General features: G+C 46.3%; 1 protein-coding gene and 2 non-coding genes across 4 annotated transcripts; 1 reads left to right on the top strand and 2 right to left on the bottom strand.

Annotated features, from left to right (window-relative positions):
• Positions 1 to 4,296: 4,296 nt before the first annotated feature.
• On the bottom strand, positions 4,297 to 4,369 carry TRNAA-CGC (transfer RNA alanine (anticodon CGC)). Its single transcript has one exon. It is a non-coding gene; the product is annotated as a tRNA-Ala (tRNA).
• A 331-nt stretch (positions 4,370 to 4,700) lies between these two features.
• Positions 4,701 to 4,771, bottom strand: TRNAA-CGC (transfer RNA alanine (anticodon CGC)). The gene has a single exon. It is a non-coding gene; the product is annotated as a tRNA-Ala (tRNA).
• Positions 4,772 to 39,189: 34,418 nt separating this feature from the next.
• On the top strand, positions 39,190 to 70,515 carry LOC149361549 (somatomedin-B and thrombospondin type-1 domain-containing protein-like). 2 transcript variants are annotated; one of them, XM_089572714.1, is made up of 5 exons: positions 39,190 to 39,224; positions 46,848 to 47,263; positions 54,846 to 55,040; positions 60,869 to 60,998; positions 67,927 to 70,515. In XM_089572714.1, exons 2-5 carry the CDS (start codon positions 46,942 to 46,944, stop codon positions 68,198 to 68,200), a joined length of 921 nt encoding a protein of 306 aa, XP_089428840.1. In that variant the 5' UTR covers positions 39,190 to 39,224; positions 46,848 to 46,941; the 3' UTR covers positions 68,201 to 70,515. The 2 variants fall into 2 exon arrangements, with proteins under 2 accessions (XP_089428840.1, XP_089428841.1); XM_089572715.1 differs by lacking the exon at positions 39,190 to 39,224 and adding an exon at positions 44,430 to 44,514.
• Positions 70,516 to 72,089: the final 1,574 nt, after the last annotated feature.

Genomic DNA, 72,089 nt, shown 5'->3' with positions numbered 1-72,089 from the left:
GTTTTTTTATAAGGAAGGGAATATGTTGTATATGTGGTTTCGGTTCCGGTTTGGAGATCACCTGCCGCCAGAGGCACCAGTGTCGCTATGTGTATATATATGACTGTATGTGGCAATAAAGGGGGATTGTTTGGTTGCTAGCAGTTCGTGTACTTCGGCACCCGCCGCTACAACAGGCATAACTAGTATTTCTTTCAAATGTTTTAAGACATCTTGTCCAGGGCCTCCACGGTGTGGTAAACGGTACATTGGCAATGGTATAATCACGTCGACAAGGTCCTTATAGACTTTCCTTTTACACACATTCAGTTCAGTTCAGTTTAGTTTATTACCTTAAAAGTCCCCCGTAGGGGCATGACATAAGGGGTGGGTTTTTATACAAACAGTAAGGATCATTACAGGAGGTACTTACAGGAGGTATTCCGGGGACTGGAATGGGAAGAGTTGGGGATAAGAGTTAATGGAGAATACCTGAGTAATTTGCGATTCGCTCATGACATTGCCTTGCTAAGCCACTCAGGACAAGAACTGCAAAGCATGATCAATCGTCTAGACAGGCAGAGTAGAACGGTGGGGCTAAGAATTAACATGCAGAAAACCAAAGTAATGTTCAATAGCCTTGCAAGGGAACAGCAGTTCGCAATTGGTAGCGAGGTGCTAGAAGTAGCAAGAGAATATGTCTACTTAGGGCAGGTAGTGACCGCAGATCCGGATCATGAGAGGGAAATAACTAGAAGAATAAGAATGGGGTGGAGCGCGTATGGCAGGTTCTCTCAGGTCATGAATGGTAGCTTACCAATATCCATGAAGAGCAAAGTATATAACAGCTGTATCCTACCGGTACTCACCTATGGGGCAGAAACGTGGAGGCTAACAAAGAGGGTTCAACTTAAGTTAAGAACAACGCAGCGAGCTATGGAAAGGAAAATGACAGGTGTAACGTTAAGAGATCGGAAGAGGGCGGAGTGGGTGAGGGAACAAACGCGGGTTAATGATATCCTAGTTGAAATCAAGAGGAAGAAGTGGGCTTGGGCAGGGCATGTAATGCGAAGGCAAGATAACCGCTGGTCCTTAAGGGTAACGGAGTGGATTCCAAGAGAAAGCAAACGTAGCAGGGGACGGCAGAAAATTAGGTGGGCGGATGAGATTAAGAAGTTTGCGGGGATACAGTGGCGGCAACTAGCAAAGGACAGGGTTAATTGGAGAGACATGGGAGAGGCCTTTGCCCTGCAGTGGGTGTAGTCAGGCTGATGATGATGATGAAGGATCATGGTAAACAGTTATTGAAAATATGGTCAGATACAAGTTGCAAAAACGAAGATGGGCAGGTCGTAGAAGCGATTTCGTGGGGAAGGCCGTTCCAGTCTGTGGCTGTTCGGAAAAAAATGAGGCAGTGAAGGTGGTGGTCCGGGCACGTGGGCACACAATTTGAAGTGGATGGCTTGGATCGATATATGCATGCTGCTGCTGTGATGTATGGTGCTTGAGTAAGGGACGAAAAAAACTTGTGGTACAGTGAAAGGCTGGCAATGCGACGTCGACAGGAAAGCGGTGATCAAGTAGTCCATTCAAAAACGCGCGTGCAACATTTTGTACGACAGGACAACTTCGCGCATGTACTTCGCGCACTTCGCGCACGCATGTGCCACCCATTACCTCATTGGAGGACACCACAAACTGAGGGAGCATTTTGCGCAGTCGTGTCTCGATGGCAGTCCGCAAGAAGGCGGCTCCCTGGTCGGGAAGAAAAAAAATAGCGCGAAACAACCTGTCGAAAAAAAAATGCACAAGCCCCGACCCACCAGCCCTGACAGGAAGAAACAAATTTGTTTTGTGACATTTTTTCCACGTTGATAACCACACGACAACTGCAACGACGCGATTGATTTTCTGGATGCTAACCCGAGCAGCAGAAAGCACATTTAGAACACACCATATCTTGGCAACAAGGAACACATTACACACGTAAGCACGCGAAAACATTGACAGTGGCTTGCCTTGCCACGCATATGCTTTCTCTCTCGCGCTCTCCGCTTCGCTGTCCCAATAATGGGTGGGACCACGGTATGAACCAAGTGGTACGCCCAGATACTGAGTCGGCAAGTTCGACCATTGCAAACGAGACAAGTGTTGAGATGTGGCGTCCCAGTCGCTGTGCCAAAACCGAGTGCTCTTTTCGCAGTTCACATTGCAGCCTGTCTGTGGTCAGAATTTTTCCTCCACGGTAGTAACCTCTTCAACACTTTCTTTGTTCGAACAAAATACCGCGGTGTCATCTGCGTATGCTGCTATCTTCACATGCGCTGACTGTAGCCTAAAACCACTTATACGGTCGTTGTTTATGATCGCCAAGCTGAGAGGCTCGAGGTAAGCCGCAAACAGTAAGGATGAGAGAGGGTGGCCCTGTCTTACTGAGGATCTCACGGAAATACTGTCAGTGAGCTCCCCCTTAACAATTATTCTCGTCGTGCAGTTCGCATACGCCATTCGAACACCCTCCAAAATGACGCGACAATGTTTGAGCGTTCCAATAAAAAAACAGGGCATCATGTGAAACCCGGTCAAAGGCTTTGGCGAGGTCCGGTTGCATTATTGCCACACGGGCACCAAGCACGGCACGGCACGTCACAACATTCCAAAGCTTTTCGTACAACGTGTACATTTGTTGAGATGCTATGGCCTTTAATGCCACACATCTGGTGTGGCCTAACTAGATTCGCTATCACACTTTGTAGTCTTTTGGCCAGAACTTTCATGTATATTTTGTAATCCACTTTGGTCAGGCTTATCGGGCGATGAGACCCCACCAACAAGCGTTCTTCTGGATCGTCCGACATTGGAATCGAAATGATGTGCGAGGCGGTTAATGACACTGGAACTTGCTTACGCTAATATGATTCGATTAGCACTTTGAGCGGAATGTGGGTGACACGGAGCTTAAATGCTTTGTAGAATGCAGTGCCTAGGCCATCGGGTCCTGCTCTGCAGCCATGCTCGCAGCAGTTCGGAACAGTTATCATGATGCCACTCCGTGTATGCCAAGCGACAAGGCTCCGAATTATATGGATGTCTTTGGGCGGCTCATCGCAGAAGGAGATGCTAAAGCAACTGGAGTGGCTGGGGCTTCAGTGGGCAGAATCATACGTGCCTACTGGGACGAAGGCCGGATCAAAGATGCTCCTCGCTACCTCACCAGGAAAACAAAAGAAGACTTGCAGATTGTTGTCTGAGCTAGTGATAACCTTTTCATAACGATAATGGCCCATGTTCTCCATTCATAATGATAACGACCCATATTCTCCGGCTTATTGCATGATTTGGCGTGTTCGGCATATCTTTCAGTTTTATTTAATCGCTTGGTTGCTACAACGCTGTTTCGGAACGTAAAATGCGAGCAAAACCATTGGCCTACTCACGCTGCCTGCTCGTCGAAACGCGATAAGAAGGGGTGACGTCCATAAGAAGGAACAGCCTAGCAGACGACGGCCCCAGCTGAGCGGGCTTTGTGAGCATGCGCTTAGCCTCATCCTATTTCCAACTTCGCTCCGTCATTAGGCGCTGCCGAACAGAAAGGTCACCGCTCGCGTACGCCAGCTAAAGATTTGGGCGCCTGTACTTCTTGGTTGGCCGCGTCGATAACAAGGCACCGCCGATTTTTAACCTTGAGTTCGCCCGCACTCAGGATTGTCTTCACACCAACCGCATCTTTGAACGTTACCGCCCATACATGGCTCATTCGGTACACCCCCCGAGCGATAACATCTGGGAGCAACGATGGACAGGCCAACGCGCCGCGAAAGCCTTCCACCCTGCATGGGCGGGCCTGTATGTCACCCTGCAAGAATACAGAATTCACAACCAGTCGCTCGGCTGGTACACTCGGCAGGATAACGTGATATTTCTCGTCAGGTGCAAACCTTGTTTCCGCGGCCAAACATGGCCGCTGTACCCGCTCCGGCGGAGTCCTGCATCAGGCGTCCGTTCACTGGCGTGGCCGGAAGCAGAATCCCTGAGCTACACCCCCTGTACACCACGTGCACCCATTTTTCCTCCAGTCATACCTTCTCCTGGTACGTGCTGCAATCACACGACTAACAAGGCTTCTTTGCATCGCATCACGGCACTGTCACTACCGTAGATTGTCCTCTTGCCCTCATCAGCAGCGCAATTTTATCCCGACAGTCGTAAGGTACCTACGTTCGAGAGCGAACAGTTCAGCACCCATCGGCATGGATCCGTTCCGTATTTATTTGTCTGAACCAGGTAGTAAAAAAAAAACAAAATGCTTTACAGCATTGGAGGTGCCGGGGTTTGAACCCGGGGCCTCTCACATGCGAAGCGAGCGCTCTACCACTGAGCTACATCCTCTTTTTTTTTTTCTTTGTACTAATGGGCGCACGTGGTGTACAGAGACTGAGCTACACCCTTTGTACACCACGTGCGCCCATTTTTCCTCCTGTCATACCTTGTGCGGGTACGTGCTGCAATCCCACGACAAACAAGGCTTCTTTGCATCGCATCACGGCACTATTACTATCGGAGATTGCCCTCTTGCTCTCACCAGCGGCGCAACTTTTATTCGCGACAGTTGTAAGCTACCTACCTACGGAGCAACCATTTCAACCCCCATCGGCATGGATCCGTTTCGTATTTATTTGTCTGAACCAGGTAGTAAAAAATATCAAAATGCTTTACAGCATTGGAGGTGCCGGAGTTTGAACCCGGGTCTCTCACATGCGAAGCGAGCACTCTACCACTGAGCTACACCCCCTGTACACCACGTGCGCCCATTTTTCCTCCAGTCATACCTTTTTCGGGTACGACCTGCAATCCCACGACAAACAAGGGCTTTTTTGCATCGAAGCACGGCACTGTCATAATCAGATTCTCCTTTTGCCTTCACGTGTCGGGCAAGTTTTATTCTCGGCCGCTGGAAGCTAACTACTCACAAAAGGGAATTTTTCTGCATTAGTCGGCATGGTTCTGTGCCGTATCGGGTTTAAATAAATAGCAAAAAATACAAATGCTATACAGCTATAGAGGCGCCGGGGATTGAATCCGGGCCCTCTCGCATGTGAAGCCACCGCTCTATCACTTAGCTACACCCACTTTTTTTTCTTAATTGCCTGACTTCACCGAAGCTGAACAACGTGCAAAAAAGAAAATTTACAAGCACAAGAAACACATGCATGATATTGACTCAATCAGCCTGCCCGGTTCCGGCTTCGTCGCATTAAAATTCTTTTAGAGCCATCGAAAGCTCTACCCTTGACAACCACTCAAGAATAACGCCAGCAGTTTTCACAATCTCTGTAACCCAGTGCATAGTTTCCCGCAAAAGAATTCGTGCAGGACGCGCATCAGGGTCACAGTAATGCCCTGCCATTCGCGAGCGCTTGATTTTATGCGAAGCATGTTAACGTAGGTTTCGGGCCTTCGCGCGACGCCCGGCGGTGGCCACCATTGACCTTAAAGTGAGATCACATGATGTGACGTCACGTGATGACGTCACACCGGCTGCAGATGGGGCCTCATATCGCGCCGTCGGACGTCGCCCGGCGGAGGCCTCCGCGCTTCGAGTCGCGCCGTCGCGCGCGAAGCGGCGGCGGCGCCACCATCGCTGCATCACGTGATATGTGACGTCAAGCCATGGATGAAGCGGCGCGCGCCCGCCGTCGCGTCAAGCGTGGCCCGCATGGAGCGTTTTTCCGGGCGATTCGTCGGCGTCGACGGCACCGGAGCGTTTTTTTGCCGCCGGAGAGAACGTTTTTGCCAAATCGTCGGGTTCTGTCGAAACAGAAAAAAAGTCGACGCCGCGCCGACGCCGGGAGAGGGCAGCGACAGAGGGCCAATGAGAGCCGGAGCGGGCGTCACGTGACTCTGGACGGAGCCACGCCGGCCGAGAGAGACGCGCTCGCGAGCTCTCTCTGGCACTGTAGCTGCGTCGCTTCTCGGGTATCTGCGTCGTGTAACTGCGTCGTGCTTCCCGGAAAGAGGGGCGTTTGGCGCTCCGAGGGTACCGAGTTCTAGTTCACTATAGTACCGGGCCTTGGGCTTCGGGTTTCTCGGCCTAAACGGCCGAGCGGCGTGTTGACTTTTGGAGGAGTCGCTTTTAGCTGGCCGCGCCGTCCCTCAGGTAGCGTCATCTAGTGACAAGACGCCAAAGCACATGAACGCTGTGTTGAAGAAATTTTTTATCCGTAATTACTGATAACTACGATGGGTGCGTTGCGAGCCTTTTTTCGTTCCAAGAAGAAAAACTGCAAATAGATGAAAATGTAGCAAGTGACAAAAAGCTAGACAACTGCTTCACCAGGTGTCGTTCTTGCGAGGTAAACACACAGTATTTAGTTAGGCCTAAGAGCTTGAAAATCGCCAAATTATCTGAAAAACAAGGTCTAGTTATCGCTTATACCTCTACGCGTGGGCAAGAGTAGGCGGAATAAAAGCGAACCGCTACCGTTTGTGCGAGCTATCACTTCGAAGAATACAGCGGTGACATGTATTTATTCCGAAGTGGGCAAGCAGGGCGCCGCCATCTTGTCAACGTATCCCGTAATGCGCCCGTAGCGCGCGCCGCTCGGCTGCTGACCATGCGGGAGTGAATTCGTCGACGCCGGCGCGGGCGTCGGGCGCGCGGCGCGATTTCGCGGGTAAAAAACGCTCCATGCGGGCCAGGCTTCAGTCTCTGTGCCCGCAACCGCGCCAGCGTCTTTGCGCCTGGCGTGTATGCGGTCAAGATGCCTCCAAACGCTCAAAGACAATAGAGAATAAGTGACGTGCAAACTAAGTCATGCATTTACGGACCATAAGAGTGTGTTTGTCGGGCTACAAAGAATAAAGTATGACGATTAACCTAAAACCACGTCTCCGTTACTTAGCCCCATCCACACTGAGGCAGCTGCTTAATAGGCTTCGCATCCACTGGGCTTAACCTTGATAAGCCTCCAATTTTTGTGGAGTGCCATTAGCATGATTAAATCATGCTAATGCTAGCACCCCCTCTGCGTTGTGCAAGGGTAGGTACCGTATTTGATAAGGGTCAAGTGGAAGATCTTTCGTCGTCGTTCTTTGAAGTACGTTCCAAAAATATAATCCTTACCAGCAATGAAGAAGAACGTGGTCGATTTTTTCTGGTTACTTTCATATTAGGCAGACTAATCACCATGGGAGAAATGAGGTCCTTCTCTCTAAGGACATGTTTACTGGCAATGTTCCAAGTGTGCAACTTAAGAAAAAGTTTTTGCTGCGGCCGGTGCTTGCATTCTATTTACCGGTTTTATTACGTTGCAGCCAGGGCCTCCACTGCACAAGGCCCTAACATGGGCTCTGGACGAACAACATCGCAAAAAATACTTGTAGAACTTTCGTTTTCCCAGTGGATAAATATTCTTTTGATAACCTCGCTGTAAGAAACCGCACACTGTCGACCACTTCTCTAAAATAGCGAAAAATGCCTCCTGAGCGAGGGTCGATTATCACAACAAAGTCTGGCAGTGGGCGCCCAAGCCTTACTTGACACGCGGTGCGCAAAAAAGACCGCGAGCGTCCCGAAGAAACAAAAATCTGCTGAGAATCTTCCGCAGGAAAAGGTGCCCGAGACTCACTCTTAAATAAATTTGTCCGGCTGCATCTTTCTCGGCTTCATCTGTACATTCAGCCCTGCACAAAGGAACACTTGCATCCCATGCCACAGCCTGCCGATGAAGAAAAGGTTGCACACTGTGGCTCTCTTGCAAAATCGACAAGCACGCCCCTTTCCACCTATCCGCTCTTTCACGCGTATCGTTGATGCGTGCTCTCCAATGTATCTTGCCTTCGCGATATCATTTTAGTGGGACGCCCAAGTACTTTGGTGATGTGGTCACCCAGGACACGTTTACGAAATTGTCTCGCGTAAACTCCATCCTCCATTCCAGAGCCCCAGCGTCTTTGACCAGTTCACTCTACTGCCTGTAACTTTGCTAAATTTCTTTTCACAATAAACAGCTGCAGTTATACCTTTATGATTAACTGTAAAAAGCGGGACATCGTGGGCATACGCCAGCAGCTTCACTTCTAGCGCTTGCAACCGAAAAGCAAGGATACTCTCGCTTTCTATCGAAACGCTGTGATTAAATCACAGCGTTTCGATGTATACGCAGAATACTAGTGGGCTTAGGGGGCAACCCTGACGAACCGAACGTTGCACGCTAATGGGGGCCCCCAAACTTTTGTTTACGATCAACCTTGTTGTGCAGTTTCAGTACGCCAGGGCCACCCCCTGACGAATAAGAAAACCCACACTTACATGGTACAACAACATTTATAGTAAACTGTCATGGGCGACACAGTCGAACACTTTTGCAAGGTCGAGCTGCAGGTTGCACACACGTCCATTTGTGACATGACAGCACACGAGAACACTTTTTGTTTTGTGTATGCTCGACACAATGGACCATCCCTTTATGCCGCACGTTTGGCCTGGTCCAACAATATCTTGAATTGCCAATTTCTGCCTTCGTGCTAACACTTTCATATAAGTTTTATAATCCACATTAGCGAGCGCAATTGGCAGGTAGGCTGTTACTTTCAACTTTTTCGGCTTCGTCAATTTCGGGAGTGAGGACCTTATGGCATTTACATAAGAAGGAGGCAATTCATTTACTTTGCAAGCTCCCTTGAACATGCAAGTCAAGACTGGCGCTATTTCTCGCCTAAATTCTTTACAAAACACAGCACTTAAGCCGCCTGGGTGAGTTGATTTTCCCGTGTTTAGGTTTTTACATCCAGTTCTACATCTTATTCGGTTACTGTCCGCTCAAATCTTTCTTTCTGCTCATTGTTTAGTCTTGGAAGTGCTTCAAGAAATCTGTCCTTAAACGCACTCATGACAACATCATGTAATGCAAACAGTGCCCGGCAGTACTCGATAACGCGTGCTGAATGTGCTCTTTACCATCCGATAAGGCCCCACCCCATTCTATATTGTCGGTATGATTTCGCTGAGCGTGAGCTTTTTGAATTCTTAGCGCTATTCTCTACAGCGCCTCCTCTGCAGCTACATCTTCTGCTCTTGTCCGCACAAGCTCACCACGATAACGCCATTCTGTCAGCTAGATTTTTTCTTTAGTTTGCCAGGCGTTTCATAATCTCTCTCGAGCGGTTTTACAACCAGGGATCTTAAATCGCTTTTATTCAGTTTCTCCTCATGCGCATGAGAACTGGACCTACTAAATTCTTTTATTTTAAGCTGTTCTTTACAAAACTCCCAGAGCTGCAAGTTTTAATTTTATTATAAGGCTTTAGTTTGCCTATCTCCTCCGTTACTGTGCATCTGAAAGCTTCGATTTTAATCAGCTTCTCATTTATTTTCCACACGTCCCATTTAAAAGCATTGTCATGCTGTTTCCATCCTATCCCTCATATTGCCAAGCAGTTGTCAGAGAAAGACACCGGCACTAGATGGTAGATGTTACAGTTTGGGATCACATCTAGCGGTATATATACGCGGTCTATACGAGCATAGTTAGAGCCTTTAAAACCTTTAAAGTGAGTGTATTTCACACCGCAAGTACCTTCCAGGCGCTCCGCCGCATCCTCAAAGTTCCACCTGTCCACGATTTTCCTAGAGCCTTTAAAGTGAGTGTATTTCACACCGCATGTACCTTCCTGGCGCTCCGCCGCATCCTCAAAGCTCCACCTGTCCACGATTTGGCTAGAGATTTTAAAGTGAGTGTATTTCACACCGCATGTATCTTCCTGGCCCTCCGCCGCATCCTCAAGCTCCATCTGCCCACGATTTCGCTAGAGCCTTTAAAGTGAGTGTATTTCACCACGCATGTACCTTCCTGGCGCTCCGCCGCATCCTCAAAGCTCCACCTGTCCACGATTTGGCTAGAGATTTTAAAGTGAGTGTATTTCACACCGCATGTATCTTCCTGGCCCTCCGCCGCATCCTCAAAGCTCCAGCTGCCCACGATTTCGCTAGAGCCTTTAAAGTGAGTGTATTTCACACCGCATGTACCTTCCAGGCGCTCCGCCGCATCCTCAAGCTCCACCTGCCCACGATTTCGCTAGAGCCTTTAAAGTGAGTGTATTTCACACCGCATGTACCTTCCTGGCGCTCCGCCGCATCCTCAAAGTTCCACCTGTCCACGATTTGGCTAGAGCCTTTAAAGTGAGTGTATTTCACACCGCAAGTACCTTCCATGCGCTCCGCCGCATCCTCAAAGTTCCACCTGTCCATGATTTCGTACATCACCTCAGTGCGCACGTCCCTCATGCACTGGTCTTATCGCGCGCTGTTGTTTCAAACTCCGACGCGGTTCAGTATTTTGAAAAAACACTGCACTTTCATCTGTCAGAATTGGTGCATACAAAAAGTTGTGACCGCCGCAGCGCCCCCCCCTTGTAAGTCCATCTGCTCGAAGTGCGCTGTTCCGCCGCGGTGGCTTAATGGTTATGGTGCTCGGCTGCTGACCCGAACGACGCCGGTTTGGATCCCGGAAGCGGCGGTCGCTTTTCGAAGGAGACGAAAGGCTGGAGGCGCATGTGCTGTGCAGTGTCAGTGCACGTTAAAGAACCCCCGGAGGTCCAAATTACACTGAGGCCTCCGCTACGGCGTCCCTCATAGCATGAGTCGCTTTGGGGAAGTGCGCTTCGTTATTTGCTTCTGAATGCTAGCGTCGCGTTGTGTCTCATAAACCATAAGAAGCTTCCTTCTGTTACCGTAAAACGAAAGGAAATGGCACAGTATCTGTCTTACATATCTCGCCGGATACCTGAACCACGCCGTAAGGGAAGGGAGGAAAGTAGGATTGAGAGAAGAAAGAGAGAAAGAGGTGCCGTAGTGGAGACCAAAACCTTGGTCTGGACTTTCTAAGGTTTTGGTTGATATGAACTGGCTTACCTTGGTTGATATACCGTATGATGCTTCTTTGATATTGCATAATTTTAGACTTGGTCTGCCGTAGAATTGGTCATTCTCAATATTCATAGATCTCTGGGAGTCCTCATACCACTGTTGGCACAGTATTGTAAAGGTGTGGCTTATGAGATCCATTTTGCTCTACTGCAGGAAACACTCGCTAGTAATGATTATTTCAACTGCCACCTGCCATGATGGGCAGTTTGCACACAATCTGGCAGGCAGGTTGTGATGACGTCTAAGGTCACGTGACCTGTGTAGTCCACCTGCAACCCAGGCGCTCTGCACCCAGGTCTTCCACGCCGTGCAGGGACCAGACAGACAAACAGACAACGCCTTTTTGGGGAAGTGGAAGCGCTTGGGTAAGCACACTAAAACAGTCTTTGTAATCTGGTGCTGATGTTCTACGCACCTTCATTTCTTCAACTTAGTTTTCTAAGTTCGGTTATTTTATAGCGACAGCTGTGAAGCGCCCGTTCCGGTGTTTCGCGTCGTTGTGATATGCCGTAGTATGCTGTAGTCGTCGGTGTAACCGTTCGGTGCGTTGGCATGAGAGGAAGGTAGAACGTGAGTGAAGGAAGCGGTCACTGGTGGGTGGTTGCCACGAGTACCATCCGGAGGTTGGTTACCGTTGGAGTGGGAGGGTTACCGTAAAAGGAGAACGTTACCGCGAACGCGTATGAAGGAGCAACCGGAGGTGGTTTACTGCTGGAACGATCCGTGGGCAGGTAACAGTGGAAGGAAGAAAAGGAATAGGGCGACAACGGAGGAATCCGTGAAGGAAGGAAAAACTCAGGAGAGGTGGTTACGTCAACTTTTGAGGCCTGTTCCCCCCTGCGTGCCCCCTACTTGGCCGCCATCTTAGAGCGGCTGCGCATGCGCAACAAACAATGCAGCAGACGACGCCGCTGCGCCTAGCGTCACTACTGGCAGCGCTGGCGGCCACGTACTTCCACCGTGCCTTGCGAAAGCCCGTGATTTCCGGCACACTTTCCTGCGTGCAGCTCGGATAGGAGGGCCCCTCCCCAGTTTTCCTTCCCCATGGAAGGAATCCATCTGGGGCAGCTGCTGGGAAAAACGCCACCTGAGGAGAGGGTCCTCGGTGGCGCCATGCGCCTAGAGTGGAGCAGTGAAGAAGAGGTACTGGAAAAGTGGGCATTCATTTATTTATTCATTTTATTGCCTAAGCAATACTGCGCCGTTGCCATAGCAACCGTTTCAGCAACGCTCCACCAGGCTTCACCCTGCTTACGCAACTTGCCCGGCTTAACCAGAGCTAAACCTCAGCTAATTTTATTCTTTATTTATTTTTTTTTTTACTTATGAAACACTAAGTGCCCACAAACAGCACTTTTGCTTGATGAATAGAGGTGCACTTTGACGCATAAAACAATCTTGAACCTGCATCAAGTGCAAGTCAGCTTGCGATTGGCGCTCACACACGTCAAAATAGAATGCATATATGAGCACATGCGTAGGTGAGGTTTTGTCACCTTTCAAAGAAGACGAAGTAAATACGCGAATAGAAGCTAAGACAAGAGAGATGCAAGATTGCCGAGTGCGAAACTATTTCTCACAAAAATGTGGCCAGCAGTTCGTTTAAACTTGGCCTATTTGTTAAACATGTGCTGGATGCGCATCATTGGATATAAACTCTACGCACCGATTGTGTGGAATGGCCGACAGCTTCGGGTGTTTTGTCTGGGCACATTCAAATAAAGCGCTGCTGGAAGCGTGGTCAAGCAAATGCGTCATGCAAATATTCTGCCTATTCTGCTGCAAGAAGCTATATTACGTCCTGACAAGGACGGAAAAAATAGAAAAAAAAATCTCAGTGCTCAAAATCAAAGCAGGAAAATGTCCTAAGAACAGTATAGAATCAAAAAACAATAGATATATTACAGGCATCCGTCTAGTTCCTTTCAAGTCAATGGGAAGCTGGATGAGAGAAAAAAATGCGTATCGAATTTTCGAAACACTTCAGAGAGCTTGAAGCTCGGATGAAAAGAAAATATAAAGGAATCGCCAAAATAAAGAAAGCTTTCGAAAATGCGGAGAAATACTCGCGCCGTAAAAATGTTGAAGTTCGTGGCGCTGCCATTAACCAAGATGAAAACACCTTGACCGTTTTGGCAGAAAGTTGCAACCAAACTTGACGTCCCCACACCCACTGTCTACAACGTCGAAGCGGCAGACAGACTGAAAGCATAACAGACAATAATTGCGCGCATTCTGATCAGATTTCATGACCGCTGCTTTCGTGATGAATGAGCAGAGGAAGGAACTAATATAAGATCGTAAAATATACTTGTGAATGATAACCTGAGCCAGCACGTCAGGCCAAGACAGCGGTGAATGAAAATTCCTACAAATTCCCTTGGACACGCAACAGAAAAGTGTGACAAAAAAGAAGGGAGATTCAGTCATACATATAAAATGTGACTGAGACTTGCAAAACCTTCAATGCCTATTGCGACTTATTTCAATCTAAAAGAGTGGCACAAGAACAGGAACGAAGTGTTAAACACAGAGTGTGCACGAAGTACCTCCATGTGCTGCGTGCTAATTCGAGCATTAGAAAATAGTGGAACCAATTGATTGTCCATTTATCCGAGTGTAAGGGAGATGTAGATGTACTCATCTTGACTGAGACTAATGCTGATAAAGGCCCGTGTAAGACTACCTACTGCCTGGCTACAATGTGATTATTAATGTAGAGAAGCAGGAAGAGGGGATGGTGACATTATATACGTAAAACAAAGTTGTTTTACTGAGCAAGTAGAAGTTGCCTGTGAAAACGCAGAAATTGTAGTCATGAGAATATCGACAAAAGGAAATGCTTTCATTATTTGGGTTATTTATCGTCCGCCAAATACAGTTATAAGTGAATTCCTTCTACAATTCGAAGCAATTTTAAAGAAATTTTAACCAGTACGAACTTCACAGAGATCTCACAGAATTTGCGCGAAGATTGCGAATTAAGGAATTCTTTGCCGAAAAAACGAACACCCCGATTACTAACCTAGCTCTTTCCTGTAACACATGGTCAACACGTGCTCACCCAACTGAAGTAACCAGCCTTAATCCCATCCCTCTCAAAGCCGAAAGCACATGGACACCGGAAGCTCAGCAGAGTCCCGAATTAGACTTGTACGTTAAATCTGTATCGAAAGAAATTATAGACCAAACAAAGCAAGCTCGAAAACGCAGAAACCTTACCCCAACCGAACAGGCTACTCTGAACCACTTAGCTTCTAGAACCGATATAGTCATTAAGCCTGCAGACAAAGGAGGTAGCATAGTTATCCTGCCGGCCGAAAAATACAAAAAAGAAGCTTTTAGGCAACTCAACAACCCTTGTCATTATAGGAAATTAGATTCAGATCCCACTTCAGAGTTCTGCAAATTGATTCTGAACAAACTGGCAAACTTATTATCAAGGGAACTAATCACGCAGTCCGACTACCTATTCTTAAATCCGCTAAAAAAACAGGCAGGACGCTTTTACCTACTTCCCAAAATCCATAAGGTTTCCACAGAAGACTTGTTTACCGCAGATATCCCCGGCAGACCTATCGTTTCAAACAATAACATGCCCACAGAGAACTTATCAATTTTCCTGAACAACTATCTTGCAGATATTCCCACCCACCTCCCTTCCTTTGTCGAGGATACACCGCACTTTCTCCGCATAATAGAGTCTCTGAATGACGCTTCCATTATCCCAGCAGATAGCATACGTGTCACACTTGACGCCGCCGCTTTGTACACAAATATTCCCATAAATGAAGGTACCGACGCACTCTCCAAAATCCTAACTCAAAGTCCTCACCCGCACGAAACTGAAGTGTACCTCACGCTTCTTGAATTGGTACTAACAATCAACTACTTTGAATTCGATTCTTCATACTACCTTCAAGTATTTGGAACAAGCATGGGCACTCCCTTCGCACCCACATACGCGAACCTTTTTGTGGGGCAGTACTAGAATCTAAATTAATTTCTAAAAAAATCACTTATATACCTGCGTTACATAGACGACATTTTCATGATATGGGAGCATGGGGCTGAGACCCTGAAGGCATTGGTCACACATTTCAATTCATGCCACTCCAGCATTAAATTCACCTTCAACTCCTCGAAAACGCAAGTCAATTTCCTTGACACCAGTATCCATTTAGAAAATAGCAAGCTCAAAACCACACTTTACAGGAAGCCTACTGACCGACAACAATACTTAGATTTCACTAGCCATCATCCAAGACACTGCAAACAAGGTATATTCGTAGGACAGGCAACGAGACTAAGAAGAATATGTAGCGACGACAACGACTACCTGAAACACCTCCACTCGCTAAAAAACACACTAATCACCAGAAACCATCCACAGACAACCCTTAATAATGCGTTCCAACGAGCAACCACTTTGAAACGAGATGTAGTTCTTAAAAAACGAACAAAAGCTAACAGTCAACGACCTCCTGCACTTATAACGAAATACTCAAACGCGCTTCCAAACATAAACAATATCCTGCGGAAATACCACCCCATTTTAACTGGTAACGACCGCCTCAAGAAAATATTTCCCGACGCACCAAGGGTAACATACAGACGCAACACAAACCTGAAGGACATCCTGGTGCATGCTAGGCTCGGTAGGAAACCACCACCGACAGTAACTTCATGCTCTCGACCTAGATGCAAGACATGCAAACATTTACAAAGGGGCACTACGGTTAAAAGTACGGCAAGCGATTTCAGTTTCCATATAAAGACCAATTTTGACTGCACATCTTCCAATATTATCTACATGCTCCAGTGCTCCTTCTGCCAGAAACAATATATCGGAGGAACCGGGCAAACAATGTGTGCCAGATTAAACGGGCACCGGGCTGACACAACACGGAATGAACAGAAGGCAGTGTCGACCCATTTTAATCAACGCCATCACAAATTCGACGAACTCAAATTGTTCATTCTTCAGTCAGGCTTAAAATCGACTAGGGACAGAAAACACAGAGAAGCATTCCTAATCCACAAATTTAAAACACTGCAACCAACAGGGATTAACATGTCCAGAGGAAACCTGGAATCTCTCAGGTACATTCCAGGGTTAGCATAAATTTTAAACTAACAAATGCCTTGCACGTGGTCAGACAGTTTCCTAGAACTCGCATAAGTATATTATCGCCCTTTGCACCCTTCCCACGTCATATCTCCCACCACATTTCCGGCCTTCTCACCCTCTTCCTTTGTTCACCTTTTTTTTCTAATCCCCTACTATCAGTTCTCGGAAACCATGACATTGCTGTTACCCCCTCCGCCGCCACCTTTTGGCTTTCTCTGAACCCGAGCAATTCCCCCCTCCCCTGCCTTGTCCTTCCTTGGAAATGCCCCCCTTTCTTTCTCCTTCCAGTGCCAGCCTATTTTGTTTGCCTTGTTCTCATTTCCCTGTAACACGCTGACTAATCCTCTTATCTGAGTCTTACAGGTCCACCAAGCGCCTCCCCTCCGTCGCAGCCCCTTCAAAGCCTTTGTTCATTACACACCACCCGGATATAAGTTTTTCCACTATTGCAGCTTAACGAATCAAGATTCACCTCCCTCCCCTTCCTGACACGCATCCCCTCTCACACCTCTTTCCTTCCCCACCCCCGGGGCCTTCCTCCTCGGAGCGAAGGCCCTATTTAATCCCTGCCAATGATGAATGCTTTGCCCAGACGAACACAAGTCCCCTTGTCGAAACGTTGGCTCAAGCAACTTGAGGTTTTCCCCGCCCTTGTTCATTTTGTGATCGCCAAGGACCATCTACCATACCCTCTCTCTACCATGGACTCTAATCATATATGCTGATTTGAACGTTATACACTTATTCTAGCCAAAACAGGAGTCGGAAACTATCTAGATATATTGGCTGAAATTTTTCTTGAAGATGCTAATTTAGGGCAACTAGAGCTAAAATTTTAAGAGATCAGCTTCAAAATCATGGATTGATAAGATTGTTTTTATGACTAATCATGTCAGGCAAATATCAGATGTCACAATAAATTAGCGGATCATTACTTTGTTACTATGACAGTTCTCGGGGATAATGCTCCTCCTATTCCTACTAATAAAGACCATAACAATTACAAAAAAGTGAATAACATCATTCGAAAGAACGACTGGGATTCCTTTTGTGCTACTGATCACACAGAATTGTATGAATTAATGGTGAAAGAACTCAATAACATACATCAAAGGCCGAAAGAGAAAAAGGAAAAGCAAACAAAGCCAGAAAATAAATGGATAAGGAATGATGTATTAGAGCTTTGCTACCTACGAGAGCACGCACAAAAAAAACAAGCAAAGACCAGTCCAGAAGACAAGCGCCTTAGAAGTTTCGGATGCTCCGAAATCAAGTAACAACAAAGATAATACTAGCAAGACGAAAGTATCCCTCAAATAAAATTAAATCATAGATGACGAAATGTCAAAAAAGAGACATATCTGAATTAAATAATAGGTCATAACACCAATAATAATTTCAGCTGATCATCGCAAAAGCATTTCCCCGACACACCCCTCACCGACGCTGTACAAAGGGTTTCATTCTGCTTTCCTAAATGCACGATTAAGACTTAGACAGCAAATTAAAGACGCTGATAACATTGCATTACCTTTAGCAACTGCTCTAGAGTCAGCATTTCTGCCTGAAATCACAGAAAAAAAGCTCTTGAGCATAGCATCTACTTTACCCGATGGTATGATCGCATAAGGCCGCCCGATCTGACAGCCGACATCTAAAAACAAGGGTCTATACTTGTTGGTCTTCTATTGCACGGCTGCTCAGCAGTCGGGTTCCTTCACCCCACCCTCTCTATCCATCACCACCTGGCTCGACTGGCTTGGCGCTGAAGGGGAGGAAGAACAGCGGCTTCTGGTCGCCCAGGCGGTCGACATGCTCGGCCTATAAATTATGGTCGAATAAAAGTCTTTTACTACTACTACTACTAAATGGCATATTTAGCACCGGACAACTTTTGTCAAAATGAAAGTGTCAATAATACGTCGAATACATAACAGCGTAAAAATAACGATATAAATAATTGTAGGCCAACAGCAATTTTATCAGTTCTAAAACAAATTACGAAAAAGCTGATGTCAGATGTCAAAATGAACTTTTGTGAAAAACATTCGCTAGTCTTCAAGCCACAGCTTCTATTTAGTAAAGGTAAAAGCACTGTCTTCTAGAAAAATTCAGTTTTTTACACTGCTATCAATATCAATAAAATTATCCTAGCACCAATCTTGGATTTTAAGAGCGTTAGCTCTTATTCATCACGTTTCTCGATTTCTTGGGGTCTGCTACCATCTCTCTTCGGCGTGAAATTTGCTGACTCCGAAGAATTCAAGATGGCGGCCCCCATATTAACTCGATACAGCAACCCAATCAGTGATTGACTGGTGACGTAATTAGTATATCGAATTGGTGACTGGCGACGTCATTGATTTTGTGACGCCATAAATAACTAGTCACATGACTATGTTTAATCACTTTTAGCTCAGTAATTAATGAGGCATGATAAAACGAATTAGATATTTGGAATCTCTGCATGAGTAGAACAGGTTAGATACCAAAATTAACCAATGAAGTTAACATTTAATTATGACTATGCTTATATTTTATTCCTTATAATAGCTAACCGATAACGTCATGATCTAACTAACAGATATTCGAAACGGGCTAGATGAGTAGCACATGTTAGACACCAGTATTTTCTAATTAGTTTAATATTTGCTTATGGTTAGGCTTAATATGGCAGCCGTGTCGTTAGCACTCGGCCGCTCAAAATTTCATACCTCATGGCGACCGGGCACCTACAGCTTTGGGGTACGGAAAAATGGCCCTCCAAAGTGTTGAAAAAATTTTTCGGCCCAAATTGGTCAAAAATATCCGACCTCAAGGTGGTAGGCGCCCTCTCGCCGTTAAGGTTTGGAAAAGTAGCCTAATCACGTGGCAATACATCACATGAACGATAGATGGCGCTACCGAACAGCTAATGTTCGTTACCTCCTCTTCCAGATGGTGGCGGCATTTTTTTCTATGACTTTTCACACAGTTACCACAGAACACTGATAGAAAAGCTGAGAGCAATGGCGTTTCGAGGAATATTTGCAGACTAGCTTCAAAATTTTCTCGCACATAGGGAAGGACTGGTAAGAACTGGAATGTAACAAGTAACCCAATGCCAGGTAAATATGTTGTACCGCAAGTTCTACTGTCGCACCACTTCTCTCTACCATTTATACAAACGACGTAAGTTTCGGTACACTGTCATTACACCTCTTCCTGTATTCTTAACACCCTCTCTTAGTTATTACGGAAAAGTCATACAAATACGCCTCCGAAAAAATGCTAATACCCTTAAGCAACATCGTACCATGAATGAACAGAAACTAGATTTTTTTAATCAAAATAAAACCAGGATTATGTGTATTAGAAGCCCATATAAACAGACTAAACTTGAATGCAATCTCTTCCTTCATAACGAGTGTACAGACAAATGTTAGTTCCCTCTCCTCGAGTACAGTTCATCGGTTAAGTATTTAGGTTTATATATAAATGAATTCTTAAGCTGCGAAGATCATGTTATCTATATGTCTAAGAGGGTAGGAACAGTAGCAGCGTATGTTTACAAACTGCGCGATGGTGCAGATATGGATGCGTGTTATAAAGTATACCAGTCTCAAGGAGAGAGAATTCTTCGGTATTTTACTACTGTATACGCAAATAGCTCATTCAGCTGAAAAACAAAAATTAAACTTCTCCTTAGAATTTGCAAAAATATACTATGTAGAACAAGCCTGCAAGATGCACATAATTCATAAATAATGAAAAATCGCCTTGTCAACCTTTTTTCAAATGTATGTTTTTGGTTGGGCTGTCCTCTCTTTATTATAATACTGAATATAGAGCACCGGTCAACAAACAAAACATTAAGAAAAGAAGAAACATACCGTATTCCCAGTGTCTACCATTTATAGAAAGAGTTACAAACTACTATGGGCCATACCTTTTTAGGAAATTACCCAAGGAATACATGAAATTTAGTACCACTAATGAGGTAGAAAAGATGCTAAACAATTGGTGCCTTCTTCTTTCACGAAATGTACTTTATGTAAAACCCTTCATATTTTGCTTCCTTTCAATAAAAAAAAAAATGTCCGTCATAGAAGTATAAGCTGTTTACACTAGTGCGTCTGTGTCCTTCTCGGGTTGGATTTTTGTATTGGGAAATTGCCTGTATCTTTTCGTCTGCTTCTCTGATTGCTTTTGTCAAAAATGTAATCAAAACTTGCTTCATAGCCGCGTTGAGTTTTGTTCTGATTATTTCTTACAATACATGTTTGTCTGTCACGTACCCACTCACCTGCCTGAGTGCATGTGCGCAAAAAGTGTGTACATGGAAATATAACAGGGCAATAACGATTGTTATTATAACTTGACTTGAGCTGGAATGCACTGCGATCTCGAAAACCCCGGGCGACAAGTGTAAACGCGCCGCACACGAGCGAGTCGTCCTTGGTCTGCAATCGGAGGCAATACGTATCAAGGGTCGATCGCGTTACGCGCCTGTGCCAGCACGACCGCGTCAACACCCGTCGACCTCCACGCTGCTGGAGGACAGCCAGTGCCTGGCACAAGGGCAATAAGACGTTTGCGGCTACAAGCAGGACGACAAGCATTGATACGTGCTCAACGCACGAATGCAGTTCATCATGTATGACGTGGCTCTGTGCCCAGCGCCTCCAAAAGGAATTTAAAGATTTCTTATTCCCCCACTGAACAAAGAAGACTCTAATTAACAACCGTTTTATAGCATTCTTATTCTTATTTCCGTATAGAAATGTAGATCTTTGTCGGCTAACAATGGCTGAACAGCAACACCTATGGCTAGGCGTTCATTCGTTCACAACAAAAGTAGATAACAAAGTTTTTAAGGAGTTGCGTAATTAAATATGATGCACCAAGCAAGGAGCTATTATTAAACACGCTTCTGCACAGATTTTCCTGAAGCTGGCCGGATGGTGTTCGCCAAGCAATAAAGCGCAAGAAAATCAGAGCTGGTTGAGCACGCATCAGAAACTTCAGAAACGCGACATGGCGAGTCTACGTGCCGTCATGGAAAGTGAAAGGAGGCAATCTGCTTTCATGATATAGAAAAAAAAACTCTCCGTTCCGACTGAAGTTCGAGCCCACGCCAGTAGGCTGTTGGGCTGAGGCAATCGGCTGTCATCATCATCAGCAGCAGCATGACCACGCCCACTGCAGGACAAAAGTCATCTCCCATGTCTCTCCAATTAACGCTGCCCTGTGCCAGCTGCGGCCCCGTCATCCTCGCAAACTTCTAAATCTCCTCCACCACGCTTTCTGGCGCCCCCTGATACGCTACCGTTCCCTTAGAATCCACTCCGCTACCATTAACGATCATCGTGCCACTGTTCTTTTATTTCCTTTATTGCACAATCAGCACAACAAATCATGTCAGACAAAACAAAACTTGGACAGCGCCTGTTCGCCAACCGGTTGTAAATGAAGATATCAAAAATCAAGTAATTACGTTATGGCTACATTCCTGAAATATTTTCTCCTTGAGACTGCTGTAACCTCAAAATTTCAATGGTATTGTCGATGGATTTTTCAAAGTACGACATCAAGGGCCTAACATCATCCCCGGCATGATCAGTAGCCGTTCTAGATTGCCGAAGTTATGAAAGCCCGGCAGCATTATCACATATAGTGGCATGATTATGCTGCTTAGGGACAAATAACCCCATAATTTCCTATGGCATGTTTTTTTTTTTTTGCAATGTTATTGAAAGGCATCCAAAAAAACCTCACCCCAAAATCGAACCGCCAACCCCCCTCCCCTCCTTGAAAAAGGGAACCCATGCTTCCGTCGGTATGTCTCAAAATAAATATGCGTCCATGTCTTCGGGGTCAGTAGTGCAATCGGTTGCTGGGGTTGGATAGTTTGAAAGCTGTAAATGTTTTAATCGGTAATGCGACTAGGGTATGACGCCGGAGCAGATATGCGCTCTATAGTATTTGGCAACGGCAGCATCCTGCGATCGCAGTGGATCACGGGAAGGGTCCCGAACGCGTCTCTAAGGTTAAAGTGGCTAGCGACTCAGAAGCAACCCCCCCCCCCCCACCCTCGCTTGTCGCTACTCTAAATAAAAATCATGAAAAAGGGGTATTAAATTGCCGAAATATACTGACACAAAGACTGGGGCTGGATGATGATGATGAAAAGCCTTTTTTCAATAAAAGAGGTGAGGCTCTCTTAAAGAGCTCCGCAATGGGTGGAGTCCCTATTCCGGGACCGCATTGGTCGAAGCCGCCAGCTTAGCCCTCTTGACCAAAGCCTTTTGGGCCTGAAGGTCCGAGCAGCCAAGCAGGGCCGCCTCCCATTCCTCTCTGGTAGGGTTGGGGTGGGGGGAGAGAGCTGAGTTGCGCTGGCAAGCCCAAACCATGTGGTAGGTGTCAGCCACCTCGCCACAGTGTTTGCACCTGCCAGTGAACGCGGGATCGAAGTGTTTTAATGCTGCCGGGCACAGCATTGTATTAGTGAATAGTCTAAGTAGAACGCGTTCGTTTGCTTTCCCTAGTCCCTTTGCAGGGGCTGGGTACACGCGGTGCCTATCCTTATAGTAAGATGTTATGTCTTTGAACGAGAGTAAAGAGCCACCTTCAGGTTTCAGGTGCTCAGGAGCCAATGGGAACGCCCGGTGAATGAGTGCTCGGGCCGCCATGTCTGCAGCTTCGTTTCCTGCTAGGCCCTGATGGCCCGGAGTCCAAACTATGCAGCGGGGAGTAGGATCGGTGTCTCGGCTGCAGTTCCGTAGTATTCGTTCAGCTAGTGGAGTTATCCAGCCAGCCTCATAATTTTTACACGCCGAATGCGAGTCTGTTATGATGTGTTTTGATTTGGTATCAGAAGCAGCTAGGGCGATAGCAACCTCTTCAGCTTGTGTTGTGCCTGGGGCTCGAAAGGAGAGCCCATCCACCTGTATTTCTTGATGTATGACCGCGGCCGTGTATCACCCCCCGTGCTTCGGCCCGGCTACATCTACGTAGTAGACACCTTGCTTGTTGCCAGAGTGGCGCGCTAAGGCTTCCGCCCTAGCCTGGCGACGACCGCTATGGTCTTCCTTATCCATCTTAGTGGGGAGGGGTTGAACTCTGACGGCGCGTCTCCAGACTTCGGGCACTCGGACCCGCTCCTCAATGTGGAAATTGTGTTGGATGTGAAGCCGGGCTAGCAAGTGGGCGGCGCTGTCACCGCTGGCTGTACCGGCTGCATTTGGCGAACACGCGTCCCGGCCGGACACAGCATCCACGACTCGCCCGAGTATGTGCGATCCGACCTATCGAAACACCGGGCTTTTGAAGCAATTCCTGCAGCTATCGCTCTAGTACAGCCGATGGTTCACATAAAGGAGCGTCAGTTTTTTTTTTCTTTTTCTTGCCCCTAAAATATTTATATGATAGCATTAAAAGCCTGATCACGGGAAAAACTCAACGTAGTGGCCTGTAATAAAATTCGCTGATTTGTCTCGCTGACATTGTGGTTTGTCGTAAATTCGCTAATTCGTCCAGACAGTTATGACGTCATCGGGTGACGTGACGTGCAATGGCCACACCTGCCACCTCCACCTCGCCCCCTCTGTCTACCTGCATCGCCGCTAAGAGAAGCCTCATTCCGAAAAATAAGCCGGTGTTGTGGTCTGTTACAAAATTCGCTAATTTTGTTGCTATCGTGTTCCCCAGAGATAATCTTATTAAATGGGCTGTTTTTACAATACAATACAGTATATCTTTACTTTCCAGAAAACAACTGGATGGTCTCTTGGGCTAAAAGCTACACAAAAGCTTGACGAGGCCCAAGAGACCATTACAAGGCAGCAGCGTAATGAATAGATACATAATAGATGAATAGTACATAAGTAGACAGAAATAAGGAAATAATAAAACAGTTACTGTGACAAGTAATACTGATGTCAATCACATAAAGCAGCCAGTAATGAACTGAAACCAAAATAAAACAACTGAAAAGCACATACGCGGAAAAAACAAACAAAAATTAATGGTTCATAACTGCACGAAATAGGAATGTAATTGTTTTTTGTTCAAGCCCTGTGTGTCCATATTTGTTTAGTACTGTAGGGAGTAGGGAGTTTGCGGGGATACAGTGGCGGCAACTGACAAAGGACAGGGTTAAATGGAGAGACATGGGAGAGGCCTTTGCCCTGCAGTGGGTGTAGTCAGGCTGATGATGATGATGATGATGTAGGGAGGTTATGGGTAAGTGACTGATATTTATAAAATGTACGAAAATGAGGAACTGCCCACACATCAATGTTTCTTGTTTGCACGCTAATATTTCGTCGCTCTAAGGATGCCAAGAACGTTAGAAGGTTAGTACCATGAGGGGAGGAAAAGTAGATTGACTGCAATAGGCGAAATTCATACAGCTTGTCTACACTTGTGATATTGAATGATTCAAATGCACCCTTTGTAGTTTCCATGGGCTCAATATTTGCTATGTAACGGATAATTTTTTCTGTAAAACCAGGAGTTTATTTAAATTGGTTTTTGTGGTTGTGCACCAAACTAGACTACAGTATCTTAAATGAGAGTTAAACAAAGCATGATATACTTGAAGTTTTATCTTGGGTCGAAGTACTGTACGACAGCGCGATATAACTCCTGTAATCGAGGAAAGTTTTTTACGAAGGTAATCAATGTGAGCATCCCAGGTTAGATGCGAGAAAAAATGTACACCTAATATTTTATGGTTGTCAAGGATTTCAATTTCTTGGTGCTCATAGGTTTTAGTGTGATTTATTTCAACCAATTTGTTTTAGCGCGGAATATAATAGCTTTAGTTTTAGTGCAATTGATTTGAAGTCTGTTTAACTTGGACCAAGTAGATAGCCTAGCTAAAAATTCATTACATTGCATAATTAAACCATCAGCATTAGGGCCAGAAATAAGAATAGTACTATCACCAGCATATATCACTAGATTTAATGTATTATCAATATTCACCAAGTCATTAACGTATGTATTGAACAACCGCGGCCCTAACACACTTCCTTGGGGTACGCCACTCTTTATCGGAAAAAGGGATTAGCTGCAGTTTTTGACAAACACTCTCTGAAACCTGTTGCTGAGGTAGGACTTCAGCAAAGCTAGACACGTGCCGCGGATCCCGTAAGTGTATTTTGGATAGAAGAATGCTATGGTCCAGACAGTCAAAAGCCTTGCTGAAATCTATGAAAACAGCCAACGAGAACAAATTACTTTCTATGTTTCGTAAAATACTTTCTTTTAACGTTAGTAAAGCAGTTTCCGTCGATCTGTCCTTCCTAAAACCGAACTGTGCATTTGCTATTATGTTTTCTTTGTCAAAGAAGTTAGTTATACGAGCAAAAATGATTTTTTCTAGTGCCTTAGAAAATACAGGGAGGACTGAAATTTGGCGACAGTTTGTTGCTAAGTTTGGGTCGCCGCCCTTGAATATTACAGAAACTCTGGCACATTTCATTTTTTTCAGGAAAGACGCCTGAATCCAGTATTAAATTAAATATGTAAGCAAGTACGGATGTAAGTAGGGTCAATACATACTTTATCGGCATTATTTGAATGTTTTCAATATCAAGCGCCTTAGTGTTGCGGAGCAACATGAAAGTGTTATAAATCTCCTGCTCATCAGTAGGCTGAAGGTATATTGTTTTCATTGTACTAGTGGAGATTCGAGTTGTACCTAGAGGATAGTCACAAGGATTTGCAATACTCACAAAATGATTGTTAAGGTAATCCGCAAGCGCTTTACCGCTCAATTCACCACCTTCATGTGATAAAACACCCGGAAGGGAACTGTTACTTTTACGACCCAAAATAGTGTTTATTGCTTTCCACGCAGCATCCGGGCGTTGTCGAGCGCAATCTGCAAATAACTGCTCCATGAAATAATATGAAATAATAAGAACTAAGTATCATTTCTACATAACGCAATGAAACAACTCTGTAAGCGTGCCTTCTAGAAGTCTTAAAACTGGAGTTGTCAGTAGCGCCGTGTCCTGTCAACTTCCTTTCTTTGACCTAGTGTTTCTGCGCAAGAAATCCGCCCTTTGATGGTCGGGAAATGCGGAGCTTTTTATGACATACATAGAAAGGAAAGCAACAGACGTAGATCCAAGGAAGACACAAGGGAATGTTTCTATCATTTTTTATTGATTCGTAGAGCTTATCAATGCTAAATTTGTAGTGTAATAATTTTATGGTTACTTTATTAATTTCTGACCTTTACAATTCAAAATTATTAATGTAATCATTTCTTTATTTAATTCTTCAAGGGTCTGATGTTGAGACTTTACATTAGGGAGATATTACATGAGGGAGAAATTACATGAAGGAGACATTACATGAGACCTTACAATCTTGTGGCTGGAAGCCATAAAATTATAAAACTAATTGCAATGATTGCACTTTTGAATGTCCCATTGGTCCACACCGCAAATTCATAAAAAAATGATAGAAAAATTTCCCTTTGCATTCCTTTGTTTCGATTACTGTTGGCTTGTTGCTGTCTTAGTACACCTCAGCGGCCTGCGAATTGTCGTTTGACTTGATGCCTGAATTCGGCCCAAATGCTTCCTCTGGCCCGAATTTCCTGCCATGCTCCGTCTTGAACACTTGCGTAGCTAGCTAGCATAGCCTGGAGAGCAGAAAGTTGGGCAAGTTGGTTGATATGCATACTGAAAAAAATTGCGCAGAAAAACGAGGACGACGCAAGGTTGATAGATCCATTGAACAGAAATCAGATGGCCTAGTATTGAAAATATGTAGGTATGTTGATGATTGGCCGCTAGGTGGCGCCGCCCTGGTTAGCTGGCTGCCTACCGTTCTCTGCTTTAACCTGCCCCTGGCCTGGTCCAGGGCCTCGCCCGCCCCTGGATTTACACTCCATCGCTTCACGGTAGGCTCAAGAAGCACGTGGAAACCATCGGCATCACGGCCCGCTGCCGAACTGGCCCTCCAAGCGTCTCCAAAACTGTGCAGCGGCGCAGCGCCTCTCTAACCCTAACGCGCCGCGCCTGCACCGCCGCAATGCAGCGTCTGACCAAGCCCCTGCAGCCCACACCCACCGATGCCGCCACCGCGGGGCCTGCTCCAACCACGTCGACAGCTGTCTCTCAAACGGCTACGTTCAACGCCGCCCACACAACCGAGCACATTCCTGCCGCACTGAACGCCTTGAGCGACGCTGGGAGCCCAGCACCATTCCCCTCTCTTTGATACCCAGGGTGTAGCCTACACGGATGCCTCCTTCGTGGCTCCTCGAGGTTCCTGCGGCTATGGCCTGTACCATCCCCACCTCCCCGCTCCTGAAACCCACACCAGCGTGCCGTGTCTACACCCTCCGGATGCACTGTCCCTCGAGGTCCTCGCCATTGCACATGCCCTTCAGTCATTTGCTCTCCTTCCCTCTCTTCAAGAGTACACAGTCTATTCAGACTCACAAACCGCTATACACCATATACAGAAACGCACCCTAACCCCTTCTCTCCAACAGGAGGTCGAACGAGCGGTTCCCCTCATTGCAGCCTTCCATCGTTTTCCTCCGCTGGGTCCCTGGGCATTCAGGGATTCACGGCAATGAGCTGGCCCATCAGCTCGCCCGAGACACACTTTTCCGGGCACTGTTGATCCCCTGGCCCAAGCCCTCGGAGGACGGTGGGAGAGACACCCTTCGCCGCACCATAAAAGAGGTCTACCTCGAGCTCCGCCTAGACAAACGCCTTTACCCTCCCCCTCATCCATCGCTCACGGTGCCAGAGGCTCGCCTTCTTCGGCGCATCCAAATGAATGCAGTTATCACCCCGTCTCGCCTCTTTCTCTATCGCTATCGATCAGACCCTTCCTGTCCCAACTGCCCCTGTATCTATGCGGACCTGGCCCATTGCCTCTTTTATTGCCCGGCTGCTCAGCAGTCGGGTTCCTACCCCCCACTTTCTTTATCCATCACCACCTGGCTCGACTAGCTTGGCGCTGAAGGGGAGGAAGAACAGCGACTTCCGGTCGCCCAGGCGGCCGACATGCTCGGCCTGTAAATTATGGCCGAATAAAGGTCTCTTACTACTACTACTATGTTGATAATTATTTAGTGCTTTCTTCTGAACCTAACCTGCAACGCAATGTTGTCAACGTGCTCAAATTGTTCAAAGAGTGTGGCCCCGGTCTCAACTTCACAGTAGAGGTACCAAGAGACGGAATGCTCCAGTTCCTAGACCTGTCATTGCATTTTCGCCCCAAACACGTATGCTGGGCATACCATCCTAGGGCCAAGAAATCTTTGCCTGATTACTCATCCGGCCATTCCAAAGTCATAAAGAATGGGATAGTCACTTCATGTCTTAAGTCGTGCCCACATGTCATGAACGAAAGTGTTGCGTCTCAATTGGAAAGGCTGGGACAGAGTGGATACCCCCCGCAAACAATCGTGGAAGCCTGCGGGAGGTTATCAAGGTGGATCAAGGCAGGTTCGAGGTCCAAACTCCGGGACACAGACCGGCGAAGGGTCGCCGTTATCCCATACGTGCACAGGTTGGCGCATGGGCTGAAGAATGTAGCCGGACGCTACAACGTCCCTGTTGTGTTTTCCGCCCCTAGAAAGTTGGCTTCAATCTGTTCCCAGGTGAGCAGCCGGAAGGAAGGAGGCGGCAGAAGGAAAGGAAGAAAAAATGAGTGCAGTATCAAGCACACAGCCCCGTTCGTTCCTTGTACCAGGGGAGTTGTGTATAAGCTGCCGCTATCTTGTGGTTCGGTGTACATCGGCCAAACAGGGCGATGTGGCAAAGAAAGATTAGGTGAGCACCGAAGATTACTCAGGGGATATTCCCTTTACAACCTCCCATAACATTGCAGCACTTTTAATGCCGGTTATAAGGAGAGGCAGTGTAAACTACTCTTTGAAAAAACAACAATTCTGTTTAGTCATAGGGACCAACTTGTGCGGGAACTCATGGAAGCATTTCATGTGCGTATCAGCGGAGATACATGCGTCAGCCAGACTTCCGTCCGCTTTTGAAAGGGAGTTTTGCTTTTTGGCAAAATCATTCGGGTGATGTTCTTGATGTCAGATTGGTATGATTAGTTTTGTTTTTTGTTTTTTTCCTATTTATATGCGCATGTGTTTCGGAATAAATCTTCAGTTGTGAGTTAGCGCTCGTCCTCGTCTTGTCTTTGCTTCGTCCTCGTTTTTTCTGCGCAATTTTTTCAGTACCATAGCCTGGTTCTTTTTTCTGGTCTTGAATGAGTTCTTAAAAACAAGTGACGACCGTCTGGAATACAGAAAGGAGAACCGTGCGCCTATGCTCAAAGCTGGTCTTCACTCCCTTGTCTGTAATTGCAGACATACCCTTTGACTGTGCTCCTCTCCCCTTCTCCCTTTCTCTTTCAAGCACTCATCCCTTCCCATCAAGTGCAGGGTAGCCAACCGGAACAACCCTCTGGTTAACATTACTGCCTTTCTTCTTCCTGTTTATCTCTCTCTCTTTCTTTCTCTCTTCCTCTCTTTCTCTCTCTCTCTCTGCTACTGCCCTGTATTTCATCGCTTTCAAGCTAACAATATATAATTCTGATCATGATTTAAAAGCGTGCTTATCATGACCAACACTCTTCGTACAAAACTTTTGAAAACTGGAATATTGTAAGATACTCTAATGAAAATATTGAAGGCAAGGGTTCATTCTTTTCATATGTTGCCAAATCTTTCTTTGAAAGTGTTTCCATCGATCGCATCGAGAAGGTAAGACTGCCATAGTGAACCAATGGGAACGTTTTTGCCAAAGCAAGAACGCTAATAGAAAAAAAAATACGAGACTGCCGTCGAGTCACCAGCGGATACACTGATGGTTAGTCAAATGTTTAGGGGGATCCCCCAAGATGGAGTAAATTTGTAATAAGGGAGTAATTACTCAATGGCATCCACCCAAGCGCAGCCATACGGCTACAGCAGCTTTCCTTTGTAGCCGTATGGCTGCGCTTGGGTGGATGCCAATGAGTAATTACTCCCTTATTACACTGATGGTTACAGTGAAATCTCACATTATATAAAAAAAAACTGCGTTCATAAACGTTCAAAAATGCGTTTGTCCAGAATTATTGGGCCTGTTCACGCAGCTTTCGTAGGATGTGTTCATCATATGCTTTTTTTTATTTGACTGGGGGGCGCGTGTTAAAGACGTTTTGCTAGATTTTAAGAAAGCTTTGGTTGATCTACCTCCTGCTTTTCACACGCGTTTCACAAAACCGCCTATTGAAAAACATTCCTACCACTCATCCGACGTAGAGACACCATTGAAATTTTGCGTAAAATACACGGATATAGCGATCTCATGTCATTATTTTATAAATTTTAGCTACTGTAGCCTCGTACACATCAGACTATCTGAGGTGGACGTTGCGTTTTCTATTGGCATCAGTTGAATTTTTAAACAAGATAAACATAATCCATGAAACATTTTACGACTTCCGCCTAACAACACGAGATACATGTATTAAAGTTCAGTCACTCCACGTTGCAACTTCTCAACTTACATTGTTTGCTGTATGATGGCGACTACGGTCAGCACAGTCGACTGTGCTTGCTAACAAGAGCCCGCACTCGCGTTCTCCTAGGGAGCACGCACTGTACAACATGCCTGCTTGCTACAACGCCAGTGGTGGTATTGCCGCACTGCAGGAGTTACGTGACTGACGTCCCTGCTGGAGATGGCAAAGGAAAACGCGTCGACTGCTCTTTTTTGTTATCTGTGAATAGTGTCCCCTGACAAGTCTCCTGTCTTCTAACGCGCTAACCTCTGTCCAGAAAAAGGCGAAAATTGGAACACGTGGGACCTGACCCAAAGTTTGGTCAATTAAAGAAGTGCTCCTAAGAGCGGCGCACACTCGCTAAATACCTGATAGGATATTAGCGGCGGAATAGCGCTCTTACAGCGGGAGCGAACCGCGCGGGCCTGCTTACCTGCTACGGCTCGTAACAGCCGCTAGTGCAGTGACCGCACCTGAAGCAGCAGTTTTCTAATCCGATGTTTCATTTAATCCATAACGACCTCTCAGGAAGTGCGCATGAAAAGTTCAGTCACAATGTTGCAGCAGATTACCCGCAGCGAAACCTACTGGCGCTGTCGTCAGTGCGTGAAATATGCTTCAAAATTTACGCACCAAACCGTAAAAAAAAAACTTTAAAAAAGCCGCCGCCTCTGTCATACGCGGCGGGCGTTTAATAGGCGCGTGTTTTAAACACACGCTGCAGTTAGCCCCCCGTGTAGCCAAAGAAATAATTGCGAATAGTTTTCATTGATGCATACCCTCTAACTCTGAAGCATATAAAATATTCGCCCCCCCAAAAAAACACAACATAGGTCATGAAGGCTCCATTTAGACAAAGCGCAAGCAAAAACGGATTCCTTCGGCACAACAATGATGTCACCGTGGGAACTTGCACAACACTACCAGGAGAAAACATAACACTTCAGAGATTAAAATATTAAGAAACTAAACTAATGAATCTGGCACAGAATCTTGATCCAAATAACTCGAATACCCAAATTACAAAACTAAATTGATCTACTACTGAGTACCTCTAAAAATTGGCAAATCGGTAAGTCGCGATTTAGTGCCACGGGGCATCTTTCGCAGTGGGCGCTAGTCATTAAGAAATCCACATTTCATTTTTTTCTATGCAACAACATCGGCACACTCCAGATTACATTCCTATATAGTGCTTGGGCGTTAAAGTGCATTTCCTTTCCTGGATTTAATGTATAGTTAATTTTACATTTTTGCTGAACCTGAGCTCACAATGCCGTGGGCTTCAGTGGCTCCTATTGCCGCTGTGACAACTGTCCTCGTTCATTAACTAGGTTCCCTCTAAGGCTCTCATTCCGCACATTGTTGCCCTCCATCGTTGCTGAGGCGCTGTTCGGCTCTGTCATTTACAATTTTCACCATTTCCTCAGCCAGCTGGGGCGGTACCCTTTGCCAGTAGGCATTGTTTCTTCGCCAAAATGCAAAAACGCTCCAGCACAATGTAATGCCTGAGCTGCACAAAGGCTCATTCCTAATTCTACAGCAAACCAATCATTCAGAGACATCTTTCGCCAAAAAAAAAACATCACTTTTGAGCCCCTGCAGTAAATAGATGCGCAGTGTTGCAGAGTGATACTAGTGAGAGCAATTTTTAGACTCAAATGTTGCCTCGATCTTTCCTGAAATATTTACGAAAATTGAGAAAAGTGGTCGCGCACACCTCCGACGTTTAAATCCCGGAGCTGCTTTACAGTGGCACCAACCATTTTTATTATAAACAGCTGCTTTCCAAAACCATACACAGCCCAAAATTTGTGAGCAAGGTCCGCATGAAAGAGTAAATGCCGTGCACGTAATACGTCGTGAATCCTTCGCACTGAGCGTTAAGTGGTTAAAAGAACACAGCGGACAACTGAATCCAGGTTTCGTTCGTACTAAAATTGGTTCCAAGGTTCTTTGCGGCTATGTCGGTCTTTGCGTGGCATTAAAAATAGACAGTTTTAGTTTCACGTACGTAGAAGCTGCACGTACGTAGAGCGCTTACGGGTCCCCAGTGCGCATGCGCAGAACGTGAAGGGTCTTCGTGGGTCTCACGGACGTACGTGAGATTCGGATCTTTGCGTTGCGGTCTTCACGTTGCTTGCGTGCGTGGCGTTGGCAAGATGGCGGCGCCCTGCCCGCCCGCTTCCGAGTGAATACAGCTTCGTCGCTAATCCCTCGACGTGGTGTCGTGCTGTAAACTGTTGTACTTTACTTCAGTTGGCCCATTCTTGCTCTCGCATGAAGTTTTAGGGGAGAACTAGCTTTTGTTTTCCAGATAGAAATCCGTTTCAGCAGCTCCTAAGCCTGACGGAGAAGCGTTCGTGGTCGTCATAGCAACTGAGGCCGAGTGTGCCGAGGGTCTCGTGAGACCATGCGAGGCTCGAAACCTCGCGGTATATCGCGAGATCCTCGGCACAGTCAGTGGGAAAAGCAAGACGGTGCACGTTTTGGCTCCATACACGCACGTTATCAACATGTGTTTCGATTTCATGCCAAGTCAACCTCTCCGCGATATCATGACGGCTCAAAACAGTCGAAGGAGGCTTACCGACAACTGCAGCTTCTTCAGTGTACAAGAGCAAGCCTTGTCTACAGCCGCACTGTGGCTTGGCTTCGCTCGGCTCCAAGTAGCTCGTCTAAACAAAATTAGTTTTTTATCTGTGCTAGATGGCGCGGCATAACATGCTAGCGCATTTGTTGTTTAGGTTCTATGGCAGATATACACAGTTTGCGTCCCGTACGTGTAGCTAAAACTGTACGAAGCGACACGAGCGTAAGCTGCGTAGACTGCTCACGTTTACTTACGTGAAGGTTCTACGCACGTAAAACTAAAACTATCTAATATGTACTAGGTGTTTCAAAGAATATGTTCAAAAATTTTCAAAAATCCTCTTTTGGGGGAAAAAATATGGCTTTTGCAGCATAGTATTACCGTTGGGAGACACTGGACAGCAGGTGAATTGTCTTAAGCATTAAGCTGGGTAACTAATTTCTGATAACTCATTTTTTATCTATCAAAGATAGGCAACTGGTGGCGATTAGAGATTTGTAGCCAGTCGTTAGTGATAGCCATATAAGTTTTTATAATTCCAAAATACGATTAGCCTAGCCGCTGTGGATATTTGGCTGCATCGGTTGAAAATGCATGCGCTTTCGAAAACGGCCAGGCAAAGCAACCCCTGCAGAACACGTAGCTAGTGGAAAATGGCCAATTTTACCGAGCCACAGCGCCAAGGGTAATCGCGTTTTCGAAATTCTAAAGACTCATATGGTTATTCCTAAAGGCCGGATACAAATCTGTAATTGCAACTAGCAATGAATGTATTTTATTTCTCGAACTTTTTTACGTTACAAATCTCCATTCGCACAGAAATTAATGCCCTTGCTGTTAGAACGCGGTAGTCTATACACACAGGCTGAACTCAATTTGTCCTCAGCGTTGCTTTAAACAAGAATCAAATGCAAGCCCTCTCCTGTCGTGTAACTATAACGAGCCATATTTCTAGTTACCTTAAAGCAGCAGCGAATTTCATCTGCTGAAAAGTGCCACCATGCACCACAGAAAACAACCAAAAATCTCTAAATTATCCTACAGTAAATACCTGTTACAAAATTTTCACTTAGAACCACGGTTTCCAATACTACACTTCCGTAGATCCCTAGTGGTAGTTAAATAACGCTTATTTCTCTAATGATAAAAGCTACGTGGTCAAAGTCAAAATGAACGCCCTCTTTTCTTCGCATTGCAAAAGACTGGAATGGCCTTCCCCACGACGTTTATGCTATCACCTGCCCATCAAGTTTTGTTAACAATTTAGATATGCACTTCACAAATATCATGTAGGCAATCATATTCAATTAATAAATGTACTCCCACCCCTTATGTATTACCCCAAAGTGGGTTCTTTAAGGTAATAATGTGAAGAGAAGTGAAGTGAAAAGAGTGTGCCGCAGCTGCCATGTAGCCACTCACCTTGTTTCATATGAGATCCAAAGCACTGAAGAATAGTATACCAAGTTGAAGCCAAACCATTTGATGCACTGATTCCTTTCATCATCGACTGTCGACTACGTGTGGAGGTTTTATCAGCGATCGGTCTTTCTCGAAAGGTATTCTGCCGTTTCTGCTCACCAACAGTACTACAAATTTTTGGGCAGAGGGGCGCAAAATACGAACAAGGGCGTAGTGACGGAACGGGACGCCCAACTACAAGTACTTCTCAGTTACATTTCTCCTACATCGGGCTCTTTATTTTGTGTTCAAACAGCGCTCGTCCAGTTCCCTCACAACGTCCGCGTCGTACTTTGGGCACCTGTGTATTTTCCGAATATGCACCAACACGCCCCGCTAGAAGTACTTCTCAGTGCCATTTTTTTGCTGCTTCTGAAGTAAATTTAAAACGATGATGCCGGGCGCGCTACAGGCAGTAACAACGAACATGCTTCCATAAGCTACACGGCGCACGGACGGCTAGAGGTTAAACGTCCTCGGGCGTTGCTAATGACCGCAATTAGCTGCAAGTGACTGTGTGGCAAAACGCCCTTGAAGGGAAGGGCAGTTCCTAAAAGACCAAGCGACCAAGGTCGCGAACGTCACACGTCCACCAAACGTCGAGGCCTGCCCAGGAAATAGCACAGCTAAAGCATCCTCCCCGGGGCCCCCAGATCCCGGAGCGGGCCGAGAACTGTGCTCCTTTTGGTTGTGGCTAATAATGGCAGCCGTGGCTGACTGCTTCTTCTTTAACTTTGCAGCAGGTTAGACTGAGATGGTGAGCACACTGCACGCGACGCTGAATCACTGGGGTTTCTGCGAAAGAGTCTGCCGACACGATGCTGCCGGAAATTGCTCTAGAGGCAAATATACGCCCGCCTGCTCCACCGCTGCTAAACATGAGTCATTAGCGTCATTAAGTTCTTAAACACGGCGCACACGCCTCGCGTTTGCCCCCCTTGAGTCCGCAGAGCTCAGAAGTGATCAAAGGCCTCCGCCGAGAAACTATGCCGACACTTGCGAGTATGGAGCCATCTGCGGAAGTGCGCCATGTCTCTGGTCGTCCAGCGCTAAGCATTACGAGAGAAACTGTCGCGCGGTATCACTCATACCTGGCCGAACACGCTCGTTTGCACTTCCCGTCTGGTTAAACATTGTTGGTGACATCGTTCACTCCTTTAAATTATTCTGTGTATTTCGGTTATCTGCCAAGGCAATGCGGTATTTCTATTTGCGGCTTAAACAGATGAAAGAGTTTTCAAGAATTGTCGCAATTTTAGTTTTTCGACTCAGAAAGGAAAGATATCCGCGCTCATTTAAGAAACTTTATCGCCCTACGAGTTAAGAAAGTCACTGCAGTAGCATTTAGCACACAGGAATGAACAAGTTCTCTCAGCGAAAATTCTTCTGGAAAAAATTTCTCGTCCAGTCTTATAAAGGAGCTCGGACCATGCGCACTAATGCTGCCAAATTCAAGTTTTGTTCCTGTCAGGCCTTTTTCTTCAACAACTCGGACTAATCAGCCAAAAACAGGATGACTTTAGATCAAGTTTTTCCCCGGCTGCTCTCACACGCTCTTAGGGACATGAATGTCGCCTTTCATCAGCTCGCTACGGGCAGTGCGGCACTGGGCATATGTAATTTGCTGAACGTATCCCCATTGGTTGTTTTCATGTGGATCATTAGCTCAAATTCCAAGATGTACAATTAGCGTCGCGCGCATGGCCTCTAATTCACAGAAATTCAATTTTGCGTTCAAAAAGGACTCTAAATACGACTTTGGTATTTCGACTTGCTAGCTCTGTGTTGATCACACACTCATCGTTCTTAACGAAAGGCACATTTCAGTTTACCACCAGCCGCAAAGCACCTTCGTAGCCTTCATGCAGTCCATTAAAGCGGTGCTTGAAACACAGAACCTTACCGATAAGTCACCAGCTCCTAAAACATGCCATGTTCCAAAGCTACAGCAGCAGCAACATTCCTTCTGAATATTTTATTTCATCTTCTTATCGGTGTACAAGGCGCTGAAGCCGCTGTCGTGCTTCCTCGGAATAACTAACGTGTGCAGTTGGCTTTGGCGCTATACGGATTTTCTTTCTGTTCTTCAAAACGCGTGACTGCTTAAGCGGTCCTCATTGATGATGATGATGATGATGATGATGGTGATGATGTCCTTAGGCTTAATGGCACATACCCATGGCGTGGGATTGGCCAGGGTGCATAGCGGATACATACGCATTCATGAACAGGGAATGGAGTATTTTGATAATGTTGAGACGTAGAGCTAGAATTTGTACAAAACAAAAAATACGGGGAAGGAAAAGTTGTGAATTGACATTCAGCAGAGGAATCTACCCGAAGAAATTATATAATCGCGGATATAATCGCACACTGGTTTCAGGGCATATCCCTTGGCGCTTGCCCCGAAGGATAGGAGAATCGGAATAGATCTCGTTCCTCACGTCTTTCTCTTCGCCTTCTCTTACCCCTCATATCGAACTGCGAGCTGAACGCTATTTCTGGCTAACCATCTCAATTCCTTTTCATCGTTCTCTACGCTGCTCTCGTTTTGTGTTCAGTGACCGGCTACGGGAACATTTCTCTCTGCTGGCTCTACCGTGATACCCGTGATCTGCACTATGTTACACAGCGTTCGTGTACAGAGCACAACTTGGATCTTCGCTAGGCCAATGAACAAATCAGGAGCAATTAAAGTTGTGGGAAAGCGGATAGTAGGGGCCAGTCGTCGTCATCGCCGACTTGGCAACAATGATGTTTTAGCATAGCGGAGGCGTAGCAACGTAGACGTACGCCGAATTCTCGTGTGCCTGCTGGGCAGTCGCAGTGGCAGATGCGCGCCCCACCTTGCTCCATGCCCCGCAAGTTTGCGTGAGCTGCAGGTAAGGGTTAATCCTCTGGCTACTATAATACGGCTTCACTGTGCTAAAACTGTCCAAAAACTAAGCGTGTCGCAACAGGCCGCTTAACCTTAGCCGTTTACTTTCAAGGAGAGCCTTATAGTTTGCCTGCGTCATCTGGTTCGCTTTTGTGTACAAAGTGGATTTAAATCCACTTTTGACGAATCCTTAACGAGGTCTGAAATCTCAGAATTATACTTGTTATGAAGCAGGGTAATAATACTGATAGTTAGCGCAGAGGCCCCCGTCACAATTACAAGCACGGTGTAAGAACACTGTACTATGCATCGTGATCACAAGCTACAACTTTTCCAAGCAATTAAACGTGTCATATCAGGGGTCAAATCAGTGCAACGGCAACTCTAGATCCGCTGAAGAAGTCGCAGTCGTCTATTTGCGAAGCATCAGTTGTTTTGGTATAATTGTCACAGATGATGCGAGGATAGCAGCAAAGATAATGACGGTTGTTCGCAAACGTTGCGCAGTTATAATCGTTGTTAACAAGATTGACCTCAAGGTCAGCAGCAACAGACCCCACTGCTTAGTGGTCCGTAGTGACGGATATCTCTCGCGCCATCTGCTGGAACCGCATTCTCTACTTACGAATCGAGGTAAACATCGAGGCGCCGCTGACGCTTCTACCGAGTCCAGCAAGAAGCGGTTGTCTATTCCCCGCCGCCAGAGAAAGCGGAGGGGCGCTTCTGGTGGAGGTGAGAGTGTAGCTTTTTGTGTGGCTCGGCGGGCGAGTCGCAGTTTGGCCCATCAAGTAAGCCAGTCCTCCCATGTGCGGGATGCAAAACAGAAGACGCACTTGTGCCGTCCAGCTTAGACGGCGCGGAGACGGCCGTTAGTGTAAACACACAGCTTATGGCGGAGAAGGGCGCGGGGAGTTTGGCAGGGATGCGTCGAACGGCCGGAAAAGGAAAGTAAGCAGAAAGGAAACAGAGAGGGCGAAATTCCGCCGCCCGCCTGAGGAGCGACGCACGCGTAATATCTCTCGCCGCGACGAGCCGCAGTGGAGCGTTCTTCCGGAGTCGCGAGAAAATATCCCCGCGCATGTGTGCGCGCTTAGCTTAGCAGCGGCGGCTTGGCGCGAAGAAAGGGCGGCCAGACGAGCACGCTCGAATACGGCCGCCTCCCGGTTTTGTATTATTGCTTGCTTGACGGGTGATTTCCGGCCGTACGCTTGTTGCCGACTCGTTGACTGCGCCCCCCCCCCCCCCCCCCCCCCTGCCTCCCTCCTGCTGCTGCCCTGAGAGTCGACGTCTCCCGCATCACCTCGATGCTTCTGCAGTCGGCTTCCCTCCATTGTGTCCAACGAGCCGCTCGTCACCCTCCCTGCCTACGGAACTGTCCCCTAACAACATCTCGCGAGCGAGAACCACGCCGGACGCCCACACAGACAATCCACTCGACAACCCCGTCTCTAGCTTTCGGAACGAAGTACGGAGACGGTTCGGGCGGGGTCTTCCGTCGGCGCCGCGTCTTCACGGCGCAAACAAAGGCAGTCGGCCGGCGGCGGTTCGCAGCGGGGATGCCCCGGCGTCGGCTTCCAGGGTAGATAAGCGTTCGCGGAGCGTGCTCTCCGGCCCGCCGTCGCGACGAGAAGCTCGCTCGACGGAAAGTCAGTGCGCACATGTGCACAGCCCGCTGCCCAAGACGGATGGACAGAGCAAAGAAATGCGACGCGAGATACACGTTCAGTGCATTGCGGTGAGTGATAAGACGGCAAGAAAAGAGTTTAAAAAATGTAAATATAAGTATTTTATGAGGACAGGTAAATGCCAGTAGTTACCAGTAGCGGTGCACACCTAAACCACGACTTGACGGCTAAGAAGGGAGGGAAAGTTGAGAGAGAGAAAGACGTCTCCAGTGGTAAGCTTCGGATTAATTGCGAAGTTTTTTTTTCTTTAACTTAGCCACCGCAGCGGGTATCTGCTAAAAGTCGTAGTGCTCAGCAAATTTGACTCGTTGGCTAGGCAAGGAGAAGCTTTCGCGCGGTGTTAGTACAAATGACTTAAACAGGATCAGGAAATACGTTTCGGGTTTAAGAATTCGCTGCCTATTTCTATAGCGGTTCACAAAATTACCATCTCAAATAATTATTATACGAGCATTCACCAAGCTTCCTGGCCCAATGGATTGAAGTGGTATCCACATGACAAATATGTCGGAGCGTTTTTGAGCAGTACAATCAAGACTCAAGGTATGAAAAGCGAAATTACTCCGCCAGATTGTGTCCGACGTGTCTTGTGGCTGCTTCAAGGACCAACAATCATTTTGTGTCATACTTGTGAATAATACAAACCACATTACGGCAGCGTGCACGCATACGTTACGCGTCACCAGTCCAGGGACCGGAATTTGTGTAGAATACTTTCACGAAATTCGCTACTAAAGCTCGCGGCATATCCATAATTAGCGCTTCCTGCGCTTTTACACACCCCTGCAGCCGGTCACGGGGATCCTCTTATTTCACTTTAAGCGCACTGAATGGCAACAGCACGGAAATGGCAAATCATTCACAATACACTACCTTTTTTTACCATAGAATCATTTAATCTAACTCAGAAATTCTGTCTAATACGGCAAATGCAGAACACTGCACGGAAGAAGCAGTAAATATAGTATTAAAGCAGGCTGTAAAACGGGGCCCGCAAAATGCGGACACAACATGATGTAAACAGCGCGAACTACAAGGGACAAGAAAAGAAGGGACACAGGACGAGCGCTGACTCGCAACTAAAAGGTTTATTCACTGAAACCTTCTTATATGAAGAAACAATCAAAGGGAAGAAACAACACAAAAAAATTGAAAACCATGAAACGAACATTCGTCAGGTGCTCCCGAGAAAATTCATCTCCCTATCGCAAAGGAAAACAGATGGTTTGCTGACGCAATTCAGTTGATCCCCTGCGATGTGAAAAGCCTCGACAACTTCTCGTGTCGTCTGATCACTGTGGGTGTATAGTACACGTGTTTGATTGAATAATGCAGTGCATTTTTTTGTCCCTTGGAGTTCGCGCTGTTTACATCATGAATATCTACCAACTCGCCCAACTGAACGTTTTGCGGACACAACCCTCAGCTGCCGCCGCGGTGGCTCAATGGCTATGGTGCTCGGCTGCTGGCCCAAAAGACGCGGGTTCAATCCCGGCCGCGGCGGCTAGAATTCCTTTGGAGGAGAGATTCTAGAGGCCCGTGTGCTGTGCGATGTCAGTGCACGTTAAAGAACCCCAGGTGGTCGAAATTTCCGGAGCCCTTCACTACGGCGTCTCTCATAGCCTTAGTCGCTTTGGGACGTTAAACCCCACAAAACACACCAAACAACCCTCAGCTGCGCGAAACGACTGCTCTGCGGGCTGGTGCGGTGCTAAGAACTTCGCTCAATTTTCTCGAGGCGTCCCCTCAACACCTTAGTGCAGGCAGCTATCAGGGAGCAAAATCTTTGTGGAATTCATGTCGCAAGACCTGGAGGCAGATGGTTGGAGAGCCCACCCATTTCTTTCCTATCTTGAGAAAAACAGCGCTTGCAGACAAAGGACCAGAACGAGAAGGACACACAACTGCGCTGAATAACAACTTTTATTTCGGAAGGGAGCCGATCCGCACCTTTTATACGGAACCGGAGGGAATGATGCGCACGCGCAAATACCAGCAAAGTGGGAGCACGGAAAGAGCCAACACATAGACCAACTATTCTTATCGTCACTGATAACCAATAAAGCAGCCAAAACAAGCGAGAGAAAAAGGAGGGGGGCAGGGAGGCTGGAATGAAAAAAAACGGCTGAGGCTTAACTTGGTTAAGCCTGGAGAATGCGAAGCATCATCGTGTCGCGTAATTTGGAGGCGCACAACCACAGCGACGGCGCGAGGTGGGCCCCCGTTTCTCCACTGTCGTGACGTCATCGTGTCACGTGGTGTGACGTCATGTATCACGTGATTTGGAGGCGTACAACCACAGCGACGGCGCGAGGTGGGCCCCCGTTTCTCCACTGTCGTGACTTCATCGTGTCACGTGGTGTGACGTCATGTATCACGTTATTTGGAGGCGCACAACCACAGCGACGGCGCGAGGTGGGCCCCCGTTTCTCTACTGTCGTGACGTCATCGTGTTACGTGGTGTGACGTCATGTATCACGTGATTTGGAGGCGCATAACCACGGTGAAGGGCTCAAGTGGTAGCTAAAGTAGTATGCTTCGCATAAAAAAAAACGGGGAAACAAAGGCAGTTAGCGCAAAGAAACAATTCCAAAAAATTCTAAAAAGATCCCGAAGAAGCCAACAACCAACATGGCTAAACGAATGACGATGAGAGGTGACAAAGAAATAGGCACTAAAAGCTGAACGGACTGAAGCATAAAAGGTGCAGGAAAAGCCCGCGGAAGATGTAAAAATCGACACGGCTGAAAGATGGCGCAAATAAAAGCGTTAAAACAGATAAAAACAAAAACCTGAGAAGCCGATGAGAATAAAAACAAGCAGGAAAGGTGGTTACTAAAAAATGAAACTGAACAGAAGCAGATCTCTAAAACAAGCAATGATTCGTAAAAACGCGTGGGCGATAAAACCTAAGGTGAGATAACAGAGATGTTTTTACAGAAAAGTTTAAGATGGAAAACATCGTAAAAAGTGGGCGCCAACAAAACATCACGGGATGAAAATAGAAGTTCTTCTAAACTCTACCTCAAACACTCAAGACTCTTTTGTATGTGACAACTTGTCATCTTTTTCTCGTCTTAAACTGAGCGCTTGTCCTACGTCGTTATTCAGCTGTGTGTGTGTGTTTTTCGGCGCTACTGTTTTTTCCTTTCTCGCGTACAATGAACCATCTAGCCCAAATAGAAGTTCTTCTAAACTATAAGCCTATATTGGAGACATTTAGGACAAGTAGGTCCACATTAGAACTGGAAGACAGTGTCAGTGCCTATATAGGGAATATAGTGGCGACCCTCGTCCTCTATAGGACAAGACCTTTGCCATCAGATTCCCAAAAATTCAGGGGGCACTTTGACTGTCTAAAGTGCGTAGAGGCGAAAGCGTTTTCCGCACCACTTTGACTGCTTCTGTGGCACTGGTGGCGTCACATGTAATTGAGTACTAATTGCTAAGTGACGACAAATCATCAACTAATGGTTAATTACTGATTTGTGCCTGAATACTATTTAACTGCTAATTAATGACGCTTAAGCTTCGCCTTTAGGAGTGGAACGCGACAGCGTGTTGCAGCGCTGCCAGGGTTCGATTCCCAAGCTCGGCCAATTTCTTACTCGGTTTTATTTATTTATCTGGTCTGACTAGAAAGGTTAATTGGACTAATTGGTGAAGTAAGCAATTAACTAAACTCAAACTTACTTGGAACATCACTATACGATCCCTTTAATTGGTTGCATGGTTAGTAGCCAAAGTACAATTGGCCCCGTTTGAAATTCGCGCACTGTGACGTTACGACCGTTTCGACCAACTGAAAAGCGTGACATTTCTTGTCGACAGCTCCTGCTTACAACGATGAGGCATTAAAGGCTTCCGCCTTAATAGGCAAAATTGAAACCCTGAAATCGTCGCCATAACTTAGCGATACGTACTGTACAAAAGGTAAAGAGTTTTGGTTTATGGTCGCAACAGTATATCAAGTTCTGGCAATATTGCGCACACGGAATTTAAAAACATATTTACTCAATCAAAGCGTCAGCAGCAGGAGATGCAGGTGGATCACTCGCTACAAAATTTAGCCCCCACCCCCTAGCCTTTTTTTTTCCTGCAGGGAAAACTACTTTTTATTTCAGCTGGTTTACCTCTTCTCATTGCTCAAAGAGTGAAATAACATTTCGATACGTCACCACTAATTTTTACTTGTACTCGAGTATGTGAGCGCGCTGCTAAGTTTCGCAAATGGTCCTACTTCCGTATTTACCTTTTGCAGTAGTCATTTCTCTTGCCATATCCAAATGGTTTCTACATTTCACCGACTGTGCGGCCATTAACGACGAAATACCCCAAGTTGAAAACTTTATCAGGCATTTATTTTTGCTACCCATCACAATGCTGTTAAAGCTATTTGAATTAATGTAGTACACGTGTGTCATTCGAGTGCTTCCTTCTGCCGTAAGTGTAAGGACCTCACATGGAATATTGAATTATCGACGTTCTAATTTACGACAAGAACTATCCATTCGGAATACATGAGCTTCTCTGGAAGAGCATGACCCCAGTGAAAGGCTGCAACAGTACACTGTAATGTTAACTTTCAGCAATATTTCACCATGTAAGTGATATAAGTTTAGCTCCTCTTTGATGAAGAGAAAGTTTACTGTGGAGTTTCAGGGATGTTAACGAATTTTAATCTCCTCGCAGTTTGCATGGCTGCGTGGCAGGGGGAAGCAGTCAGAGAGGAGACGAGGAAGAGCTCTGACAGCAATGTTCAGAACAAATCTCACGGTCTAAAAGCGCATTCACCCACTCTATGGGCAACTTTCGCCTATGTCACAGGGCCCGGCATTCTCTGGTCCGCGTACCACGGCGAAAGGCCCCGTGCATGTCTAGTCTGCTTAATCCCCACCTGCTCCGGATTGCATCGAACATGTCCGCATCGCCAAAGCTGCCGGCTGTTCCATATAATTTCGTCCATGCCTTAATTTGAATACCACTTTTTTTAAAACGTCACTGATATCCTGACATCTCAATTCCGTGGGGACTGCATTCGGTGTCCTAGTACTCGTCGTATCGCAAGGAATTTATGTTCAATAAAAAAAAAAAACTCTTCCAGTTTCACATTAGTACTACGCCATTACTTCTTCTTCATGTGTGTCAGATGTTTTCATGAAGTGTTCCTCTCATCTGCTCGATGCAAACGCAATATCACGTCTTAGATCTCATGTCTGGTGTCATTCTCAATTTGGCTCTTTGAAATGTTAGGTGCTGGGCTGAGTCACCATTCGGTCTTCATGCCACTACCACGGTAATGCATCGTCACGGAGCCCACATTCAGCAACGCCGTTTCAGGTAACACAAAAAATGTATTTGCGGTTGTAACAAAGCACGCATTATAGTTATAATCACGGGGTCGCGTAGTTTTGCTGATACCTTTTCCTTCGCCCATTCCTCGCTGTCATTCTCATTAATTTCCGTCGTTTTCAAAAAGGAAGAACGAGAAATTATGCATGGCATATCCTTCGAAACTCATTCACCCTTCAAAGAATGAATTCTTGAATTTCTATGATACAAACCACCGTTCTGCGGTTCGCAATGCACAGTGACTAACAAAATAAAAAAAATCTTTTACCAATGGCCAAATGGTTCGTAACTTATCGCAGAGGAGCGGAAACGTCACTTCCCTGTTCGGAACGCCGAGCACGCTTTCTGAAACTGCGACTTGAAGTCGCTCTTTAAACAACAACCGTGAAAAAGACAAAAGAACGTAAAAAGCGCGCTGCAATAATTTATCAGGTCAATGATACAGCTATTATGATTATCTTTTCAATAATTATAAGGTCAACCTTCCCAGTATTAATGGTTTTAACAGTAAAATTACAACCATACTCCAAGCATCTCCAGCAACACTTGTAACTGCATATTCCACTTAACAAGTACTGATGGCCGAGATCGTTGCACATTCTGTACAAGAAGGAGCTAAAAATTGACACTCAGACAGAGAAGAAGCACCAAAAACACACGCATAGCCACATTTAGATCGCATCTCTAAACAGGCGAGATTGCTCACAAAAATAAATAGGCGAAACAACCCAAACCATAAATCAGGTGAAAAAAGTACTTTTTAATCACTAAACAAACACTAATATCGTCCGCAATACTGCCCAGGATAGCTGTGCAAAGGGCTCAAATATGAATATACCTTCAGTATTGCTTAGCACATAGAACCTGCGAGTTCTATAATTTGCAGCACGGCCTTGGCAAATGATTTAAATATAAAAAGCCAAAAATGAAGTTTCACTACATTTCATTTCATTTATTGAAGCCTTAAGGGCCCGTGGGCATTACTTAAGGCGGGGGCAAGAGCAGTGTGCAACAACATATGATACCAGCTCAACAAAAACAAAAAAGCAAAGGAACGAAATCAAGCAAAAAAAAATCATGTAAAGAGACAGTAACCCAGGATCAGCTAATTTAGTAAATCAGTTCAGTCGTTTTCACGCAACACAGTCTAAAAATAAATACCTTATTCAGTGGCTTCGCAAAAAATTTCCATTAAGCACCGCCCGGCGAAATTCAAAATGAAAACTTAAAAACATCAAAATTTAAACTTAAATAATTGGACCTTATGCTCTGGGATAAATTTTTTTATTCTGGAAAACATTTCATTCTTCTTCACTTCTTCGCACATCTGTTTGCCCCACAGAAGTTTTGGTTGTCCTTGGAAATTCTTGCTTTCGTTGATGACATGCGACCTTATATTGAATTTTCATTTAAGACTGCATAATATGAAATGAAAATGAAAATTGATTTTTGAGACAGGAAATGGCGCCAATCTGTCTCATATCTCTGCGGACACCTGCACCGCGCCGCAAGGGAAAGGATGTAGGACGGAATGAGAAAAGAAAGGAAGAATGAGTTGCCGTAATGGAGGGCTCTGCAATAATTTCTACTACCTGGGGATCTTTTACGTGCACTGACATCGCCCATCACAGGGGCACCTTTGTGCTGTGCGATGTCAGTGCACATTAAAGATCCCTAAATGGTCGAATATGTCGCAGTTTCCTGCTAATCGCTCCAATCTTTAACAGCTCAACCATATGACTGTGATGCTCACGCATGCCAGTGACCATTTCTAGATATACGTGGTAACGGATTTCATACACAAAGAATTCTCATCTTTCATCTCCTACATTAACGACAGCTCGATCCCTTTCAAATGCCTCGTGGTGCATCTAGCTCCTGCCCCTCCTACAGGGATCACATGCACGTATAAAATTGCAGCAGAAGCAGTTTCTGTCTCGCACGCGAATGCGAAGTCACGGTTCACTGGGGTTCAGCCAAGTGACGCTCTTCTGTGCCGATCTCGGAAACTCCTCGGCCTACCGCCCGGGAGCTAATGGCCGAGTCATCACACGCGGGGAACAAACCGCTCTTTCCAGCCTATTTCAACCCCCCTCCCCCCCCCCCAACAATACGGCGCGCATGGCGCCGGACCACAGCCCACACTCATAAGCGCGCACCACACACCCTCTCTTGCGGCCGCCTTCTCACCACACAGCCTTTCCTCCTCTCAGCGCGACCAGCTGTGTGGAGAGGAGCCGCTGCTAGAGACGAGCCGCCCGCTGTGTGGTAACGGCGCGGGGGTCCAAGTGTAACCCCCGTCTCCTCTCCCTCCCCCGCAGAGGCGGAGGGGTCTTCTTCCAGCGGCCGGCGGCCAGAGGGACGACCACACACCGCCGCGCAGAGCCCGACAGAGGAGCCGAGAGGACAGTGCCAATGGGACAGGACGGCGGTGCCACGATGCGTCTCCTCTCGGCTGTCCTCGGCTGCTGGCTGCTGCTGCTGGGCGGCCACGCGGCCCCGGACTTCCCGGCGATGCGCAGGCACACCGCCGACAGCTCCTGCCGGGCCGCGGGTCTGTGCTGCCCCGGGCGGGACGCCTCGTGCGTGGTGCGCAAGGCCATGCCGCCGCCCTCCCTCGGGGGAGGCTCCAACGCGCTGGTCCAGGCCGAGGAGCGCGACGAGCAGTCCTGCTACTGCGACCACGCCTGCCTGCAGCTGGGAGACTGCTGCGACGACTTCAAGGAGTCCTGCGGAGGTGAGCCCCGCGCTCGCGGCAACACAGTGTAGAATCGATTGGAAAAGTCATGGATTGCTCTCTTTGCATTCCGGCATTCGTTCAGGGACGAAGCTTATTGGGGTGTTTATATTTATTTCTTCAGGTATACCTCCAGTGTATCGTTATAGGGCTTCCAAGCAGTCTAGGCTTTACAAATTAACAGAGGAAGACAAAGAAAAGCTCAGACATTTTAAAAATGTGACTGAAGAATTGAAAAAAACAGCGCAACGGAAGACGAGACAGGAGAAGGACGAACACCAGCGCTTCAAACCAATTCTTCAAACATGTACCAACCAGCCCGTATTTGCACTCTTCTAGAAATATGAACCTATAAGCCAAGCGCGTACGCGCATCTGTTGGTGCTCGCAACAATGCGCTCCTGATTTACGTATGAGGGATGTAGAAACTTAGCTTGATTTTAACACGGAGCTATCGAGGACGCCTCGAGGGCATAAAATGCTCAAATCGGAACCTCCCATTGCCCTTTCACGCGATGTTCTGACCACTTATAGCAAATTCACTCCTACAACGCAAGTAGAAGGAATATGCTACTACGTAACTTATGCAGGGTGATCAAGATTACATCTTTTCACCGTACCAAGAAAGAGAAGGCATCATTTTATGTGCCTACAGCGATTTGATTCTTGCCACGCGGAGACAATGAAACCATGGTGTTTTCCGGCCAACTGGCCGTAAGTCTCGACTAAGACACATTTAGGCGCATTTAACGTCCAGTGAGTCTAGTTTCAGTTGCTCTCCCGCCCTCCCTAAAAGAAAACGTTTCGCGTTCATCAAGAATTGAACTCGGTCACTGCGGTCAGGAACCTATAGTGGATGCAGGCAATATTTGTACTTGTTTTGCGCTTATGTAATAACTGGTCGCTGTCTCCTCAGTAGCTTCTGAACAGGACTGCATAGGTGCACCACATTAACGCAAGCTAGCATTTTTGCTGAGTTCACCAAGATTATGAGCGCTAACCTGTACTATGCAAAAGGCGCTATTCAAAAAGGTTCACAAGCAGTTGAACAATACTTCGAATGGCTTACTTCCGAAGAAACTGTCTGACCATTGAAATATCGCGACAGTGTTCTCAAGCGTTGCGCTGTCCTGTAAGTATTGCAGGAGTATCAAAACGATGTTACTCCTAGTCACCCTTTCATTGTTTCGTTTTTCCCCTCTTTTTGTAAACTTCTTTCACGCGCATGACATTCAAGGCTAGCTGGTTACGTAACAGCAGGACATCGGAATAATCAGAAAATTCTCAGCTAGAAGAATGGATATTTCTGGGAACACGGATGTATGGTGAAAAAAAAAATTCTTATTGGACAGCGCTCACTCTCCCGCAGTAGAAAATACGCTAAATATGCTGTTCAACAATGCAGCGCAAAGCGGCCACTACCATCCTCAGCTACTTGCTTGTAACCGTGCAGATATTGGCTGACCGCGGAGTAACAAATCAAGCACGAAAACTGAAACACGAACAAAGTCAGATGCAAGCCAAAAAAATAAAACGGAAGGCTAAGGATACGCCTGGCTTTTTTGTCTAGATTTTCGTTTCAGGTTGAGATGCTTTACTGCCTACCAACAGCGTTTCTCTTTCCGAAGTTTTCTTGCTTTCTTAAAGCTACTTGATTTAACAAAGCTGGCAAATGAACTCAAAGTGTTATTATCTTCTGCTCACAGAGTGGTCAGCGCCTTCTGAGGCTCTCCCACTATTTCCAGGCGCATGTGATGGTCGTTGTACCATGAAACTGCCGCTTGCATTAAGGCAATTTCGAACACACCTACCTTTGAAATGCGCGAACCTATACTCCAGTGTTAAGTAGTTTGACTTCATTTTTCATTTCTTGTGTGACCTTCACACCGTATCCGCAAATATAAAAGCACGAACTGCATTCAACAGATATAAGTTCGTAGCCTGCACTTTGTGCCCTATTATTGTTCTTTTTCTTTATATGCTTGTTTGGTCTGGTTAGTTCCACGTGCAAGAATATGCGCGAAAAAATAAAAGCAACACAAAAGAAAGAGCCAAGATATGGTACCGCTATGAGCGATAGCGACATTTCGTTACATGTTCTAGCGTTCTCTTTAGGGTCGTCGCCCGCGCAGCAAGGTTGAGTTAAAGCCAGAAAAGCAGGAAGCGCCTAGTTATCTTCGTCATACCCAGCTGTTTTAGGGCGAGATAATGCAGCCTGCGCAATAAACGCTGCCACTTTGTCAAGTCTTGCGTTGAGATGTGCGTCCTTCTCGTATTGCTCGGCTTGAATTGCATAACCAGAGGACCGCAGCAGACTCAGCTCGCTGGGAGGACATTTATCTGCGCACCCTTTTCGTGGGGGGTATATCTTACCGTTGTATCGCCAGAGCGGTTACCACAAGGACTCTAATGCAAGGACGTTGATTAGCATAGAAGGCATTAACCAGCGGCTCGGCATCTCCGGTTGCAAGACCTAGTTTTTTTCGTCTTGTGTCCTAGGCTTCGAAGCATCTGATGCTTCATTAAAGTAACTTTGAGAAACATCATTCGAATTATCTGTAAAGCAGCTAATTTTTATGGTCTAGTCTTTTTCGATGAGAAACAAAATTCAGCCCGTTTACTCTCGCTGCCAAGTGATTTACTGTGGGCAGCCCCGACAAAATTAATTACAAATGATGTCAATACTGCCGCTCTCCGCTCCTCTAATATATTTTTGTTTTGGTTTCTTGGAATGTAACGTCCCAAAGCGACTCAAGCTACGAAGGACGCCGTCGTGGAGAGCTCCGCATAATTTCGACCACCTGGGTTCTTTAACGTGCACTGAAATCGCACAGTACACGGGCCTCTAGCATTTCACCTCCATCTAATTGCGACCGCCGCGGCCGTGGTCGCACCCGCTTATTTCGGGTCCCTCAAATACAGCGTGTTTCACCCAAGACTTTACACACTCTTTAAAAGTAGGCTTGGTGATTTAGAAGATCGCTTTTTTTTTTGACATAGCACTGTCAGCGGTGTCGCACATCAGAATACATTGGTGTATTCTGATGTGTCTGTATTGCTAGATCAGTAGCAAGAACGTGGTTGTGACCTTGTACAACGCCTTTTGCTCGGGGACCGAAAGGCAGGACATAACAGTACGGCGTTGTAAATGATCTTCACTGCTGGTGCAGTACTGCGGTTTGTTGTCAGATCCCAACATAGCTCGCGCCAATGCACAGTGCGTGATGGGACGCCCATCTCCCCTGTCGTTATGGCGGAAGGAGCTGCCGGAGGTGGAAGACACCAGCTATAGAAACAAATGAGAGTTTTTGGCTCTCCAATGCTCTTCAATCCGCTTTCATGCTGTTATGAAATCGCCAGGGCCTAGGGATTATGGTTGATCCATCCAGCCTTCAATGGAGGGGGGAGAGAAATTATTACCTTTCACCCCTTCCCCTCTTCACTCGGTGCGAGTTTCGGGTATTCACACTAAATAGGATAGCTACCACGCCGTTTCTTTTTGTATGACAGCCTGTTTTTATTCATCGATTTCAGATTATAAGCTGTGCTCAATCACTAGTCCTCTTCCCTGTATAAGCACAAAGAAAATGAGTGTTCCGCCGTCAAACTAAACCGTGTTTCTCAAGCCTGTGAATCAGCAAAAAGGCGAACGGCTTGCCAAGCTTTCTTGCAACATAAAGGGTCTTCAACTTACGGAAGCTTTTCCTAGAACAGATGAAATCAAGGCGAAACGTACTAAGGACCTTCTATACCAAGAGGCCTATGTTGACACCCAAGACGAGAACCCTCCAATTTATCCCATCTTCGCAACCTGCACGAAATACAGGTTCGGCTACCAGCCAGGGGGCGTTCCTGTTTAAGCAATGACAGCTTTTCGTTCCGCAAGGTCGACGAAGAGATTACGGAGCATGTCATGGACATGACCTGCACCGGACAACTTCGTGCCTCAAGCCGAGCGGACAACGAGACTCGGGAATTCGCGAAGCCGTGCGCTGTCATTAGACGGCGTGGCGGGGCAGCGTCGCCTGGCACGGGCGTGGGGGCCAGAGTTCACTGACTGCTGGCGTCGAGGGCTTCAAGGCCAGATACTCGGCGGGGGCGAGAGGGGGGGGGGGGGGGGTGGCATCTTCAGCTGTTGGCGTCATAACGGGAGCCCTTTGCGGGACCCGGCTGATGCCTCTGTTGCTACAGCGGCGCGGGTCGGGCGAGAAATGCGCCCATCGCGTGTCTGGCTCGGCTCCAGCTATATATATTGCGAGGAGGGGCAGGGAGGGAGCGCGCGGATGCTGTCGCCCCTGGGGTGCCAGAAGGGTTCAACGGCTGATGACCTCTTGGTTCTCTTACGGCAGCTCGTCTGTGCTCGTGTTCTCTGCTGGGGCATGGCAGCGCAGAAATAAAAGGACACGCTTAAACACGCGCTACTTTGCGGTACTTGTGGTTCTCATGTTAGTGCACGCTGTCGCACCATCTGCAGCTTCTTCCCCGCTCTCTCAAATCGACCGGCCGCTGGCGGTGTTGCTACTCGCTCGCTCATGCTTTCCGCAGTCCGCTGCTTGTAACGCTAGACACAAATGCCTTAGAACAAAACGCTCATTACGTGTGTTTTTCACTCCTTTATTACACTATGAGGGTTGTCAAAACAATGCCGTAGCAGCAGTAACATTATTCCTTACCAAGCTGTCGTCTTCCTTATACTTGCTTCTTTGTTTATCAATGGCGTTAGATTGGGGTCGGTCTTGGTCAATCATGCTTAAAGTGTCTCGCGTCTGAGATCGTGTACGAGCTACTGTGAGTGGCAAGCTACAACCCCTAAATATTTTTACCTGCATCAAGAGGTACACAAGGTTTTTTAACGTCCGTAGTGCACCAAATACGTAGGCCGCATACGAGTAATAACAGCTGTAACACAAAAATAGGGTAAGCGAGCTTCGTAGACTTTGTAGGAAGCAGAAAAGATTCCTGTCGTCGGCCATTCGTATTTCACAACTGCCACATGCCAGTGATCTTTTTTCTTGGCATTTTAAAAATAATGAAGACTGAAAGCGATGTCCGCAAGAGATCATAGAAATATTGAAGAAGTTTACTTGCGCCGTTGAAGTAAGATGAGAGACGGGCTAGTACGTAGAACGAGTTAGTTAGACACTACGTAGGTCCCGCCTGAGGAGGCCGAGAGAAAACGTCCTTACTGTAAACTCAGGAAACAATTTCTCTTCCGTCATGATTACTACTAACTGACTCCAGCAGTTCCAAGCTCACGTCATTCAACACTGTACACTGGAGACAGTGTTCATCGCTGTGAAAAAGTGAATACAGTAGATTTAGTGAGGGTGATGAAACTTAGGCTCATCTTTAAAAGAACAAAACCATCCAAAGCGCCAAGGGTTCTTAATTTATGGCGCCGAAAAGAAAAGCGACAGCGATTGTGCCAGCGGCTTTACCGTGGGAATGCTTCGCGTACACACGTGTCCCGAATGTGCGCGTTCTTTTCACTGGCTCCAATATGAATGGAGTTCTTTGTGCGGCCGGTTCATCCTGGGATGAAGGCTTTCCTCCGGAAGTGCAGTTCGCGCGGCGAAGTGCTTTCGTTAGCGAGAGTACTAACTTTGAATGCGGCCTACTTATGCCAGCCAACCTCATGTCTTTTTATTTTTTTGTTGTCCTCCTACTGCGCCTTCACAAAGAGTGCACTGCAGGAATGTGCAACAGTGCGTACTGCAAGTATATTCGGATTGGTTGTCCTTGCCATCGTCATCATTATTAGAGGGTTTATGGGGTTTAACGTCCCAAAGCGACTAAGGCTATGAGAGACGCCGTAGTGAAGGGCTCCGGAAATTTCGACCACCTGGGGTTCTTTAACGTGCACTGACATCGCACAGTACACGGATCTCTAGAATTTCTCCTCCAAAGAAATTCTAGCCGCCGCGGCCGGGATCGAACCAGCTTCTTTTGGGTCAACAGCCGAGCACCATAACCGCTGAGCCACCGCGGTGGCGTGCATCATTATTATAAGCCAGGTCGCTAACAGTGATACCTTTCTAACCTAGTTCCGCGCTCATCCCTGTAGCTGCCTCTATTTACTACAGAATCATGAGAGCACCAGACCCTTCCCTATACTTATACCCTCAATCCACCCGGCATACCATTATCATCATGCGCGCTCCCTATCGTCATATCTTGCGAAAATTGGAAGCTGTAAATTTTTCATTTTTTTTCGCATAACATATCTGATTGCAACCGCCTTGCAGCTTTGTCACACTTTGCGTTGCACTAAGAAATTCTTTTGTCCCACATCTGTATTGTTATCGAGTTCTGCGTATTTGTTTTTGCTGCATTTACTTATATGTGCCTGCCCAGCTTGGGCTCTGTTGCGGTCTCGCGTGTGCGCTAAATAAAAAAAATTAAATAGAAAAATATAGAACTAGGAGCTTTCATGTCCACATTATTAAAGACCAAAATGTGATAGCATTTGGAAGTTGGCCCACCACAGAAAAATAGATTAAGCTTGATTAGTAGGGATTGGTGCATGGATTAAGGTGCATTATCAGGTTGGGTTGGCATAAAAATGGAAGCTACTGGGACATCCTGTTCGCCAGATTTTCCAATTTGTCGGTGATAAATAAGGATGCCGCGACACCCTCGACCGATCGGCGAATTTCGTTACAGAGAAACCAAGTGGTTTTTCGAACGACAACTTAGTTATCGCAGTAAAGATTAAATTACTCGACTGATCTAAATGTCTTGAACCCAAACCAGCGCTCGAACACGGCCACTTTCCTAGCGCTTCCCTGCTGTCTCCCTCCCCTCACGGCCCGTGTGTTGTGCGATGTCAGTGCACGTTAAGGAACCCCAGGTGGTCGGAATTTCCGGAGCCCTCCACTACGGCGTCCCTCATAGCCTGAGTCGTTTCGGGACGTTGAACCCCCATAAACCAGCCTCTGGAATTCGATCCCGCGACTTGGAGTCAGCAGTCGGGCGCCAGACCCACTCAGCCATTGCGCAGAGAAAGCGGAGTAGACCGTGCTCCGAACCGAAGCCTTGAACGCGAACACGGGCCGAGAGCAAAATGCTCGTGTAAAGAGTTGGATGCAGATAAAATTTACTATTTGAGAAGGAAAAACTTTACTAATTAAACCATCTTCGGAAGTTATCCGTTACCCGGAGACTGGTGACGAGGGGATCTCGGGAGCGACTTTGTGGCCACCCATAATCGTTTGAAGGAGCTTAGTAAGCAGCCGATGAGGCTGTCATAAGCCGGCCATACAAGGCAGCGAATACGTTGCATGCATATTCTTACAGACCCTAAGGCCCTCTAGCACTAGTACTGGGAGTTTCCACTGATCTCCGAGACGTCCCGGTGTTCAAAAACGGCCGAATCACCGTCGATTTTCAGAAGAGCCTAAAAATGAAATGCGACTAGACGGCTGGTGGAGAAATGCGACCGCGTAGTTCAATATAGCGAGAACGAATAATTAAAAGAGCAGATTTGTAGAACGTAGTGGGAATTGTTTTGCAGGGTGACAATAATCGCCACCCCGAGGAAAAGGCAATGCTTGCGATTATAGAGCTTCTTGTTTGTCCCGCAGTGCTTGACTGCCGCATGTCCGAGTGGGGAGCGTGGTCCGAGTGCGACGCCGACTGCGGTCCGGGCGGCATGGGCCGCGAGCGCACCATCCTGGAGCAGCCGCGCAACGGAGGCCTAGCCTGCGGCGAGCTCCGCCAGAGGCGCGGCTGCTACGGACACCGGTGCAACGGCAAGCCGCAGGACAAGATCCACCGAGGTATACAACGCACAACAGCTGAGGCGCCAACGAGTCCCGCTCAATGGGCACCAGTGCTGGATGTTTAGCAGCCTTCTACATATTTATGCTGCTTGCATTAGTGCAATGGAAACAAGACCACGGAAAATGAGCTTACAGGACGAGCACTGGCTAGAAAATGAGAATTTCAGCATTTATAAGCGCCGGGTAAAAACTCACTTTCGAGACTGTACTTGCCCTGTTCTCCTCTTTTATTTTGTGTCCTCCTTTTTCCTCTACGTTTTAATGAAGTAGGAACTAACTCGCCCAAAGAGAAGTTTTACCCAAGCGCAGACAGAACACTTACTCTGACGTGGTAGGTTTCTGAACTTGATCAAAAAGAACTTTACTGCCCAAATTGCTCGAATACGAATTCTTTTAAGTAACTCGTTTTTCAAATCACTAAAATTCATGCAAGAAGTGAGTGTTTAGTGCTACGTGCGTTTTGAAATCAGCTAAGTGATACTGCCTGGTTTGGTTCCAGTCCGAAGTTACATCCGCGTTTACGGTCCAACAAAAGCCAAGCTACGTACGAAATTCGCGCTTCTCATCATTATCTTGGTACATGAACAGTCACGCAACGCCGCTCTGTTGTCTAAGTCCCAGATTTTATGAAAGTCAGGAACCGCAAAAAAATTTCTTTCATTAACATAATGTGCTCCCATCTCAGTTTGTGTTTCTGGTATGCAGAAGCCGTAAGCCGCTTAGCTGCACATATATTTTTTTTATTTGTGTCTTCTAGCACCAATATAAGAAGGAATGTGAGTCAGGTCTTGTCAGTTCTAAGAGTGTAATCGATCCGTATGACCTCTGAAGCTACTCTCGTAGTCATGCGACGCTATGCGCGTGATAAAGAACGAGGCTTGCATAAAGCACCAAAGCATTTACGTGAGGAAACCTACAACTACATTGAAATTAGCAACACTTGAGAATGAGAGCTTGCTGCCTGGCGTAAGGAATAGAAAACCAAAACGACCAGAAGTTCAGACACGAAGCTTGAGTCTGGATAGAGAGCTAGAGTAGAGCTAGAGAGATTCGATGAAACTACGTTTTATTCGAAAGCGAAGTTCCGTAGACGTACCCTATCAAATGAAGAGGAAAGAAACTGAACTGGATGAGACATCTTGAGCGAAGGGTAGGTAACCAATAGTTCATAAGCAATATGTATTCAAGGGCGACAGAGAATCATATGTATGTTGGGGAAAGGGAAGAGATAGGGCAGTTTTGGGCATAGGCCGGCCGCGATCACTGCAAACCAATTTATCCTGCAGTTGGCGTAAAAGGGCTATGATGATGATGAATATTGCGCGTATTATAGGCAAAAATTCATTTTGAAGCGTGTACCTCCTGGGTAATTTATAATGTATTCAAACGTCATACCCATAAAATCTGGACAACCGCATTTTTCAACGGAAAATTCTGTACAAACGCTGTTTTTTTTACATGTCGAAAGATTCCACTTTAACGATCAATATATCCGCACATATCTCCAAGGCAAGATTTCCGTGCTTTGATATTCAATATTCTAGGTATCGTCGAAAAACATCTCTATTAGTCTTCTATGACAGTTTTAACTACTCGATGTGAGGGATGGACAAGCTTAAGAGGAAAGACTTGATACGCATCGGAATAATAGACCATTACCTTCAATATTTGCCCAAGAGTATCTTAAAAAATTCCACAGCCGCGTCGCAGTTCGAATTCATGTGTAAGAATCCTTGACTTCTGCTCTTCAGCGACTCTTTTTAGACAGACGAGAGCCTCCCCTTTAGGAAAGCACGCTCTCGTTTTTTCAGTGCGCGCTTGCAAATTGCAAGCTGTTCTTAGCAAGCAGACGAGTCGCGAAGAACTATTGCTCTAAATCTAAAGGAGCTAACTAATAAACGTTGGTTCTTTACCAGTGCTTTCCAAGTTCATTTCTTCCTTCTTTTATTTCACTTCACACTGCTACTCTCGCAAAGTTTTCGCAATGAACGAATTGCTGCAACCCAGTTTGATACCTCCGAAATACAACAAGTTGCATAACAGCGGGAGGCAGATCTCCTCTTGGTTGGTTTCCATTTTTGGGATGAATTCGCCGTGTGCTTTGAATGCTTAGAAGAGGCGTGCACCATTTCCTGTGCTTCCAGTTTTGATTTCTGTGCAAGGCCAGACAAGTCTGGTGTGCTTCCTGCCACGTAGTTGCGTTCATTACGCGCACTTCCGGCGAACAAATAACCTTGAAAAGAGCAGAAGTAATGTCAATTTTAGACACGTTGGCAGGCAAGCCTATACAATGTGATTGCTAGTAGTATGACAGAGGCAAAAAAAAAGAAAAATAATAAAGCACCACCCAACACTGACCGTTATGTAAATGCGTGCGCCACACGGCGACGAAGGCATAGAGGAAGCGGTGAGGGATCACGACGAGTATTAAAAACTGCCCCCCCCCCCCCTCAGAAGCAGCTTTGTCATTTTTGTCTCTTCCTGACATATTCGGCAGATCCCTAGATTGGCACTCCAAGTCGCCTGCCATCACCCCCGTCCTAAACTAATGCCGCCAACTGAATCAACACTCCCCCCCCCCCCTCTCCTTCCGTCCCCTTCTCCTCGTCTCCGTGTGCTGCAAGTCCCTCTCTCCCCACTGCTATGCCCTACGTCACATCAGTCATCGCCGGTTTTGCAATCTCCCCGAACCCCAGACGCGGAAGAGGGCGAAAACAAAACACTCAGCAACGCTCCCGCGATATGACGTCTCAGGGACCCCGCGCGAAGCCCAACTGCTGCTATGACGCAGCCTCCCTGTCGGGGTGCGCGTGTCACGGGCGCGGCAGCCGGCGCCGCGGTCGCGTCTTCGCTGCGGCGCCTGCTTCACGTCTTCCGCGGCGTGGTAGCTGTCCTGGAACGCGCAGGCGGATCGCGTCGGTGGAGATCAATGCCCTCCTCTTGGGCGCAAGAAACTGCAGCGTCAAGTGCTGAACGCGAAGCCATGGGTGCCGTGACGCTGGAAAATGTTCATAGTTTGCGTGACGAAAGCTGAGTTCTGGCACGTCTGCCTGCTACGTAAGGCCCATAAACGTAATTCATCGACAGGAGCCAAAAAACGCGCCTACCCTTGCTTTAGGTGCCACCAAGTGGGTGATGGGTGGGGAGAGCGAGTCATTGGGTGCTATAAGAACAAACTTTTTTATTATTGCGACAGCGTGCCTTTTTTGCATTCTGAAGTATTCGATGCATATTGGTGCGCGCCGGATTCTCGGCTGGAGTCCTGCAAGGTCCTGTGCTTGGCACCCAGCACATGTGTCCGACATCAGGCGGCGTCACGTAGAGAAGAAAGCTTCATTTACTTTTTACCACGGAGGAAGCAAAACAAAGGAGAGGCGTGACGTCACTCTCCGCAGACCCACCCCTAGCGGGGAATTAGCGCGGGATATGCGGTCGCGCTATCTGCAAGCTGCAGCTCTCTCCTCCTACCCCGTGCCTCTGCGCTTCCCGTAGCGCCAACGCTCCGTGCCCGCCGGTCTCCACGCTGTCCCTTCGTTACAATGACACCGTTGCTATTAGCCCCGTAAGTAGCCTTCGAAATGGCACCTGACTTCCAGCATTCCCTTCACAATGCATCTGGAATACATTGGGCCTCTGCTCATATTTCCTTCCTCCAGGAGCAGCTGTGTCCACACAGCAGCCACTTCTTGTGCAGCTTCAGGTCTGCCAGCTATCCTCCCGGGGGAAGAGGGTGTCGCCCGCAGCTTCATTTAGAGACGGCTGAGAACTTCCCACACTACACGTTTACACCCTCAAAAAACAGTCCTGAACATTCTTCGATGACAGTCTAGCGGAGTCTAGGAACCCACTGCCAGCAGAAGATAAAATAATTAACCAGGAGTGAAAACAAGGAACGCGCTATCGTGCCGCGTTATGATTATGCAGGCACTTAGCGGTAGTGTTCAGACCTGCTTCAGCTGTGCTTTAATTAATGTGCCAGATGATTTAACAATGGGGTTAGCGATGTGCGGTTGGAATTGTGGCGAATGAGGCGCCAAATGCTGGCAAGTGTGGCAACGAAGTAAAACTAACATAAGGCAAAGATATTCAGAAGAAGGGCTTTGAAACCGAGGAAAGTGCCGGGCGATGTCGCCATTATCTTTTAGGGTTTTGTTGGTCATTGAAAGTAATCAAGAGAAAAATTATTTAGTTAGGAGATCATTTTTCAGAAAACTGATGCAAAGACAACCGCATAGCGCCGCCAGGAAGTGTACCACGGGCGCCGCATGTCGCGTGTGCTTCTGTTTCAACTCAGCAAAGGCGGCGGCAAATTATATTAAATGACCTCATACTATCCGTGTGATTTACAGGCTAAACTTCACAGTGTTCGCCAGTGTCACACACGATCATAAGGACGTGTCTGGTATGACACGTGGAATCTATAGTCGAGGGTAGAAAATGGCAGCTGTGGGAGAACCTTGTAATGCTACCTATGACTTGACAGCTTGCATTCGTGAGAAGCCATAGGCGCAGGTATCTCGTGGCCGCCTTTTTCTTGCCTTTCTCCTACCTCTTATGACCACTTAATTTTCTTCTTTGGACATGCTTAGTTGGAAATATGTGTTCTGCATCATGGGTCCAACACCCAATATTTTTTTTTATAATTCTGATATATCTCGTCCTTTCCACAGCTGTTCCTCACAATATCTTTTAACCATTTCATTTCAGCCTGCTGTTTTCTTAAGTCACGTTTGATTTTTTAAATTTTTTATGCAATTTGTTTTTGCTATGCTATGTGTTATGTGTATTATTTTATGAGTTTAATGATGTAATTACTGTAGTAAACATTGCCGCTGCTAAGGTGTTAATTCTCAATTATCAAATTATCTGAAGATAACTGTGTTTGCATGCCCCCCTTGCCCTATATCCGTATTTGTTTTGCCTGCAGGCACTACGTTTAAATCGCCGTCCCCACTAAAATGGGTAGTCTAAATAATTAATTTAATAAAAATCACTAAATAAGTAATATTACCGTTCGCCTCTGCCTCTCTTGGATACAAATACTTTTGGCATCTTCAAACTGTAACAGCCTTCAAGTAATGCACTATTCTTGCCTGTAGTCGAGACAGACATTATTCTAAAGCGCTTTCTCAATTTTTCGCAAGCAGTTCTTACTAAAGGAGCGAACAATGCATAACTCGAAATGCATATTCCTTTAATCCACACAGAAACCTCGTCAAAGCCGGGTATCTCAGGAAATCTAGTACTTCCGTGAAGTTGCAGCATCTCGAACGTTCTCGGAGAGAAATTTCTAAAATTGGGGAATTGTGAGATGCTGTCATGGCAATATTGAAAATAATGGTCCATTCTTCTGATGTGCAGCAAAATCTTTCTTTTAAAGTTTTTTTCATAGATTTCTTCCTACAGCTCTTTTTTGACGATAACAAAAACGTTAACAGAAAAAAAGATTGCAAGACTTCCGTCAGATGATCTGCCGATATATTTAGTGCTGTAGGGAAGTCGTACTTTAAATTATAAAACTGCGTTCATAAAGTTCTTCCCACCCAAAAATGCTTTTGTCCACAGTTGTTAGTTAAATTAGGCCATTCGGTGATATCCGGCCAGTCGATCGAGTTTATGCGCGCTGAAAACGTGGAAAAGTGGTGGCGCTGAGCAAATTTTCACAGAACTGATGTCCTGTCGTAAACAGGCATACGATTAGGAAGCATCGAGATACAGGACGGGCTACCCCTGTATAATGCGATGAATTCCACTTCTTGTAGTCGCGCCTTTATTAACCCACGTACGTAGTTCGTGACAGTGCGTTTCGTGTTCTGCCCTTTCAGAAACGGCGCTTTTGCTCCCGGTGACCTTTTCCCAAGTACGTTCTATGAACGAGTCGTACGACATCCGCCAAAACCTCAAGTTCCTGCCGAGGAGTGAGCTGAGCAAGGAAAACAACAGCACTGTGAGACCGTAAGTGAACCCCCAGAGTGTTCCTTTCACGTCATTCACTGAAACAACCGTGACAGCATAGCCGTTAGCAGCGCGGTTTCTACGGTAAATGATCACTGACGACAAATAGAGCTTAGCTGCAATCGATATGGTACCGCGTTTCAATAAAGAGAGACTGTTCTTCCCGAAAACGAGCGTTTGATAGCAGAGAAAATACTAACACGCGAAAGTGTCGCCATCACCGGAAGATTTCGCAAGTAAAATGTTTGCATCGGCGCCGATTTTTCTCGAGTATCCCAAAGGCTGCGTTACCTCAAGTGATTGACAGCCGCCCCTTTCAGTAAGAGAATCAGGAGCCCTTCCAGCATGGTCCCAAGCATGGTGGTCCGGTGTTTCAGTTGACCGACGGATAGATTTTAAAATCAAATTTTATCGCCAATAAATGCGTCTTTCCGTGACTTTTCAGGAGGAAAACGGCGCAAAAAAACGTGGACAAAAGAGACAAACACGACAGGACCGGTGGCAACTTGCAACTGAATTTTATTTCGCACCAAACCCGCCTGTATGTAAGCCAACACGCCGTAACATCCGTGTAATCACGCACAAGCGTGTTGGCTTACATAAAGACGGGTTTCGTGCGAAATAATATTCAGTTGCAAGTTGGCGCCGGTCCTGTCGTGTTTGTCTCTTTTGTCCACGTTTTTTTTTGCGCCGTTTTCCTCCTGAATCATGAACCAACTAGCCCAAACTAGAGTTCTTCCGTGTCTTTTGTTGTGTCTATCTCTAATTTGTATATTTTTCACTTGGATCGCGGCTGCTGCTGGGCGACACCTTATTAGCCTATTTGTGGCTTTTGTGCGCACGTATAAGTATGTCAATTTTAAATAAAATTCATATTTATAATAACAAATATGTGTGGGCTTGGTGTAATAGCACCAAGACCTTAGTCTAGTTCCTGGGCACCGAGAATACGGACTGATTAATATTATTACTATTATTACGGAAAAGAGTTAGATAATCCATTTTTACGAACAACAATAATTGGACAGAGTTGTCCACAGTTTCTCTTTAAAGATTCCCTGAGGGCCAATTTAAGTTTGCCTGTGTCGATAGATTGCTAGCGTTGTAATAAGAAAGATGCTATCTTCACTCAAAACGGAACTTTTATGAGCTATGAAAGTTGACGAATCGAAATACAGGTGTCGCCACTACCGGGCGATTTCGCAAGTAAACTGCGGTGAGCGAAGACGCTTTTAAACGCGGATCAATGAGGCTACGCTTCGCCGCCATTCACTACTAAACGGTGATCACGGAGTCGTTTTTGGTCCTGATTTCGCAAGTTAGCATAGAATAGCTAGGAAATTTGTAGTTCAATCTTCTCTGCAATAATTGCGTTTTTTTTCTGTAGGACAAAGAACACCCAGAAAGAGCAATTGAATAATTTTTAGCGAGAACAAATATTTATTGGAGATGTCCTGGATGGTCCCTTAAAAGTGCAGTGAAGAGGAATCTGAACTCGTCTTTTTGCCGCGGGAACTCAATCTACACGTTCCGAGCATTCTTAGAAACTTCGATTTATTGCCCTGTGTGGCCGATTTCCTTAATTATATCGAATTAAAGTCCGGCTGCCGCCTTTTTTCTTTGAATTCTCCCTCGGACTGTGGGCGGAGTAGACCAACGCGGGGAGTGCCTTTCACCCAGTCCCATGGCGGCTTGCCGCTCTGCCATCGGCGGAGTAATACGTAGTAGTCCGTAGAAAAAAATAGTCCGCGCGTATTTTTATTTCTGCGGGCTTATTTTGCGGTTATATTATCTGCAAATGATACTATTTATTCACGGAAGCCTAAAAAACAAAATGAAGTGAAAGCAAAGCCTCCACGGAGCTGGCTGAAGGGCACTCCACGCGTTGGTCGACTCCGCCCACCGTACGAGGGAGAATTAAAAAAAAAAGGGCGGGAGCCGGACGTTAATTCGGTTTAATTAGGAAAATCGGCCACACAGGGCAATAAGTCGCAGTTTCTAAGAATGCTAGGAACGTGTAGATCGAGTTCCCGCGGCAAAAAGACGAGTTCAGATTCCTCTTCACTGCACCTTTAATTGTGGGCAGGGCAGCTGGGTGCATATTGCTCCCCGAAGAAATATGTGCATTCCGGCAGTCACTGCGCTTGTGTTTTGTCTAAGTTTCTAGCTTTCTTAGGATGGCAAGGCAAAGCACCGTGGCGAATAAACTTCCTCCATCTACGAATTCAAAATAATGTGTCCCCGCACTGCGGTGGTCGAAACATCGGCCCTAGCATTACGCAGCGTTACGAAGTTCTTAGTCTGGCAGATACTTAGCATAGCTTTTTGTGGCAACGCGTAAATGTCCCCGTACTGGCGGTGGTGCCTCAGGCGGCTCGGTGGCCCACACTTGCGAGATGAGATGAAATGTGCTCTTCAGGGGAGCACTACTATGAATGACACTTTGCTCGGAGTACCACCGACACTGAGAAAGATGTGGTCCTTGTCACAGGTCAATTTATTATTGCAAATTGAATAACATCAACAAGGGCTGCGCCTCGAGAAGGGCAAAATGTGCAGTTAGAAGACTTGGAGAAGTGCAGTTACGGAGAGTAAGGCAGCACGAGATGGTGCGCTAAAAGAAATCGCCCTTAACTATTAATCTCATGTTACAAGTGGTACTTTATCCCACGTTATAAATCTAATGTTAGAAACCGAAATGGGTTCTGATTTTTAAATATTGCACGTATGAGTCCTAATTTTAACGTAACAGGTTATTGTCCTGAGGGACCATCAGCCCATTTCAATCCTTTTTGCTGTTTTCAAACTACTTACATGAATGAGCTTTTCACGTCAAGTTCAGCAACCATTTAACAATTGCAATATAACCGTGAAAATGGAATATGCATATAAATTTGGAAATTGGCGGATTTCGTAGTCACTTTAAAGCATCTAACAATGAAAACTTCACAGCATAGACTGAACAAAAAAACGTTGTTGACTCACTGAAAGCATTTGATTCCGTGGGCAATTGTGTTCCTCTCGCTAAACAAAACAAGTGCGATGTTTGTGGAATCACCTCCTTATTAATCAAAACCCACATCACAATAATGAAAACTAAGACAGTAGAGTCAACTAAAGAAAATGCCCAAGGTTAGAAATTCACCAACGCATAACGCATAAAACAGACGCCTTGAAGTTTGTTACTTGTTGCATATATTAATATTATTCTTTCTTCTATTTTCGTTTCCCCCGAAGCAATGTCAATGAACGAGACAAAAATGTTCTTACTCGATTCCTAAACTTCAACTAAATGTAATATAAATTTTTATCATGTTGTTAATATAGTATATGTTGCAGCCTAACACAAATATGAAAATATTTAATATATTCTCAGCAGAAAAGCCATTCATATTTAACGTAAATATCAACTTTCAAGGCACTGGGATCGAATTGGTCGGCAGTCACAAATTTTTACACTTTTGGATTCCATAAAATTCATCTTGGACCCAGAGGAATGCTGCAAGGCTAGCTGGAGACATCAGTAAAACCATCTGCCACTGTTGTGTAGGCTGATATTATAGCCAAAGTTCGTTTATCCCGCTATGATCAAAATATTTCTTTTATTACATGCCTTTCAACTGGAAACTCGTCTTTTCTACAATGACGCAGTGATCCACTGAAAACAAGAGTTACAATGAACTGGTCTCACTGCACTCAGCCGTATTATGGCCATTTGAAAACACCTCCGCTGTGGCTCAGTGGTTATAAGGTGCTCGGCTAATGAGCCGGACGGAGTACCCGGGTTCGAACCCGACCGCGGCGGCTGCCTGTCGATGGGGGCGAAACGCAAAAAGGCGCCCGTGTGCTGTCCGATGTCAGTGCACGTTGAAGATCCTCAGATGGTCGAAATTATTGCGGAGCCCTCCACTACGGCACTTCTTACGTCCTTTCTTCTTTCACTCCCTTCCTTTCCTTACGGCGCTGTTCGGGTGTAAACCGAGATACCTGAGACAGTTATTGCGCCATTTCCTTTCCTCAAAAGCCAATTTCGGTTCATTTCATGCTAGAAAACTATAGCGGTCACTAACAGTTTTTACCTGCAAGCGCTCTTTTCTCGCAGGCTTGCATATTAAATCAAGTAATCTGTATTACTGAAAGTTCCATTGTAGGATAGATTAAGAGAGAGACTTAAAGCAACTGTTCTTCATAGGCTCCTACCCAAAAGCCGTGAAAACTTCGGGGTCAGCGCCTAATAGGCACTGAATATTGAACAGCAAATATTTATTAACCTTTTGAATAAAGTGCGCCAGCTAATCATTTTACAAAAATCAACTGTCGAAAAATCTCGCATATTGCTTTGGTTAAACGTTTAGTTCTTTTAGCGCACTTTTGTTTTGTTTAGTTAAGTTTATTGTGGTTTAACGTCCTAAAACGACTCAGGCTATGAGGCACTCCGTAGTCAAGTGCTCCGGAAATTCCGACCGCCTGGGGTTCTTTAATGCCCACTGACAGCGCACAGTATACTGGCCTCTAGAATTTGCCTCCACAGAAATTCGGCCACCGCGGTGTTTGTGCGTTAACATTAGTTGCTATCCCGATTAGAGCATTAATTTAACTACCCTCTTTTAGGTTTTGAAACTGCCTTTTTTATTGGCTTATGTTGCGAAATTTGTTGTTGCGCTGATTTTTGGTTCATTGTTTTTATTACTGGTTACTTCATTATGAGTATTACATACTATTCGATTCGTTTATAATTTATGTTATCTTTTGATATTGTCGCACTTTATTCGTGCATTATGCACATACACTTTTTCATTTTGGTCGGCAAGCTATTCATTTGCGATTCATTTACTGTCTTCAGTTGCTTAGGGAACAATAGGATTGAGCGCCCAAGTTTATTTTGCAGCAAGAATCCTCGGTTACGGCATGATCCATTAATATTTAGTGCGGCTTCCCATACAGCTCTACTGACTGTGGGATCGTCATCACCCGAGTGACGGTGTGCTAATTAGGTGGCACTTCGCCCACATATCGCGGGTTCGGGCCGGAGCAAGCTGAGGGCACTGCCAGCGTTTGGTGCGCGCCTGCGCTCTCGCTCCGAAGGAAGGAAGGCGCAGTTATTCGAAAGCACAAGTGTTTATTACACAGTAAGCTGCATTACATAACACTGCACTAATCCCCAGACCTCGGTGCAACCAATAGCCCCGCCGCAGCACCCGAAAGCGGGCCCGCGGAGCCGCGCGCGCAAAGCAAAGACTATACATACGCGCGTGACAGCACAGCTAGGGGCGATCGCATGTCGCGCGGCCAACCAAAGGTTTAAATCGCGCGCAACGCAGCACGAGGAAGGATGGGGTATACGCGGAGCACATCTTGACGACGCAGGTCGCACATCGATGGCTCATCGCGCGTCGTCACCGGCAATGGCCGGCGATGACGGAAAACAAGCAAAATCAGGCCCTCCCGAATCCGGAGCGCGTCGGCGCCGCACAGGCGGGCTACACGACTCCGGAGGTTCGGGCCTGGACTCAGGCATACATACTAGATGCGCACGTTAAAGCACCCGCGCTCTTGGGCCCCCCGGCAAATGCCGAGGCACCCGGGAGCCAAACTCTACGCACCTTTCTGCTGCCCTAGTCGGTGGCGATCTCCCCGTTCATTTCCCGCTCGGGACCTCTCGCCGAAACAACGCCCCCACCTGTCACTCGGAGTGACCCAATGGGGACGCGAGGTCGAAGCGGGAAGAACGGAAGGGAGGGTGATTTACTGCGGTCCTCGAAAGAGCTTCCCTTGCAAGGGGCGACAAGCAGCGCGGCTGCCCATATTCCGCTCGCAGACACCCCACGGGGGGTCTCTCTAACGAAGGAAACGGCAGAAGCGGGCGCACACTCGGGTAGCCCAAGAAGCTCAATCCCCACATGACATAGGAACGAATAAATTAAATCGCACCCATTACAAAAGGGGGGGCAAGTACTAGGAGTCCTAATTATTGTGAATGCGTGGGTCAGCCCTGGCCTGTGCGATGTCGAACGTTAGGCGCCATTTCACCGCACTCCAGACCGGCCACAACCGCGTATTTGTTTATTTATGTATTTATTTATTTGAAAATACTGCAGCCCTATTCTAGGGGCTATAGCAGGAGTGGGTACATAAAATGTGGAACAATTCCACGCATAGAAGGGTACATTACAAGCATCACAAATATAAATGCTGAAAACAACAAAATACAATGCTACGACTCAATTGCAGACGCAAAATCAGAGATTGATAAAGCACGAATGTTATCATGCAAAGAATTACAACTCTCCACAGTGCGCGGAAAAAAACTGTATTTAAAGACGTTAGTGCGGGCAACCAATGGTTGGATATCAAGATCGTGATGGCTCCTGCAGATGGTTTAGAAAACGAGATATGCTTACCCTCTGAAAGGCAATTAGCAGAATGGACTATTGAGTGAAGAAGTTTTAAGGACTCAGTTTTTCGGCGGGATGCGAGCGGGCTTAAGTTTAGGGAAGACATCGCAGATGAGGGTGAAAAATTAAAGTCGTAGCGGCGGAAAATATATCTGACAGCTTTTCGTTGTACAGATTCTATTTGATCAATTTCACATTGCTTATGTGGATACCAAACATTAAAAGCGCATTCAAGAATAGGGCGAATTAAAGTTTTGCCCATGAGCAATGTGGCTTCTTTAGGAGCATCCCGTACTGTGCGCCGCAAGTGACCTACATTTTTAAGGGCTTTAGCTGTGATGTAATCGTTGTGTTTTGACCATGTCATATTGTAAGAAAAAACGACGCCAAGATATTTATATTCATGTACCCTTTGCAGTGATGCATAGTCGTAATTAGAAGGTGATAGGCGGTTGGTGAAAGACATGACAACTGTTTTGCTGAAATTCGAGGAAGCAGTCACAAGAAGCTATAGCGTTGGCTCGTTCACGCAGGTATGTGGTGCTGTTCGAGGTGACCAAGTCTCGCAAGGCGTGCGAGTCGCTCGAGTCGTTCAGCTCGCTGCGCGAAGGCCAGCGCCTGTGCGTCGCCTGCGAGGTGACCGCCATGCGCAAGCATCTGGGCCACCGCTGCACGGGCCACGGGCTCGAGGACCGCACGTCGCGGTTCGCCGCCCTCGGCCACCTGCACTGCCACGGCCGCTGGCAGCGAATGGAGCGAGCCGACCGCTGTCCCCAGGGTCGCCAGCCGGATTTCATTTTCGTCTAGTCACCCGCTGCTCCAGTCACCCCCAACCCCGGCACGGACGGGGTCCTCACTCTTGATACTCTCACAGTCCCGTGTTCAGCACCTGCCTGCTGCCTGCCGTTGTTCGGAGGCCTGCAACCATGGCATTTGACTGTTTCAGGGTGGTGCACTGTGCCAGACCAAAGTGACAACGTGGATGCCTGTGGCAAGCGTCGTGCAGCGGATTTTGGCACGGTGCTGGTGGATACCATCTGAACGTGCACCTCAGTTCAGCAACGTAATATTGTAAAACGAGTAGGTCCGTACAGTGCATCACCGCTGACCATCGCTAGTATATCTTGCCGTGCAACTCTGCTTGTCGCGGGCTCTTTACTCAGCTGTTGAGTGCCGATCACCTCTATTTAACAACCGCTGCTAGATCCGCCTTTTTTGCTGACTTTTTTTTTCTTTCTCGCTTAGATAAGAGAGTGTTTCGTTCCTTGTTGTTCATTACCATGTTGCTCGTGATAAAATCTAGCCATTGATATGGCATAAAGAAACACCTTTGGCATCCTTGGCTGATTACATCTGCTGATTTTCTAAACGACTCCACCCTTCGCCCCGCTCAAAGTGCTCAAAGCGACCGATTTCGAAGTTAGCGCATCGACCCTTAAATTCTTCTCTGGAAAGCAAAACATGGAAAGCCTTACGATGCAAATTGAATAACTTTTAACTCGCGTCAAGAGCTTCATTGTTAGTGAGGAACCACATGACTTTATGAGCGGCAATTTCTTGTCCGGAACAAGCATTTGCATGCTTGGACATTTCCTTACTAAGAGAAACATATTATATCATTGCCTTTGTGTCAGCCTATCAGCGATAAACCCTCTGGGCAAGAGGCGCATTTTTATTTTATTAGGCCAAATATGATTACTAAACACAGAACCAATCATGCCTGGCATATTAAAGAAAATATCCCAGTCATGACTGTGCCGCCCATTCACCCCCTTTCAATTAAAACAGGCTTTGCAAAAAGGTCGAAAGCCGACTGCCGCTGATAATCGGCTATTCCTATAACCTCTCCTCACATGTAATCTCTCCTCACTGTCACCTTTGCTCCTCATACCGGGCCATTCTCAGTCATCGTGGTCTCAAAGCTAGTGGGGCATGAATGAGTAATTTAAGTCCAGCGCGAGGACACAGATTCTGGCACCTTGCCTAACGCACAGTGTGAGCTGAGCGTCCAGGCAACTTCTCATGTCTCGTGACCGGAAGCGGCCGCATCCGTGCGGCAAAATCGACCCTTCCAGGGCCAGAAATTTTTTATTGTTGTTCGGGTAGTACTTAAGACTATCTTGTAGCTCCCCTCGCAACTATTTTGCATCGAAAATCTCCATCTGTAGCAGACCTCTTGCTTTCAATTGCGTCATCGTTCAATGCTTTAGATAAGCGCGAGAATGTGGAAGAAAGTAGCAAAGGTAATACGTCTACTCAAACGCACATTTTCGCTTTATCTTTCGAACACTTTAACATTCTACACGACCTGCTTAATCCTCTTTCAACTAATAAGGCCTGTTCTCACGTCCCCTGGGTCGCGATCAAAAAGAAAGTCAAAATCACCGGGTTACAATACATCAACAGATATATTTTTGTCTTGAAGAGTATCATAAAAAGTGTGCATTTACGAAGTCATCTTTAAAAAGGCCAATAATTTCAGAAAACGCTATTGTTTTTCTGTTCTTCAATGTTATAATTTTGCACGAGGTTTCATTACATCCAAATAATGCATGTCTTGCTTCCACGAATTTACTTACTTGCTCTTACATATTATCAACGGAAGCTCCACGCATTTTTACCTTTTTTTACTAGTACCCAATTTATCCAGTTGCAAAAGTATATCAAAAGAGAGCACGGAGAATTTAAGCAGAAAGAAATCAGTTTCATACTTGCGACATTCTGGTAACCCGAATACACGTGAGAAATAGTGTGTGGTAGGCGCTATAGTACTCATAATCAGGTTTTTCTTTTCGGCATTACGTATTCAGCAGAAAATGACTAGACCAGAGCCTGCCACTCCTACGTTTCGCCGTGCCCTGGGCAGATGTTTCACTGCCACTACTTTTTACAAGCTACAATGGGGTTTCACTTCCCTAAAAAACCGCATTTTCTTTCACGGCTAATTCACGGCACTGCGTTGAATCCACTCAAAGCGTCAACATTGTGAGCCCAAAATGGCAGCTGAATCATGTCTACACAAAAAGTGATGTTATCAACGGCAACATCGCATTGATTTATTTGTATTATTTGCGAGCTTCATCTAGGTATGGCAATGCAATAAAAGCCTGTCATATTTTCAATCGCTGATGTATTAATACAAGATGTCTATACATATCGGTCTATCTTCTCCACATATGCAAGAACGGCCTAGTGAACTGTGCCATATCTTTCGTCAACAAACGGTAGTTCTGATCTTCTGTGCAATCCACTGCAAGCTAGTCCAGAAAATGACGTAGTGCAATTATATATGACATTGACTGCATAGTTAAGACGATCATACAAATATCAGGCCTTATGCGTTGGTGGAACAAACATGTACTCAATTCACATCAATTCTTTATATTCACATCAATTCACATCAATTCTTTAGAGGAGGAGACAGGTCTAAAAACCGCGACAACGGCTTGACGTAGGTCCAGGCTCCCGACATGTTGGCATTCACAGAGGTACAGTCGCGGGTAAAAAAGATTAGCACACGTGACGGAACACCAGAGCGCCGGAATGACAATGCGTGGCGCTGCGGGTGGCGAAGAGGCTGATAACGAGAGTGCCGGGCCGTTCCCATTCTACAGTATTAGGGGGGGTTCAGCGGACTGCCACGGGCAGCAAAATTACTGGCTAAAAGCAGCGCTATGAGCTATTGTTCCCGCGAGTTCCTTTTGCCAACCATCGCGGACATAAAAAAACGGTAATAAAAAGAAGCCATCTTTGCTCATGATAACCGAGCCAAAATAAATGCCGCAAGCGCAGTCATGTAGGGTCGGCACTTCAACGCTCGGGCGGTGCATGCTTGATAAAGCTTACTTCCTGCCGTCCCCCCCTCTGCTGCAAACATGGAAATGGCCCGTTAGGCAGGTCTGCGTACCGCAGCGCCGCGTGGTGAGATATACGAATTGTGATCGCCAATGATCTGTGCTAATATTTTTCGCTCGCGACTGTACGGCCATCGGGATCATTACTTCGCAGGTTACAAGAGTACAAGAAAGGCAGACACGTGTGACAATAATAGAGCATACAGTAATTATTAAAATTAACTACCGTAAAATAAAATGAACTAAAGAACAAAAATTTCAAACATTCAACAAAACGTGCACATCAAGGAATAATACACACACCATGTATGCATATGTGATAAAAGCAATTTAACTTCAGAATTGGATTTACATAACAGATTAAAGGATGCTTCATCAAACCGATTTAGTGAAGAAGGGAGGGTGTAGGGTAATGATTGCTTACAAAAGTCCACCCGTGGGGTGGGAAGTTCAATGTTTCGCCGTGTCGTGTATGACGAATGGACTCGTTCTTTTTGAGCTGGACGAGTTGCGCAAGGTAATTATTACTAGATTTCACAAAAGACTTGTAGCATTGGAATAATCTGTGATGATACATTTCAAAGATAGGAAAAATGTCATAGCACAAAAATAAGCGATGAGAAGCATAACGGTAGGGAACATGGGCTATGCATCATAAGGCTCTTTTTTAGAGCAAGTGCAGATTTGTCAAACATTTGACACCTGTTTCAACCCAAACAAGGACTCAGCATTGCAGTAAAGAAGACAAAAATGAGCTATACACGCATTATTTTAAGTTTTCTTCCGGTAAAATACATTTTAATCTAGATATGACACGAACTGCTGATGCTACTTTAGAACAA

This window comes from Amblyomma mixtum, chromosome 2, assembly GCF_055824585.1.
Source record: "Amblyomma mixtum isolate Tamu chromosome 2, ASM5582458v1, whole genome shotgun sequence".
NCBI lineage: Eukaryota > Metazoa > Arthropoda > Arachnida > Ixodida > Ixodidae > Amblyomma > Amblyomma mixtum.
Note: the sequence above shows the minus strand (reverse complement) of the source record. Positions and strands in the feature narration are given on the sequence as shown.

What these genes read in the sequence shown, in the direction of transcription:
- LOC149361549 (XM_089572715.1), top strand. Translation starts at nt 44,474, where the DNA reads ATGCATCGTCACGGAGCCCACATTCAGCAACGCCGTTTCAG. An exon ending in ATTCAGCAACGCCGTTTCAG is followed by an intron (nt 44,515 to 46,847) that starts GTAACACAAAAA and finishes CCTCCCCCGCAG; the next exon opens with AGGCGGAGGGGTCTTCTTCC. An exon ending in CTTCAAGGAGTCCTGCGGAG is followed by an intron (nt 47,264 to 54,845) that starts GTGAGCCCCGCG and finishes TTTGTCCCGCAG; the next exon opens with TGCTTGACTGCCGCATGTCC.